Below are 72,089 nucleotides of genomic sequence, written 5' to 3' on the forward strand. Positions count from 1 at the left end.
CACTCACTCTCATCAGGAATCTCATTTTTTCAGATATTAAAAATTCCCCTGACCTAGTCCGTGTTGGTATAATTTACTTTACAGAGTTACATGTCCAGTAATTTCTGTGACATAAAATTGTCTCTTTCAGGGGAGAAATTGGGTGGATGACGCCACAAAAAGAAGAATATTGGTTGAAGCTTGGGGATCTTTGACAGTTTTCAAACCCTGGTGATTTCTGATCTGAGCTGGCTCTCCACCCTGACAACCAGAGAGTACTTCATGTTCTATTCTCATATGTTGCATTTGTAAACCAAAGAGTATCTGAGACAAATCAATTTTGAAAGTTTTCATCAAGGTTAAGGACACATCTGTGACATATCCTCAGGAGGTCCTGATGACATGTGTCCACAGCGGTCTGGGCACAACTTGGTTTTATACAATTTTAGGGAGACGAGACATCAATTCATATATGTAAGACATACATTGGTATACTTCAGAAAGGCAGGACAACTAGAAGTGAGGAGGGGGCTTCCAGGTCATAGGTAGATAAGAAACAAATGGTTGCATTCTTTTGACTTTCTGATTAGCCCTTCCAAGGGAAGCAATGAGGTATGCGTTTACCTCAGTGATCGGAGGTATGACATTGATTTCTGTTTGTCCTTTGTCTACAAATTGTGAAGAAGGTTTGTTAGGTTTTTTTTTGTTTGTTTGTTTATTTGTTTTTTAGATGGAATCTTGCTCTAGTCTCCCAGGCTGGAGTGCAATGGCATGATCTCAGCTCACTGCAACTCCGCCTCCCAGTTCAAGCGATTCTCCTGCCTCAGCCTCCCGAGTAGCTGGGATTACAGGTGCCCGCCACCACACCCGGCTAATTTTTGTATTTTTAGTAGAGATAGGGTTTCACCGATTTGGCCAGGCTTGTCTCGAACTCCTGACCTCAGGTGATCTGCTTGCCTCAGCCTCCCAAAGTGCTGGGATTACAGGCAGGAACCAACACACCCAGCCTTTTTTTGGAATAAAATGGGAGGCAGTTTTGCCTTAAGCAGTTCCCAGATTGACTTTTTCCTTTGTCTTAGTGATTTTGGCATCCTGAGATTTGATTTCCTTTCACATTTGCCTCCTTTTATTTTTAAAATCTTTCAGAGAAGGCATATTAGAAGACAATGAGTGTCTGGTATCAGGTTTTCTCTTATCTCTCATGGCTACGATAGTTTATTCCTAGACGGGTAGGTCCCACATTATTAGGAACATTCATTTTTAGCAGTTTGTGAAGTCTCATGGTCTACAAAGAGAATATAGGGGGTGGAAGGGACAATAATAGCAACAAACAAAAAATAAGAGGAACAATTCTCAAAAATTGATATAGGCCATATTACTGTGAAGTCTATACATCAGGAGGCATGTATGAAAGTGGCTTATATATGTGAACAGCATGCTGTTATATTCTTCTGAAGTTTTAAGTTGTCTACATTTCATTTGTAGGGCTTGAAGAAAGCACAGCTTAATTTTTAGTGATTATTTAATTTATTTTTTATTTTTGTGAGACGAAATCTCTCTCTGTTGCCAGGCTGGAGTGCAGTGACACGATCTCGCCTCATTACAACCTCCTACTCCCTGGTTCAAGCAATTCTGCCTCAGCCTCCCAAGTAGCTGGGAGTACAGGCAAGTGCCATCACGCCCAATTAATTTTTATATTTTTAGTAGAGACAGGATTTCGCCATGTTGGCCAGGCTGGTCTCAAACTCCTGACCTTGTGATCTGCCCACTTCGGCCTCCTAAAGTGCTGGAATTACAGGTGTGAGCCACCGCGCTGGCCAGTTTTTAATGATTTCAAATCAGGAGAAAAGGGAAAGGAAAGGAGAGGAAAAAAGAAGAAAAAAGTTGCCGGGCGCGGTGGCTCAAGCCTGTAATCCCAGCACTTTGGGAGGCCGAGGCGGGTGGATCACGAGGTCGAGAGATCGAGACCATCCTGGTCAACATGGTGAAACCCCGTCTCTACCAAAAATACAAAAAATTAGCTGGGCATGGTGGTGCGTGCCTGTAATCCCAGCTACTCAGGAGGCTGAGGCAGGAGAATTGCCTGAGCCCAGGAGGCGGAGGTTGCGGTGAGCCGAGATCGCACCATTGCACTCCAGCCTGGGTAACAAGAGTGAAACTCCGTCTCAAAAAAAAAAAAAAAAAAAAAAAAAAAAAAAAAAAAGAAAAAAGTTGAAAACGTAATTTTGGAGACTTGTAGCCATGAAAAATTTTAGAATTCAGTCCAAACTGTAAAAAATAATAAAAATGGGAAAAAACATTAAACAAGACTAGAATTTAACAACAGGTGTACTATACATAATTTTGAAACATACTTTATTTTTTCTCTAGTCCTGTTTTCACTAACAACAAATCATAGTACAAAATCATTGGAAAATAAGTTTTGGTCTTATTATACTTGGCTAGAGTATTTTCATAAAGTCAGCAAAAATAATTATTTGCCATGTAGTCTCCTATTGTTTTTGTTTTTTAAATTAGCTTTTCTGGATCTTTATTCCATAAGAAATCTCTGATTCGAATTTAATGCCTTAAGCCCAGCCCGTGCCTGCAAATACCCATATTAATTGGGCAAATTCTTCACCTTGAGGTCCCAAGAAAACTTGGGGCTCTTGGGCCTGTCAGAAATTAACGTTCTTTACTTACCACAGGTCAGGAACCTGTATAGGAACTGCATAGACAAGCTTTGAGGCCAGCTTTTTCCCAAGGGGTTTTTATTGGCTCTGTCAGTCAACTTTGATTCCATAAAGGAGTCTGTATCTGATAGCATGCCATTCTAGTCAAAGCCTTTGTGAAATAACCAGTGTCTCCAATTGTGTCCTGTTACAAATGAAAACAGATTCTTTCCTTTTTTTCTTTCTTTCTTTCTGTCTTTTTCTTTCTTTCTTTCTTTCTTCTTCTTTCTTTTTATTCATTTTTCTTTTTTTTCTGGTAATATCTGGAATGCAGTGGCATGATCTCGATTCATTTCAACCTCCACCTCCTGGGTTCTAGTGATTCTCATACCTCAGCCTCCTGAGTAGCGGACTATAGGTGCATGCCACCATGCCCTGCTAATTTTTTTTTTTTTTTGTATTTGTAGCAGAGAGAGGGTTTCGCCTTGTTGAGCAAGCTGGTGTGGAACTCCTGATGACCTCAGGTGATACACCCACCTCAACCTCCCAAAATGCTGGGATTTCAGGCATGAGCCATCATACCTGGCCAGAATACAGATTCTTATTGCACTGAGGCAAATTACTGTATTACCCTAAGTTAAGAATACCACAGCTAGTTTCTAAATTTTGAAGAAATCCAATAGAGAGAAATATCTTCCAAATTTTGTTTATATGAGTATACTTTACTCAATTGTTAAAAGCAGTAAATAGCTCAAAAGTTTTCTTGGCTCTGAAAAACAAAGAGAGGATCTGTAAGGTTTTAAGCAAGAAGTCATAAAAGGATTATTACACTCTTTTATTAGTTCAGTTCATGCATTTAACTCCTTTTCTGCTTGGTTTCATGAACATTTCAGCTCTCCATGGGAGCCTTGGAAGTTTTTTTCTCTATTCTAGTGACACAGTCTCCAAAACCTGCATTCCAGAGCATCTGTCAGAGTCCTATGTTGATTATAAAATCACCTCTTGAAAAGGATAAAAGTAAAGCAATTTTGGATGACAAAAATCTCAGAACAGTCATGGTTAAAGACACAATTGACCAATCTAATAGCTTATGTTCATTAGAACATTTACTAGCTTGGTTCATTAAACCAATATTAATAGCTTATTTATAAAACATGGTTACTTCTGTGGCATGCATTGATTTTACATAATCATAATTACCACTGCCCACATACACTAAAACATACCAGAATCACAAGAATTTCATACAATTCTGGATCACATATTAATAATACATTTATATAAATATCCAAAAAATGTTAAGCACAATGTCATATCCGATAATACTTCCTTTATGATTATATTATGTCAAATATAAGCTCAATGTGTCTTTTTTGGACTTCAGGGGACTAATTAAAAAAAAACTAATGAGGACTGAAGTTAGAATTTGGAAAGTTTGTCATATGTAAAATGTTTAAAATACTAAATAACACAATATGGGATCACAGGTCATTGTAAAATGAATCATTCATTTAGTCAAAGTGCTAACTCAGATTTCAAAAAAAGAAAAGGCAAAACCCTTTATTCTTTTAGAGAGGAGACTTAATTTCCCAAACAATAAGCCATAATAAAAACAGCATGATATGGCCAGATGCGGTGGCTCACATCTGTAATCCCAGCACTTTGGGAGGCCCAGGCAGGCAGATCACCTGAGGTCAGGAGTCCAAGACCAGCCTGGCCAACATGGGCAAAACTCCATCTATACTAGAGATACAAAAATTATCAAGGTGTGGTGGTGTGTGCCTGTAATTTCAGCTACTTGGGAGGCTGAGGCAAGAGAATCACTTGAACCCAGGAGGCAGAGGTTGCACTGCGCTGAGATTATACCACTACAGTCCAGCCTGCATGATGGGATCGAGACTCCATCTCAAAAAAAATAGGTGAGAGAAAGCCAAAAAAAAGGTGAGATGCAATAAAAATTGAACTTTGCATAAAAAATTTTTTTTTGTAATTAAGAGTATTCAATACCTTAAGAAACTTTTTTAAAACCAATTCTTTAGTGTATAAAGTGGTTTATCCCCAAAACCAAATCTCTAGAAAGAGCATTATAAGTAATTTCCCTTTAATTATAGACATTGATCACATAAAATTTTTTTCATATATCCTTTTATTATGACTTATACGAATCATTCATGAAATGCTTAGACTTTCTGGTTTGTCCTGAACATCTCTTTTAAAGAACCAGTCAGTTTATTCTATGACAAAATTTATAAGATTCTTTCTCATATAAAATAATTTTTTTAAGCTCGCTTACCAAAAATACCTTTTAATTTCTTTAGCTTTCTTTATATCTTCCTTATTTCCTGGTTTCTTTTACCCTATTTTATAGATAACCTTTAAATAAGCTTTGAATTAGACAAATGTTATTCATGTTTTAAAACATTTTTTAGAAACAATATTTTTATATAATACATATATTTTTAATTGGAAAATACCCAATTAGTGAAATATCTATAATTTAATATAACTAGATTCTTAAGTATGACAAGGTGGTCCATAAGTATTTATCCCATTATATTTACCTAATTATTGTATTTTAATAGTTAATGCAAAATATTTATGACAATTGTGATACTAATTTATTTCCTGTCAATCATTTTATGCTTGTGAATTTCAGGTGTTCACCTAAGTAAGAAACTTAAGATTAAATATTTGGTTATTTTACTAAATAATTCAAGATTTGGTTATTTTCATTAAATCAATATTAATAGCTTATTTATAAAAAATTACACAAGAAAAGATAATTCTGTTTTGGGTTGAGTTTATAGTTCTGTAAACTTTATGCCAAATTTTCACACCTTATAATATTTGGCAGGGATAAATATGAAACTGCTCGATCAATAAATGTAAACAAAATTATATGCCAGAAATTCTTAAGACATTTCTATTATTCAACAATAATTTTAAAGCTAGCTCATTAAAGATTTTACTTAAGTTATGTGAAACTGAAAAGCATTGGGGCTTATTATTTAATTTATGAGTATTCTTTAAGCCAATATGGTATGTTTTATCCCAAAATACAACAAAATACATGTATGTACACATAAACACACTTACACACTCATACAACCAAGGATCCTATAACAGTTACTTCAGATCTCTAGCCACGAAATATTAATACAAACTCAGTGTTTTGCAAAACCAGTAACAAAAAGAAATGGTTGGATGCCAACAGTGGATTTTATCTCAGGAGACAAGTAACAGCAAACTTAAAGCAGGCAGAAAAGAAAACAGAGATTGAGGACTTAAGAATGTTATAGTTGCAAGTCTACCTTTGGGATCTGAATTTTCCTTGATGTAATTGTGCACAAAAAGACCACATATGTCCATTTTACACAAACACTTGGAAGAAGAGGCTCCATAAAACCAATGGAGAGCCTGAAAGGGTGTCATTCTCTTTGTTTTTCCTCATCCTTAGATTGTTTCCCAGTTTTTGTTTGTTTGTTTGTTTGTTTTAAGGGAGGAACTGAGCTGTGGCCTAGGGTTTAGTGTGCAGGGGTCAAAGTGTGCTGGTGTAGGCAGGACTCCACAGTGTGTCATCACTAAGTTGTTTCTGCCCTCTTACGTGTCTTAGTTTCTCTCTCTGGAGGTCTGGCACCTCTGAGAGGGCTCAATGTGAAGAGTGATCACTCCTATATGCACTTCTTAAATGAGCCTTTTTAAGCTCATTTTGTTGGGGGTTTCCTGTAGGGCAACTATACATCCCGAAGGATCAACCCCACAGACACTCCCACTGGGCCCCTGGTCACCCAGGGTCGCCTTTCCGCTGAGAGGAGCAAAATGTGCTTTGTTTTCAGAGCTGAGGAAACTCATCAGTCTTTCATCTATCTATGAAAATGACAGTTCAGTTCCTTATGCAAAAGCACACTCTAATTGAGATTTATGTTGGGAGAAAAGGCACTGGAGGAAAGTTTAAAATGTGCCTCCGAACTAGAATTAGGATCCTAAACAATAACTTCCAAGGAGAAAAAACCCAAGTAAGGCAGTTTCCTGTGAACTGACCTCACCCACCCCTAATTTTGTAGCTCTCATCTGCCATTACACATGTCAAGGTCACATCTCATAGTATAAGGTAATTTCTGGTTCTGCCAAAGCCTAAGATGTCAGGTCATGCAATACAGGAGAGCAGAGCTTTAGACCTAAGAAGAATCTGCCCATGACTGTTGAAACTTCACAAAGAAAACAGAATACTCCAAAAAGGGGTGAGTGACATCTTTGTTATGAGTTTTTCAAGGGTTTCAAGTCATTAAAAGCCTTCTCTAGATTTTTCTTGGTACTAAAGGTGGTAAAGAGGGAAGGAGGGAGAGAGTGGAAGAAAAGGAAGCAAAAGAATAATTGTTTTTCTTTGGACAGGAACCAAACACAGAAACCACGCACATGTTTTATTTTGTTTTGTTTCCTCTTTTGCAGGTGCAATGAATTTTAGCCAACTTAGAGAGGCCTTATTACCCATAATTTGGAATTCTCATTTGGATTCTAGGCAAATGAGAATTTGCCTCCTCTCTAGAAAAAAAATGTAAGCAAACAAATTCAGAATACTCTAATACTGTAAATTGTGGCATATAAACCACTCACATGTATAGTATGAAATCTGAAAGACAAATCTATTAACAGTAATATCTACAACATATGTTAAATGATAGTCAATATAAAAGATGTAAATTGAGAAAATAAAAAGTCAAAATGTGAAGTGGTGGAGTCAAAGTGCAGAATTTTTTCTTTCTTTTCTTTGTGATCAAAGTTAAGTTGTTATCTGTTTAAATAACTTGTTGTAACAATCAAGTGTTTTTGATAAGCCTTTTGGTAACCACAAAGCAAAAGAAAAATCTATAATACATACAGTAAACATACAAATTTCAGGAATTAAAACATATTACCAGAGAAAATCACTTAAGCACAATGGAAGGCAGGAAGGGACAAAGGAAATGAGGAGTTACAAAACAACCAGAAAACAGATAACATAACAGCAGTAGTAACTTCTTACCTATCAATACTATTGAAAGTAAATGGCCTGAATTCTCCAACTAAAAGACATGGAGTGGCTAAATGGATTTAAAAAAGCAAGACTGGTGAAACCCCATCTCTACTAAAAATACTAAAAATTAGCTGGGCATGGTGGTGCGTGCCTGTAATCCCAGCTACTCAGGAGGCTGAGGCAGGAGAATTGCCTGAACCCAGGAGGCGGAGGTTGCGGTGAGCCGAGATCGCACCATTGCACTCCAGCCTGGGTAACAAGAGCGAAACTCCGTCTCAAAAAAAAAAAAAAAAAAAAAAAAAAAGCAAGACTGAACTAGATACTGCCAACAAGAAACTCACTTTACCTATAAATAGATTGAAAGTGTAGGGATGAAAGAAGGTATTTCATGTAAATGCAAATGACAAAAGAACAGGAATGGCAATACTTAGATAAAATAGACCTAATTTCAAAAATGGTTGTGAGAGACAAAGGTCATTATATAATGATAAAAAGACCAATTCAGCAAGAAGATATAACAACTGGAAATACATATGTACTCAAGAATGGAACACCCAAATATACAAGCAAACATTTAGAGATATAAAGAGAGAGGTAGACTGGTGTACAATAATAGTGGGAGACTTCAATACCCCACTTGCAGTGATGAACACCTTATAAAGACAAGAAGACAAAGAAACATTGGAGTTAAACTCTATATCAACAGTCCCCAACCTTTTTGTCACCAGGGACCATTTTCGTGGAAGATAATTTTTCCATGGACCAGGGGTTGGGAGATGGTTTTGGGATGATTCAAGCACATTTATTGTGTACTTTATATATATTATTATTACATTGTAATAAATAATGAAATAATTATACAACTCACCATCATGTAGAATCAGTGGGAGCCCTGAGCTTGTTTTACTTTTTTTCGAATTCCATTTCATTGTTACTAACGAGATAATCTAGGACGGATTCCTAACTGAAAAACAGTAAGAAACATACACAACAAAGTCATAGAACATGGTCCTGAGCCACAGCTTAATGACACTGGAAAATATTTATGTTGCCATGTTAAATAATGAAACCATGAGACAAAATCCTGTGATCCATCTGATTAGCATTTATAGTCATTCCTGCATTTGCATACATTCAAGTAGGGTTGTGTGTGTCTATCAAGCTTGAGAGCTATCTGGACCCTTATGTTAGAGCCCCAGTACATAGTGGCCTCTCCCTCAAGATACAAGCCCTAATGACTAGGTCAGAACATGGAGTATAACTCCCAGGGAACCTGGGTAGGTAGTCAGGAGAAGAATCATGTGGCCTGGTGCCTAGATTTGCTCTTCTCCAAGATCTAAAGGGTAAGCTTATTTAAATTTTTCTCCTTTCCTTATGATTGGATTCCTAAGGTCTGTCTCCAGTACTACAAGACTATTTGATACCATGGTAAAACACGCAGATACAATGCTGAATGGACAAGAAGAAATTGGAAGACTTGGTGGTATGGAAACTGAGTTCTTGAAATGAGGATACTCTTGATGAGGGTGAGTGGATTAGATCTCACTTTAATATCCAATGGAAACCAAAAGCAAAATGCTAAGAGTGGAATACGTTTATGCAAGTTAAGCAAAATATTAGATAGTTTTACTTTCTGGTGTGTTTGTTCCTTCATGGAGTTTTTTTCAACCTTGATGGGCGGGAGAGGAGCGCCTAGAGCGAAGCTAGTTAGCTTTTCTCGTGCAATACTGCCATCGTGCGGAAATAGTTTCATAGTATCCAAAACCCGTGACATTTTCTCCATAAGCCCTAGCAGTTTTGAAAGGAAAAAGCCAGTGGAGGCTGAACAGGCTGGAGATTTAAGCTGGTCTTCCTACCGTTTTCTCTGAGGCCTGGCAGAAGCAATGGACAAATGTAAAGTCTTCGTGAAGTAGCTGGTGAGTGAGGGACCAGGACTGAGCCAGCTGCTTCTAGGAAGCAAGGATGTAACGAAAAGCCTAAGCAATTATCTAAGCCCACAAGCCAGCATAAGTCTTATAAAGTCATACAGAAAAGGGACTTTATAAGTTCATGGGAAAGTCTTCTTCTCATAGTAGGATGTTGATGGTAATCTCATTTCTCTTAAATAGGGTAGATAGGTGCCTCTCTTCCGCTGGACATTCCCTGAGAAGGATGGCATTGTTTAGTCCTGGGCAAACCAATATTTACCTCATCCCAGCGAGTGTTCTGTATACCAGCTTCAAAGCTAGTTTTTCATGAAGATATCCATCCTTAGGTGTGGAGACCTCCAGATATTCCATGACTCATAACTGAAGAATCAATATGGGTGACTAAAATTGTATAGGTGATTTTTTTCCCCATGACATTCTTCTTCAGTGTTTATTATCTCAGTATCTGAATCTTTTAAAAAAGGATGTAATGTGAGTCTGCTACTGCAGTGGGACCTTCCAGCGCTTCCAGAGCTTCTTCAGGTGGACTTTTCCTGGCCTCTGAGGATTCAGGCAGGCATTCCACGGTAAGGGGCCTGGCTTTTGTGATATTCTTGACTGTGCCTAGCTCTCCCTCAGGCTGGTTATAGTTGAGGTGAGTGATGGTCTATAGACATAGATGCTATTGGCATTCAGGAGTGTCTTAAAGATTCGGCCAGGCCAGGTGGCTCATGCCTGTAATCCTAGAATTTTGGGTGGCTGAGGCAGGTAGATCGCTTGAGCTCAGGAGGTTGAGACCAGCCTGGGTAACATGGTGAAACCCTGTCTTTACAAAAATCCCCCCTAAATTAGCTGGGCACAGTGGTGCCAGCCTATAGTCCTAGCTACTTAGGAGGCTGATTGCTTGAGTCCCAGAGGTCTAGGTTGCAGTGAGCAACACTGCACTTCAGCCTGGAACACCAAGAGAAGAAAGAAAGAAAGAGAAAGAAAGGGAGGGGGGAAGAGAGAGAGAGAAAAGAAAGAGAAAGAAAGAAAGAGTCTTAAAGACCCTCTGGGAAGCATTTCTTAATCACCATTCCTGGAAATGACAAAATGACATCAAAACTCTCCACACTATTTCACCAAAAGTAGACTTAGACATGTGCTAGATCAGGCATCTCCAGTTCTCAGGCCATGAATCTGTTCTGTTCTGGGTCCTGTTAGGAACTGGGCTGCACAGCAGGAAGTGAGCGTGGAGCAGGCAAAGGTTCACTTGTATTTAAAGCCACTCCCCATCGCTTGCATTACTGAGTTCCACCTCTTGTCAGCACTGTCAGCATTAGATTCTCATAGAAGTGTGGATCCTATTGTGAGCTGTTCATGCAAGGATCTATGTTGGGTGCCCCTTATGAAAATCTAATGCCTGATGATCGTCACTGTCTCTTATGACCCCCAGATGGGATCATCTAGTTGCAGTATAACAAGGCTCAGGGCGCCTACTGATTCTACATTATGGTGAGTTGTATAATTATTTCGTTATATATTACAGTGTCATAACAATAGAAATAAAGTGTACAATTAATGTAGTGGGCTGGAATCTTCCTGAAACCATCTCCCACCTTGGTCCATGCAAAAATGATCTTCCACAAAACCAATTCCTGGTGCTAAAAAGGTTGAGGACAGCTAGACTACCTCCTCTGGAGAAATAGATTGTTCTGACCATTTATGTGGAAGATGCAGCCCTATATGAGATAGTGTCCCATATCTGAAGCAGTTACAGTAGGTCGCTACTCAAGTATAAGCAGGGCAGGAGAGGGCTCTCCCCCACCCACTAGGAATGTTAGCCAACCATCAGGTGATACACTGCCTCTCTAAAATAATAATGTTTCAAGTTAGATAGGAAAATCTCAAGATTTGAACACTTATGGAAGGTTTGCAAAGAATTAATTGTAAATGAAATCTTGTGTGTGAACGTATTAGCTAAAGTTAAAGGGGTATTATTCAATTTTTCCATAAATTGAACATTGCAATAAAAGCACAATAGAGTTTTCTTAGAGCACTAATCAGTTCTTTAACAAAAATTGGTAAAGGTTATAGAAAATTTATAAGAATCTTACCTTATGGTCAGATATTAAAATTGGATAGACTTCTCCATGAGGTTTTATTAAGATTTGGGTTTGACATCAGTAGTGCACTAATACAAATGTGAAATTTGGCTTTCTCTCTTGAACAAGATTTTCATGTAATATTAAGAAATAATGTAATATTTTTGATTGCCTTTTGAATAAACTGTAGGAAAAGGAAGGGAAACAAAAAAAGTTAGATTGTTTGGAGAGCTAAGTCTTCCCTTTAATAAGTAAAGGTTTTTTTCCTTTTTGAAGTATTTTGAGTTACTGTTTTGGATAACTAAATGCCTTATGGTGACCTGGGATTTGATTTTATAATATCAAGTGTTTTAAACCTTTGATAGTTGACAAACCTTCCAAAATTAGGCTATAAATTGTTTTTTCCTGACATAACTAATATTTTAGATATTAAGTCCAAAAATGACATATTTGGCTTATTTGATATAAAACTCATACAGTAAGCACTGTCAACCATGAAATGGTGTTTGGCTTTCTTTGGATTGGATTTGTTGAAGCATGTTAGCGGCTGAAGTTATCCGTGCTACCAGTGTTGAATCCAAACAGGTCTGGAGCAACCTCAATTCTTGCCTCCTCAGAAGAAAGAATCTGACTGAGGGGCATAAGGCAAAAGAAGAGACCAAGGCAAGTGTTAGAGCAGATGTGATGTTTATTTTGGCTTTAGCGCAGAAATGAAAAGAAAGTAAAGTACACTTGGAAGACGGTCAAGCAAACATCTTGATCAAGTACTCCATTTGACCTTGGACCTAGGATTTTATATGGTGGCATACTTCTGGCATTTTTGCCCTTTTCTTTTGATTCTTCCCTTGGTGCAGGCTGCCTGCATGCACAGTGTGTTTACTGGAGTTTTACACATGCTCAAGTGAGACATTCTTCCCTTTACCATGGAATGTCCCTGGAAGGTCATATACCAGTTAAATTCCACCATTTTGCCTCTTAATGTGCCCAGGCCGAAGTGGGTGGATCACCTGAGGTCAGGAGATCGTGGTCAACCTGGCCAACATGGTGAAACCCCAGTATCTACTAAAATACAAAAAATTAGCCCAGCGTGGTGGCAGGCACCTGTAGTCCCAGCGACTCAGTAGGCTGAGGCAGAGGAATTGCTTGAATCCGGGAGGCGGAGATTGCAGTGAGCCGAGATCGTGCCATTGCACTCCAGCCTGGCAAAAGAGCAAGACTCCGTCTCAAACAAACAAACAAACAAAATAAAACAAAGATTAGCTGGATGTGGGTATGCCGCCTGTAATCCCAGTTACTCAGGAGGCTGAGGCAGGAGAATTGCTTGAGCCTGGGAGGCGGAGGTTGCAGTGAGCTGACATAGTGCCACTGCACTCCAGCCTGGGCAACAGAGTGAGACTTGGTCTCAGAAAAAAAAGAAAAGAAAAAGAAAAAAAAAAACAAAAGTAAAAGCAGAAGTGCAGCAGTAAGACCAGGTGGCCACAAACAGGGCAAAATGTAAAGGTAGCCCTGTTTGGCGGCATCTTTGTCTATGAGTGGCGTTTTTTCACACAAGAAGGGCGGGAGCAGAGGGCGCCAAGGGAAGGCTTATTGGCATATCTGGAGCACTACTGCCATCGTGAGGATGTTTTTTGTTTTTGTTTTTGTTTTTTTTTTTTTGAGACGGAGTTTCGCTCTTGTTACCCAGGCTGGAGTGCAATGGCGCGATCTCGGCTCACCGCAACCTCCACCTCCTGGGCTCAGGCAATTCTCCTGCCTCAGCCTCCTGAGTAGCTGGGATTACAGGCACGCGCCACCATGCCCAGCTAATTTTTTGTATTTTTAGTAGAGACGGGGTTTCACTATGTTGACCAGGATGGTCCCGATCTCTTGACCTCGTGATCCACCCGCCTCGGCCTCCCAAAGTGCTGGGATTACAGGCTTGAGCCACCGCGCCCGGCGGAGGATGTTGTTTAATGAAACCCTACGCCATTACAGAGTGCTAGTGAGGACTACCAGTTGGTTAAGAAGTGGAAGAGGCTTGGCTTCCATGCTGGCTGTCCTTGCTTTGTCTCATCTGAGGATTTAAAGGTGACCTGGACATTGGCGGTACCTTGGTGTAGAACCTGGAGAGGGAAGGTTCTAATAGCAAAGCCTGTAAACTTCCCCTGGAAGAATGCTGTTCATCGTGCCCGGATGCTATAAGAGCCTCAAAGAGCCGTAGAAAGATAGTACCATGTGAAAACCCGCTGACTGTTGCTCTGAGGGCAGGATCAGGAGACAGATGCCCACAAGAGACTGCATTTATCTTTGAGTGGGTTCCTGTAGTCCTGCCCACACGAGGAGCCGAGGCCTCGCCGCATAACTTTCTGTGCCAGGACCACCTGCAGGGGCTGGTTCACTCCAGGCTCTCACAAGATGCCACTAGTGTCCAGGTCTATCTTAAGGCCTTAGAGGAGAGGGCAAGAAGACCTAGCCTGGAACCCAAACCTCTTCCACCTTCCCGCACATCAGACCTTCCCCAACAGAAGAACGCTCTTCTCGAGAACACTGTAATGGCATAGGGTTTCATTAAACTCTCTCCTCACGATGGCAGTAGAGCTCCAGATACGCCAAGAAGCCCTGTCTCGATCCTGCTTCTCCCGCCCCTCGTGTCTGAAAAAACTCTAGCAAACATGGCTGCCTTATGTTTTGCCTAGTTTGGGGGCAACCTGGCCTTACTACTCACTTTCACTTTTGTTTTCCATCTCAAATCAAACTGAGGCCTAAAACCACCCACCCTTATCGAGAGTATTGTTCTTTCAAAAATTAAATTTACACTTGACCTTGTCTACGGAGTTCTGTTTTTATTCTATGCAATCGATGCAGTTCTGCTCAATATTCCATATCCAGTACTTTCCCAAACTCTCAGACTTTCTACCTGAAAGGGTAAGTGTGAAGTATCCAAGCTTAAGAGAGAGAATAAAATGCTGGAACTTCAATATTTAGAGAAAGGCTTCTCTAGCCACCCTCGTTTCCTGTGAGACTCTCATGATATTTCTGCTTTGATTTTCAGTCCTACACTGATACTTGTTTGGGAGTTACTCCTGTTCCTGGATCCAAGCCGGGCCTGGCTGCATCTTCTAGAGGCCTAGTATGGAAAAGCAGACAATCTAGAAAAGAATGGAATGTATTACTATAACTGGATACAGGAAGAAAGCTGGAGATAATTCCACCAGACCAACTCAAAGTATGACAATTTTCTTAGTGCTTGTATAGGTTGGGGTGTGCCTACTGCAGTATAGCATTCGCCTAAGTCTGTTGGTAACTAATTTGGTTTCAACTAGAATGTCAGAGGCAAAAAAATGCTTGCCATGTCTGATTAAAAGGGCCCCAGTACCTTCAAGGCCTGTCTACTGTAGTACTGCAGTGATTATTTCTATTTTATCTCCTTTACACTTTGGTGTAGAGCAGGCGTCCCCAAACTACGGCCGCATGCAGCCCCCTGAGGCCATTTATCTGGCCCCCCACCGTACTTCAGGAAGGGGCACCTCTTTCATTGGTGGTCAGTGAGAGGAGCACAGTATGTGGCGGCCCCCCAACGGTCTGAGGGACAGTGAACTGGCCCCCTGTGTAAAAAGTTTGGGGACGCCTGCTGTAGAGCTACCTTGGACTCTCCAATAAATCTATTCAAACAGCTGCCTCTGTTACCTTGGCTCCTCTCAGATTTCATTGACCTGAGATGGGTCCTGGCACTAGGAATGTAGGACTGTCTCCATTATTTTGGCATTCTCCAGGTTGGGGAAAAGCCCATCGAAGGTTCCTACTGACCATAAGTTTCATTTCAAGCTTTGATGTCTGGGCACCGATTTCCCTAGGTTTAACTATTTGCTCAATGTTAAGGCAGCTCTGTAGAAATTTGCTTGTGTAGCTGAGGTGCTATGCGGGCCTGTCTATGTTACTGTCAGGGAGAATTGGTTTGCCACACTCCTATCCTAAGCATAGCAATAGAGGTAGTTAGGGATAATTTGTATATTCCAGAAATTACCTTACAGAGAGTAACACATTTCTATACTCTCCTTCCATATGGACACTTAAAAAAAAAGTAATTTATTCTTACTGTGGATCTCATTTAAGATTTCAAGAGAAGCACTTTTCAATACTATTAAATAGCTTTTTACTCCTTCCATATTTTAAGCTTTTTTGTTTATTTGGTTAATTTTCTATTTTTAATTTTTTTGATATATTTGTATATATTTATGGGGTACATGTGAAATTTTGTTACATGCATGCAATGTGTAATGATCAATTCATGATTTTTTTTTTTTTTTTTTTTTTGAGATGGAGTCTCACTTTGTTGCCCAGGCTGGAGTGCAGTGGCCTGATCGTAGCTCACTGCAACCTTCACCTCCTCTTCTTTCTCTTCTGATTCTCATGCCTCAGCCTCTCAAATAGCTGGGATTACAGGTGCCCACCACCACTTGGGTTAATTTTTGTATTTTTATTACAGATGGGATTTTGCCATGGTGGCAAGGCTGGTCTCAAACTCCTGACCTCAATTGATCCACTCACCTTGGCCTCCCAAAGTACTAGGATTATAGACATGAGCCACAGTACCTGGCGAGAATGAGAATTTAAAAAAAAAATTATTCAAATTGTTCTTCTTCAATCACTTATTGGGTGCTGCTGTTTCATACATAATTCTTTTTTTTTTTTTTTGAGACGGAGTTTCACTCTTGTTACCCAGGCTGGAGTGCAATGGCGCGATCTTGGCTCACCGCAACCTCCGCCTCCTGGGTTCAGGCAATTCTCCTGCCTCAGCCTCCTGAGTAGCTGGGATTACAGGCACACGTCACCATGCCCAGCTAATTTTTTGTATTTTTAGTAGAGACGGGGTTTCACCATGTTGACCAGGATGGTCTTGATCTCTTGACCTCGTGATCCACCCGCCTCGGCCTCCCAAAGTGCTGGGATTACAGGCTTGAGCCACCGTGCCCGGCCCTCATACATAATTCTTAAAAGCTGAATGCAAGACATATCTCTAGAAGGGAAGTTAAAAAAAAAATCAGTTTCCCTATTTCCACTTCATTGACAAGCTTTAGAAAAGGATACATTCTCATTACAATCAATAGCTAAGGAAACTATTTGGATTTCTTATTTAAATATTATAAAGCTTTTCTTTCTTTTTAAATTATATATATTTTATTGTGATTTAGGTTTTGGGGTACATGTGAAGAACATGCAGGATTGTTGCATAGGTACATACATGGCAATGTGGTTTGCTGCCTTCCTCCCCATCACCTACATCTGGTATTCCTCCCCATGTTATCCCTCCCCAGCTCCTGATTCCCCACTGTCCCTCCCCTAGTTCCCCCCGACAGACCCCAGTGTTTGAGGCTCCCCTCCCTGTGTCCATGTGTTCTCATTGTTCAACACCCGCCTATGAGTGAGAACATGTGGTGTTTGATTTTCTGCTCTTGTGTCAGTTTGCTGAGAATGATGGTTTCCAGGTTCATCCATGTCCCTACAAAGGACATGAACTCATCGTTTTTTATGGCTGCATAGTATTCCATGGTGTATATGTGCCACATTTTCCCTGTCCAGTCTATCATCGATAGGCATTTGGGATGGTTCCAAGTCTTTGCTATTGCAAACAGTGCTGCAATGAACATTTGTGTGCATGTGTCCTTATAGTAGAATGATTTATAATCCTTTGGATATATATCCAGTAATGGGATTGCCGAGCCAAATGGAATTTCTATTTCTAGGTCCTTGAGGAATTGCCACACTGTCTTCCACAATGGTTGAACTAATTTACACTCCCACCAACAGTGTAAAAGTGTTCCTATTTCTCCACATCCTCTCCAGCATCTGTTGTCTCCAGATTTTTTAATGATAGCCAGACAGGCTGGGCGTGGTGGCTCACGCCTGTAATCCAAGCACTTTGGAGGCCAGGCGGGTAGATCACCTGAGGTCGGGAGTTCAAGACTAGCCTGACCAACATGGTGAAACCCCGTCTTTAAAAAAAAAAAAAAAGATAGAGAATGAGAATTTTTAATAGGTTTATTAGTCATTTGGCACAAAGTCATTTGATATATTAAAATACTAGAGGTTTAGGAATCCATATCATGTGTGTATTCAATAAATTTAGAAGTAACTAAAGAAATGTTACCAAATCTTATCTAATCTGAAATTAATAAACATGTTTAGTATTTTCTTTTACTCAAATAAGAAATAAAAATGGAACTTACGTAATATCCAGAGAATAATTAAATGCAAAATACATCAAGTCGAATCCTATTATGTCTGCAGATGCTTTTCTCAGAGGAAAGCCTTTATCCATTATGACTTTATTAAAATGTTTATTTATTATCATAAGCTCAACCAAGTGGTATATAAAACAGTTTTGAAGATTAAGGTAATAAGACAGAAAAGAATGAACTAATCTTACTAAATGCTAATAAATAATTAATCCAAACAAGTGAGAAGAATTGAGTCAATCTCTTTTTTTTTTTTTTTTTTTTTTTTTTGAGACAGAGTCTCGCTCTGTCGCCCAGGTTGGATGGAGTGCAGCAGTGTGATCTCGGCTAACTACAACCTCTGACTCCTGGGTTCAAGCAATTCTCCTGCTTCAGCCTCCCAAGTAGCTGGGACTACAGGTGCATGCCACCATGCCCAACTAATTTTTGTATTTTTAGTATAGACGGGGTTTCACCATATTGGCCAGGCCAGTCTTGAACTCCTGACCTTGTGATCCTCACGCCTTGGCCTCCCAAAGTGCTTGGATTACAGGTGTGAGCCACCGCACCCATCCAAGTCTATCATGTTGAAAGTGAAGTCACAGAAATAGAAAGTCAAAAATTAATAATCAATGAATTTTAAGCAGATTCTCTGAAAATATCAGTAAAATATATTAGCCTTATCTGAATCCATTCAGACTACTGTAGCAAAATTCCATAGCTAGGTAATTTATAATCTTTTATAAATAATAAACCGTACTGCTCACAATTCTGGAGTCTGAGAAGTCTGAGATCAAGGCACTAGGTTTGGTGGTCTCTGAAATGCCTTTAGAGTCATTCTTTTATTGTCATGCAGAATACCATCTGGCTTCCTTCTACCCATACTAATCTTCTTATCAAATGGTGGCTTGGTCATACTTTTTGTATTCTCTTCTGAATGTGCTTTTTCATTAATTCTTTACAAAACAGCCACACTGAGAATTTTTCAGAACTTTAAATTCTGCTTCTCTTTTGATTATAAATTCTTTTTAATTTGTTTCTATCTTGTATTTTACTACAAGCATTCAAGAGAGACCATACCACACCCTCAACACTTTGCTTAGATATTTATTTTACCAACTATACTATTATTGCACAGAAGTTCTACCTCCTATAGAGCCCTAGGATACATACATAGTTCAGCCAGGTTCTTTGCCACTTTATAACAGGGATGACCTTTCCTCCAGTTTCTGATAACATTTCTCATTTTCACCGGAGACTTCATCAGAATGGCCTTTGCCATCCAGATTTCTACCTACATTCTGTTCATAGCCTCTTAGGAAATCTCTAAGGAGATTAAAGCTTTCTTTTCAGCTCTCCTATTCATAGCCATAACCAGATCACTCTTAGTACTCTGCTCACAGAAATGTAGGCTTTTTTTTTCTAGCCTGATCCTTTGCATTCTTACAGCCTATACCCTTCACCAAGTTCCAAAGCTGCATCCACATTTTTAGGTATTTGTTACAGCAGCACCCCATCTCTTGCTATCAATTTCTACCTTGATTCTTTCAGGGTGCTATAACAAAGTATCTTGGACTGCTTAATTTTTAACAACATAATCTACTGAGAGTCCTGAAGGCAGGGATTTTGAACATTAAGGTGCCAGAAGATGTGGTGTATCATGAGGTCTCACTATGCAGATGGCATCTTCAAGCCGGGCATGGTGGCTCCTGCTTGTAATCCCAGCTACTTAGGAGGCTGAGGCAGGAGAATTGCCTGAACCCAGGAGGCGGAGGTTGGGGTGAGCCAAGATCGCGCCATTGCACTCCAGCCTGGGTAACAAGAGCGAAATGCTGTCTCAAAAAAAAAAAAAAATTTGCTGGGCATGGTGGTGGGCACCTGTACTCCCGGCTACTCAGGAGGCTGAGGCAGGAGAATTGCTTGAACCCAGGAGGTGGAGGTTGGAGTGAGCCAAGATTGTGCCATTGCATGCCAGCCTGGGCAACAGAACTAGATTCCGTCTCAAAAAAAAAAAAAAAAAAAAAAAAAAAAAGATGGCATCTTCTAGCTGTGTCGTCATATGGTAGAAGTAAAAGAGATCCCTCAGGCCACTTTTTGAAGGACACTAATCCCATTTATGACGGCAGAGCCTCCTGGCCAAATCACTTCCCATAGCCCTTATCTCTTAATACCATTACCATTCGGATTAGGTTTCAACATATAAATTTGGGGGATAACACAAACATTCAAACCACCATAGTATTCCATCCAGAGCAACTGTGAGCAATACAATTCTGTTGTTTATAAATTACTCAGTGTAAGGTAGTAGAACAGCCTGAAAAGACCAACACAAACGTATCGTAAGTCTGATTAAGAAATAAAATGGTTTTGAAGAAGTCAAATCCCTGAATAGACAAATAATAAGTTCCGAAATTGAGGCAGTAATTAATAGCCTACCAGCCAAAAAAAGCTCAGGACCAGACAGATTCACAGCTGAATTCTACTAGAGGTACAAAGAGAAGCAGGTACCATTCCTTCTGAAGCTATTCCGAACAATAGAAAAAGAGGGACTCCTCCCTAACTCATTTTATGAGTCCAGCATCATCTTGATACATAAACCTGGCAGAGACACAACACAAACAGAAAATTTCAGGCCACTATCCCTGATTAACTTCGACGCAGAAGTCCTCAGTGGAGTGCTGGCAAACCGAATCCAGCAGCACATCAAAAAGCTTATCCACCACGATCAAGTTGGCTTCATCTCTGGGATGCAAGGCTGGTTCAACATATGCAAATCAATAAATGTAATGTATTATAACTGACCAGCATGAACATTAAAACAGATCTTGGTCAGTTAAGGTGGCTCACACCTATAATGTCAACACTTTGAAAGGCCAAGGTGGGTGTATCCCTTGAGGTCAGGAGTTCAAGACCAGCCTGGGCAATATGGTGAAACGCTATCTCTACAAAAAAATACAAAAATTAGCCAGACATGGTGGCCCATGCCTTAGTGCTAGCTACTTGGGAGGCTGAGGCAGGAGAATTGCTTGAGCCTGGGAGGCAGAGGTTGCAGTGAGCTGAGATTGCGCCACTGCATTTCAGCCTGGGTGACAAAGTGAGATCACCTCTTAAACAAACAAAAAACAAATCTTAACACTGACAAAACAGACACTTTGTACCAATAGGATACCAAATTTCAACCTGACTCCAGTATAATTTCACAGGATAAACAAGGAAATAAAAATATTTTACCCGGAAGTATGTTTCTTTACCCTATTTTGAAATGGCCCTGCAAGGTCATTGGGAAATATTTGCATCCATAAAGCATCTCATTAACATAACTAGAACTTTCCCCTTCTGGGCCCTCCCAAACATGAAGGGATTAACTGAGAGTCTAGCACTTTTTAAAAGTCTAAATAGAGCTGGGCGTGGTGGCTCAAGCCTGTAATCCCAGCACTTTGGGAGGCCAAGGCAGGTGGATCATGAGGTCAAGAGATCGAGACCATCCCGTTCAACATGGTGAAACCCCGTCTCTACTAAAAATACAAAAAATTAGCTGGGCGTGGTGGTGCGTGCCTGTAATCCCAGCTACTCAGGAGGCTGAGGCAGGAGAATTGCCTGAACTCAGGAAGCGGAGGTTGCGGTGAGCCGAGATCACGCCATTGCACTCCAGCCTGGGTAACAAGAGTGAAACTCCGGCTCAAAAAAAAAAAAAAAAAAAAAAAAAAAAGTCTAAATAGAAAGCATTTGCCATTTATTATCTCTAAGGGCAGCCACTTATGAGACTTCATCTACATGATAAAATCTCTGGTCTGCACAACCCCTTATGTTAACCCAGACATTCTTTTCTATTGATTTCAGGTCTTTAGAAAATAACTTACTTCTTCCAAGCAACTGCCAATCAGAAAATCTTGGACTCCTCCTATGACCTGTAAGCACCTACTTTCCCCTGCTTTAAGTTTTCCTACCCTTCTGGATCAAACCAATGAATAGCTCACATGTGTGGAGTGATGTGTTATGTCTCTCTAAAACATATAAAAGCAAGGTGTAACTCAACCACCTTGGGCACCTGTTCTCAGGACCTCTTGAGACTATGTCTTGGGCCATGGTCGCACATATTTGGCTTAGAATAAACCTCTTTACATATGCTACAGTTTGGCTTTTTTCATCAACATTAATTGGCACCCTACATATGGGGCCTCAGACCTCTGAAGAAGTCACTGACACCCAGAGCTAAGGTACCAGCAGGGGCCCATTGAAAGCCCCCCAACTCCAAGCTTCTCTTTTTTTTTTTTTTTTTTTTTTTTTTTTTGAGACAGAGTTTCGCTCTTGTTACCCAGGCTGGAGTACAATGGCGCGATCTTGGCTCACCGCAACCTCCGCCTCCTGGGTTCAGGCAATTCTCCTGTCCAAGCTTCTCTTTGAGTGAAACTGGTAAGTCTTCCTGAGCCCTCGACCACCTGTTTGGTTGACAGTCCTCTGGTTTATTCTGAGCTGGTACTTTTCCTAGGAAGTTGTTGTTCTAGATCCTAATATTGATTCAGAGGTGTATTCTGAAGGATCTTTTCCATTGCCTCTTTCTCCCCAAATTAATCTCAATTGACTTGTTCCTGCATTTGCTTGAGAAACTGAACTGTCTCTTGTGTAAATCAATGAGCGACTGAATGTCTTAGCTTCACTCCACTAAAATGTAGATTACAGTTTGGTTCCTCCCTTAAAGAAAATTAAAAAACAAAACAAAACAAAACAAAACAAAACAGGAAACAAATCATCAAAGAATGAGGAAATACAAAGAGAATGACCCCCTTTTGGGCACCCTGTTTTTATGATGCCTCTACTTGCAAGCATTTTTGTAAACAGGTTTTCTAGTACTGCAGCTGGTTATATATTATGGTCTATTCTTGTGCACATTTTAAACTTGTGGGTAAATTACATAAAAAAAAATTCAGAGGTCAAAAGTCGACCTGCAACTATAGAGTGTTTTAAAGTTTTATGTGTATTTCTCTATTTTCTTTTCTGCCTGCTTTAAATCTGCTGTTACTTTTCTACTGGGGTTGAGATAAAAACCACTGTCTGCATCCAATCATTTCTTTTTCTTTTTGTCTTTTCTTTTTTTTTTAAACTAGTAAGTTTGTATTTCTCTCATGGGTAAATTCTGAGGTAAAAGTTATAAGATCTTTGTTTGTATAGCGTGTATGTGTGTTTAGATGTGTTTGTATTATGTACGTTTTTAAATGTATTGTGGCCACAAAGTACCAAATTGGCTTTAAAATAAAGGAGTACTCATAAATTGAGTCAATAAGCCCAATACTTTTCCAGTTCATATGACTTAAGTAAATCTTTAAAAAATAAGCTGGTTTAAAATTATTGGTAACATAAAGTTAGAAATTTCTTCAGAATTGTCAGCACACATTTTGTCTAGATTTACTGTTCAAGTGGTTTTATATTTATCTCATAGATCTTATAAGGTGTTAAAGTTTGGCACAAAGGGTATAGAAATATAAACCCGGCCCCAAACCTATGATCTTTGGTAATTTTTGATAAATAAGGCATTTAATATTGTTGGTCTAATGAAAACAGCTAAATCCTGAGTTATCAGCAAAAAACCCCACATTTATTTAATTTTAAATTTCATACTTAGGCAAACACCTGATATTCATAGGTCTAAAATTGGTTAACAGAGAAATAACTTTAAATTATGAGTAGCTTTGTCTAACATCACAGTTTTCATAAGTACTCTAAGTAAACTATTTATTTTAAAAAATTTATTACTTATTATTATTTTTTGAGACAGAGTTTAGCTCTTGTTGCCCAGGCTGGAGTACAATGGTGTGATCTTGGCTCACTGCATCCTCTGCCTCCCCCTTCAAGTGATTCTCCTGCCTCAGCCTCCCGAGTAGCTGGGATTACAGAAATGTGCTACCATGCCTGGCTAATTTTGTATTTTTAGTAGAGATGGGGTTTCTCCAAGTTGGTCAGGATGGTCTCGAACTCCCAACCTCAGGTGGTCCACCTGCCTCGGCCTCCTTAAGAGTTGGGATTACAGGTGTGAGCCGCCGTGCCCAGCTAGGTAAACTATTAAAAATAAATAAATAGTCAAATAAATGGAATGAAATAAATGTTTATAAATAAAACTGTCCTTTAATTTTAAATTCTTAAACTTATGTTAAATTGAATGAGATAATTATTAAAGATCTGGATCATATCCAATTATATTTAAAATTATATATACAAAAATATTTTCAAAAAAATTAAATACTAAATGGTTCTCATCTATAAAATGGTGGTGTAATAGACATTTTAAGATTTCCTATTTTCTAGGTCTTTACAAAAAATTAAGGTTACTAAAAATAAAATTTGAATTTAATGTATAATTCTACAGATAAAATATGCCAAAGTAAGATGTATCCTGATGAAAATGAGAAAAATTATAAGACATACAAATGTGTTCTTAATAAAAAGAAAATAATTTTTATCTAATTCAATGAAAGGTTATTTATGAAACAAAGTAAAATGAGCTAGTAGATAGTAAGTAAAAGAAATGTAAAGAGGCCGGGCGTGGTGGCTTAAGCCTGTAATCCCAGCACTTTGGGAGGCCAAGGCGGGTGAATCACGAGGTCAAGAGATCGAGACCATCCTGGTCAACATAGTGAAACCCCGTCTCTACTAAAAATACAAAAAATTAGCTGGGCATGGTGGTGCGTGCCTGTAATCCCAGCTACTCAGGAGGCTGAGGCAGAAGAATTGCCTGAACCCAGGAGGCGGAGGTTGCGGTGAGCCGAGATCGTGCCATTGCACTCCAGCCTGGGTCACAAGAACGAAACTCCGTCTCAAAAAAAAAAAAAAAAAAAAAAAAGAAAGAAATGTAAAGAAAGCTATAGGTATATTTGTAAGAGGTTTTTTTTTTTTTGTTTTTTTTTGTTTTTTTTTTTGGTAATAATTTCGTGTGAAAAAGAATCTCGTATGAAAAAGTGTTGTCCTAAAATAAAATGACTGGTTATTTAAGAAAGAGACATGTTTAGGACAAAACAAAGTTCAAACATGGTCTGTGTAAGCCATAATCGGGCTCATAAAAAACAGAATCTATGAAAGAAATTTTGTATGTGGTTAAGTTAGCTATACTGGAAACGAAATTATTTATAATCTTTCTAAAAATTGCTTTGATAATAAAAATTAATATAAAACTAAAGACTTGGTTATAATAGACTTTCTTAAAATATTGATTTACTCAATGAATTTGCAAGAAGTTTTAAATTTTTAATTTTGTAATCCTTTTTTAAACTTGAAATTTCTGAGGTTGTTATCTTAGAAGTTCAAATTCTTCTCTACCCTGCTGTTTTTAGCCTTTCTCCCTTTGAGAAGGCCTGGAATACAGGTTTGACTTTCAGATTATTCAAATAAGCTTCACATAAGGAAAAATAATTACTACCATAGGCCTTTTTTGTTGTTGCTGCTTTACTTTTTTGGTGGTTAGTCTAAGAAACAGTGATTTTACATTTTATCAAAATAATTCCTGTGTTTTATTTAGGTTTTAAAAAATACTTAAAAACTAAACTTTGAAATGGTTAAGGTTTTTACATTTGTGTAACTTCCTGTATGATTTTTGAAGTCTTTTGATTATGACTCTTATTAATGATTATTATTTTATAATATATATGGTTCTGTTTTAATGAAATATTTTGTGTCTTTTAACATTTTTGACAAATAACCTCAAAATGAAATTCCAAATTAAATCTCTGACTTGAACTTATTGCTGGAGGCTTATTAAAACTATAGAAATTAATCACCCTAAGGACATAGAATCTTTCTAGAGCTGCCAAGCAAGTCATAAACTCAAGTATCACCACCGGCCAGCCTGATGATTAGACATCAGTTGAGAGATTCCCTTTAGCCCCACTTAAAAATGGTCTTTATGGCCGGGTGCCATGGCTCACACCTGTAATCCCAGCACTTTGGGAGGCCAAGGCGGGTGAATCACAAGGTCAAGAGATTGAGACCATCTTGGCCAACATGGTGAAACCCTGTCTCTACTAAAAATACAAAAAATTTCTAGGTGTGGTGGTACGTGCCTGTGATCCCAGCTCCTTGGGAAGTTGAGGCAGGAGAATTGCTTGAACCTGGGAGGTAGAGGTTGCAGTGAGCCAAGATCGTGCCACTGCACTCCAGCCTGGAGACACAGCAAGATGCCGTCTCGAAAAAAAGGAAAAAAAAGGTCTTTATGAAATGTTGTTAACTAACCCTTGTGCTGTTAAGTTGCAGGGGTTTGACTCCTGGGTACATGTATCTCATCTGAAAGGGAGCACTGATGCCTACTGAATCTTAACAGTCAACTTTGGTGTCTGGCATCAAACTCAAGTTGACCGAAGTTCCATCTTTAGACCTGAGAGAAGATGATAGTCAAAATGAACTGCTTTCATGTGACACTGGCCTGGCCTACATACAAAGTCATAAATAATCATTGAATATTTTTTTCCTCCATCTATATTAATATAATTTGTTCTATGCCTTACTAGATAAATGTTTAGTTACCTATGAGTTTTCTTTTCCCGCCATTGTCAGAGCTAAGCAGGGCTTAAGTCCCTTTTGTTTAAACATTGCTAACTCGGCCAGGCGCGGTGGCTCATGCCTGTAATCCCAGCACTTTGGGAGGCCGAGGTGGGTGGATCACGAGGTCAATAGATCGAGACCATCGTGGTCAATGTGGTGAAACCCCATCTCTACTAAAAATACAAAAAATTAGCTGGGCATGGTGGCGCGTGCCTGTAGTCCCAGCTACTCAGGAGGCTGAGGCAGGAGAATTGCCTGAACCCAGGAGGTGGAGGTTACGGTGAGCTGACATGGTGCCATTGCACTACCTGGGTAACAAGAGCAAAACTCCGTCTCAATAAATAAATAAATAAATAAACATTGCTAACTCTATAGATAGCTTGTAAACTTGGGTAAAACAATCAAGATTACTTTCTCTCTCTCTGCTTAGTATCTCTGAAATTCAAAACTGTTTAGAATCCCCCTGGTCCTGATCTATTGTCATTGCTAATGCTCCACTGCGAAAACTGTATAAGCACCTTCCCTCTAGGCTCAGGCACTATTTTGGAAGAGTTAAGTGTGTAAGATTGTAAAGGTTGGTTTTTGAGCTTCGAAATTAATTTAGATCTTCCAGATCTAAAATGGACACACACATGCCTAAACAGTTGACAAAATAAGAGACTTTGCCTCCTGGACCAGTATGTGGCCCCTTTCCTCCATCCAAACCATAATTTCCTCCTTCCGGTAGAGTTTAAAGAAAATTGCAAAGAAGATATCAAGATACCTGGTAATAAAACCTCCTGGGTGTAGTGCTCCCAGTTACGAGGTTTATGCAGATTGTTATATAAAGTTTTTAAAATCAAGCACCTTAGGACAAACCACTAAAAAGACTGCCAAAAGCATTGTGGCACAAAAAGTCTCTAAACTGTGTAGGTTAAAAGGTTTTAAGAAAATACTTACGTTTTTCAAGCTAATTGCTACAAGTCTATAACTAAAACATGTATTGACTGATGTCTTAGGTCTCCCTAAAATAAGTAAAACCAAGTTGTAAAGCAATCACCTTGGGCACATGTTCTCAGGACCTCTTGAGACTGTGCCTTGGGCCGTGGTTACTCATATTTGGCTCAGAATAAACTTTTTTTTTTTTTGAGACGGAGTTTCACCCTTGTTACCCAGGCTGGAGTGCAATGGCGTGATCTCGGCTCACCGCAACCTCCGCCTCCAGGGTTCAAGCAATTCCCCTGCCTCAGCCTCCTGAGTAGCTGGGATTACAGGCACACGACACCATGCCCAGCTAATTTTTTGTATTTTTAGTAGAGACGGGGTTTCACCATGTTGACCAGGATGGTCTCGATCTCTTGACCTCGTGATCCACCCGCCTCGGCCTCCCAAAGTGCTGGGATTACAGGCTTGAGCCACCGCGCCCAGCAGAATAAACTTTAAAAAATATTTTACAGTGTTGGTTTTTTCTTGTTTGCTTTTTCATGAAATGTAAAATGTTTGAGAAAGATACTTCTCAAGTGGCCAAGTGAGGATATTCTAGCTTAATGCATAGGATTTTTAGGTAAGTCAGTTTTGTTACTTGCCTTTTGACTTTTGGTTCTTGACTCTTATATTACAAAATTTTAAGGTTTGATTAGTGCCTGCTCCAATTCTATTCCCATCTGGCATAGAATATTTAAATTGGCCATAAGTCTTCTGGCTCTAAATCCATGGGCTTTGAGGTCCCACCAAGGGATAGTTAGACCCAGGACAGATAGCCAGTCCACCCCAGCAATGGTATGGGACAAAATGATAGTTTGGCCATTGATGTTGCCTCCAGCAAATTTTTTTTTTTTTTTAGACAAAGTCTTGCTCCGTGGCCAGGCTGGAAAGCAGTGGTGTATTCTGAGCTCACTGCAACCTCTGCCTCCTGGGTTCAATTGATTCTTCTGCCTCAGCCTTCCAAATAGCTGAGATTACAGTGTGCACCACCACTCCTGGCTAATTTTTGTATTTTTAGTAGAGATGGGGTTTCACCCTGTTGGCCAGGCTAGTCTCTAACTCCTGACTTCAAGTGATCCACCCGCCTCAGCTTCCCAAAGTGCTGGGATTACAGGTGAGAGCCACTGTGCTTGGCCTCCTCTTTACTACATCTTGACCAGAAAAATAAAGTTCTAACTCCCCCAATCAATTACGTTCCCCTCCGTTTATCTGCCAAGAGGATGCCAAAGAATCATGAAAAACTAGTTCAGGTGGTGACAATTAGCATTAAAACAGATCTTAAAACTGACAAATCAGATTCTTTGTAGAAATAAAATACCAAATTCCAACCTGACTCTAGTATAACTTCACATGATAAAAAAGGAAATAAAAATATTTCATCCTCAAAATAGGTTTCTTTGACATATTTTGAAATAGCCCTGCAAGGCAATTGGGGAAAATTTGCATCTGTAAAGTATCTCATTAACATAACTAGATCTTTCCCCTTCCAAGCCCTCCCAAATCTGAAGCGATTAACTGAAAGTCTAGTACCTTTTAAAAGTGTAAGTAGGAAACATTTGCCATCTATTATCTTTAAGGGCAGCCACTTGTGAGACTTCATCTATTTAATAAAAATTTGGTCTCCACAACCCCTTATGTTAACCCAGATACTCGTTTCTACTGATTCCAGGTCTTTAGAAAATCACGTAACTCTTCCCAGCAATTGCCAATCAGAAAATCACGGAATACTCCTATGACCTGTAAGCACCCACTTTGCCCTGCTTTAAGTTTTCCTGCCCTCTGCACCAAACCAATGTATACCTCACAAATATTGATTGATGTCTTCTGTCTCTCTAAAACATATAAAAACAAGCGGTAACCCAGTTACCTTGGTCAGGACCTCCTGAGACTGTGCCTTGGGCCATGGTCAGTCATATTTCGTGCAGAATACACAGTTTTCAGTATTTTACCGAGTTTGGCTATTTTGTTGACTTTTTTCGTGAAACATGAAGGATTATGCTTGAGAAAGGCATTTCTCAAGTGGCCATATGAGGATGTTAGGAAATAACTCTCTCCAAAGAACAACTACTGTTGTACTGGAGGGAGCATAGAAAGTTAACACCAGTACAAAAGTATGCCAAATTGCAGGGTCTTTATTGTCGGTGGCCACTGAGGACTCGCGTCTCTCCAACGCGTGGCGCCAAAAGGAGGGTGTCAAGACCTTTTATGCCTGTAAACCACCTCGGGGGTGAGGGTGAGGGTGAGGGGTGGGGGTGGGGGTGAGGGGCTTCAGACATTCCGAGGGCCAGCGGACTTTGGATATTCTGATTGTTACTTAAGTGGTTTACAGAAGTCAAGATAAGCGTTAGTTTATACATTGTCTAGGTAGGGTGGAAATTATACACCTTAATTACTTATCACAAGTCACAGGGGCCAAAATGGTGTGGGTTCAGACTGCTTGCCTGTCACATCAGGGTTACAGAGGCAGTTTCAACAGAAAGCCGAGGTATGGTTGAGGTATGCAGTTTTCTGGGGCTTTTACCATGTTACATTTCCCCTTTGTTTTATTTACAGGAATTATTAATTCCTTCAGTAGGTTAGTGTTGTTTGTTTGTTTTAAGGGGGGTTTGCTATAGGGATTTATAGCACGGATTAGGGTGGTGAGGGTGGTGACGGCAAAGAGCACACAGGTTTTAGCTTTAGTGAATCAGGGGATGAATGCTTGACGCTGTTTTTCAGGTGGGGCAGTTTTGACGTGGGTGTGATGAATTTAGGTCGTTAGTCCACCTTGAGTGGGGTGGGTGTGGTCAGGATAACCGTATAGGGTTCCTTTTAACGCGGGGGAGAGGCTGGAGGTGGCAATTTTTTAAAACTAGGACCGAGTCTCCAGGCTGGAAGAGGTATGTTGGCTGGTTTGCGAGTTTTAATGGGGTGGGACGGGTATTTTGAATGAGCTGGTGTACCTGGGATTGAGCAGACTACAGTGCCTATAAGGACTTAAGGAGTGTATAGTTATGGACTTTAGCATGCACGGCATCCGCGGGTCTGGGGAGTAAGGGAGAGGGCCTGCCGAACATGATTTGAAAAGGGGGCAAGCCTTTCTGCTAGGGTGTGCGTCGGCCATGGCGGAGGACAAAACGAAGCAGGCTGACCCAGTTTTCACGATAAACTTTGTCAGGTTTTTTTTTAGTGTCGGGTTTATTCGTCTGACGTGTTCTGAACTCTGGGGAAGATAGGCACAGTGTAATTTCCAGGATATACCCAGGGCCTTGGCTAGGCCCCGAGATATTTGTGCAGTAAAGGTGGGCCCATTGTCTGACCCCAGTGTTAGAGGGAGGCCGCCATTTACTGGGGGTTTTATTTTAGTGAAATTTACTTCCCAGTGCTTCCCAGGGCTAGTCCCTTTGAGTTTTACTTCTACCTGGCTAGACCTGTTTTTTTTCTGGATTTACTCGGGCACATACATCACACTGAGTAGTAATTTTCTTGAGAAATTTATGTAAGTGGGGAATGTAGTACTTGGCTTTTAACAGTTTGTTTAGTTTGGTTTGTTCTATGTGAGTGGCCTGGTGTCGGTTTTTAACTGGGGTCCATCCTAGAGACCTGGGGACTATAATTTCTGTGTTTGGTAGAATTTACTATTCTGTGGAATTTTGTGTGCCCCCTTGTTCTTAAAGTTTTTTTCACTGGGTGAGTACGTAGGAGTTGGGGGCAGGTTTGGGGCCAGCAGAGTTACAGGAAGACTCAGAGGTTTTACTGGTTCGAAGGCTGCCCGTCTGGCTTGTAAGTCAGCCGCCCTGTTTTCCCTTGCCTTTGCTGAATTTCTCTTCTGGTGTTTTTTTGTAGTGTATTAATGCCACTGCCTTGGGTTTCCATATAGCCTCTAGTAGGGCTAGGATTTTTTCTTTATTTTTGATGGTTTTTCCCTTTGAGGTAAGTAGTTTTTTTTTTTGTTTGTTTGTTTTTTTTTTTTTTAAATAAATGGCTTTATGTACCTGAGCCGTAGTAAAGGCATACTGGCTATCCGTGTAGATGTTAACAGTTTTTCCCTCCGCCCAGTTTAAGGCCTTTGTCAGAGCTCTGAGTTCTGTCTTTTGGGCCGAGATTCCACGTGGAAGAGCCTGGGCCCAGACAACCCGCTCTAGGGTGACTACGGCTGCCCCGGCATACCTGACTCCGTGGACCATGAAACTGCTGCCATTATACAGTACCTCCTCTGGGTTCTGCAGAGGGACGTCTGTGAGGTCCGCTCGAGCAGCGTGGAGGACGTCCATTGTTTGTTGGCAGTTGTGTATGGGCTTCTCCAGCTCGCTGTCAGGTAGCAGCATGGCGGGGTTTAAAACTGTAGCCTTTAAAAACTTGACGCGGGACTGGTTTAAAAGTAAGGCCTGACATTGAACTATGTGGGCGTTTGACATTTATTTTCCCGGAGCTTTATGGAGTAGTGACTCCACCACGTGGGTTGTTACTAAATTTAACTCCTGCCCTAAGGTTAGTTTGTCCACCTCTTTGACTAACAGGGCTGTAGCTGCCACCGACCTCAGACAAACTGACCACCCAGAGACTACGGGATCAAGTCTTTTCGAAAGGTAGGCAACTGGCCAGGACCATGGTCCCAACGTCTGGGTGAGCACTCCTTTAGCGACTCCGTGTTTCTCATGCACAAACAACCGGAAGGGTTTCGAGATGTTGGCAGAGTTGGGCCTTTTTAGCTGAGACCTGGTGACGTAAAGTCCCTTAAGTACTGTACACGCCGATAGTCTTTGTGCTTGGTTTTAAGACGGGGAGCAAGGCGGTATTTCATGGTGACTTACAGGTAGTAAGGATCCCTCCTTTTAGGAGTCTGGTTATATGTGGAGCAATTCACTGTCTGGCTTTCTGGCTCATGGGATATTGTCGTACCTGGACTGGAGTTGCCATTGCCAATAGCTGGACCATGACTGGGGTACGGTGACTTGCCAAGCCTGGGGAATTTGTCTCAGTCCACACTCCGGGGACATTCTCTTGGAACTGGTGGAGGAGGTCTGATGTTGGTGATTGATTTGTCTCTGAGGATAAAGCTTCTTGCAAGAGATACTTGTCGACAGAGCACAGGTGATGAGGATTTGCTCAGGTGGCCCTGATGCCAAGGGAGGAGGAATTGAGAGGCAAGCCTGACCCTCGCAGAAAGAAATATTTGCTTGAAGTTTGTGGAGTAAGTTCCGTCCTAGGAGTGGGTACAGACACTCTGGAATGACTAAAAAGGAGTGGGTGATGGTGCCGTTCCCCAGATTAACGAATCGGTTGGTGGTCCAAGGGCTTCTTGTTTTTTTCCTGTGGCCCCCTGGATAATTGTTTGGTACTGGATAGTGGTTCCAGAGGCTAAGGACCGAGTGGCTGCCCCAGTGTTGACTAAGAAGCTGACAGGTTTGTTTCCAACTTTTAAATTGACCCTGGGCTCCTGAGGGCTTAGTAAATAAGAGCCCCAGCCCCATCAATCCTGGCTTTTTAAATTGAGAATGGCCCTCGGTGGCTTTTCCTGAACTGTTTCTTGCCTTTTCCTTTCTGGGCACTTATTTTGTCAGTGGCCTTCCTGTCTACGCTCACTGGTTGCGTCCTAGCCTGGGCTGGGGACCCTGGGGGCTCCCCTGTGGGGTTCCCTGTCCCCGTGGGATAACTCGGGTTTCCTGAAGAGCTGCTATTATTGCTTTAGTAACTTTTTTATTTTGTTTGGTTTTTGAAGTGACCCTATTGTTAAAAACCATTTGGGCAATTTTTAGCAATTGGGTTAAATTTATTCCCTGGAATCCCTCTAACTTTTGTAACTTTCTTTTAATATCTGTGGCTGACTGGGAAACGAAAGCTTGATTGATGGCCTGCTGATTTTCTGGAGCATCAGGGTTAATAGGAGTGTCCTGCGGTAAGCATCTTGTAGAGGCTCAAGGAAGGCAGCCGGCGACTCCTGCGGGCCCTGAGTTACAGTTCCTACCTTGGAGAGGTTAGTGGGCTTGCGGGCCGCTCCTCTAACCCCTTCTAGTAGGTACCGGTGAAAATTGTTTAGAGCCTGTAGACCTGCCGAGGTGTTTAGATCCCACTGGGGTCGGGTGGAAGGGAAAGTTTTATTAATTTGCTCCTGGTGGTCCTCTGCTGAGCCTCCCCCTGTTCTAATGATGGCCTTATGGGCCTCCTGTTTAATTTTGCCCCTTTCTTTTGCTGTAAGTAGTACTAGGAGTAATTGTTGACAATTATCCCAGGTGGGATGGTGGGTTTGTAAGACAACTCTAGGAGCCCTGTGAGTGCCTGGGGCCTTTTAGAAAATGGAGGGTGTTGAGCCTTTTAATTGCATAAGTCACTAGAGGATAAGGGGATGTGGACGAAGAAGGGCCAGCCCCAGTACCTCCTTTCATTGGGGGTGCCTCCCAGAGGGGTAATACCCTGGGTGGGTATGGAGCCCTGTTATGGGTGTGGAGTGGGGACAAGGGCTGTCTGGAGAGGGGTGCTGAGACCCCTGTTTGAAGTAAGGCAGAGGTAATTTTAGATTTTTTTCTGGGCTGGGGAGAATGGCCAGTGCTGCAGGGGACTTTTTTGGGCTGGCTAATATGACTTGAAGTTTAGCCTGGGGCCCTGAAACGTCTCAGGGGGCGCCTCCCCTAGAGGTCCCCGAGGTGGGAGCGGCCGCCTGGGTATGACTCTGAGACAGCTTTTGTCTGGTGATGGATGAAGATAAATCTCTCTGGGCCATCCAAAATGTTGTACTGGAGCGAGCATAGTAAGTCAACACCAAGACAAAAGTATGCCAAATTGCAGGGTCTCTATTGCCGGCGGCCATGGAGGACTCACGTCTCTCCAACCCGTGGCCCCGAAAGGAGGGTGTCAAAACCTTTTATGCCCGTAAACCACCTCGGGGGTGAGGGTGAGGGGTGGTGGTGGGGGTGAGGGGCTTCAGACATTCCGAGGGCCAGTGGACTTTGGATATTCTGATCGTTACTTAAGTGGTTTACAGAAGTCGAAATAAACGTTAGTTTATACCTAGGTAGGGTGGAAATTACAGACCTTAGTTACTTATCACAAGTCGCAGGGGCCAAAATAGCATAGGTTTAGACTGCTTGCCTGTCACATCAGGGTTACAGAGAGCAGTTTCAACAGAAAGCCGAGGTATGGTTAAGGTATGCAGTTTTACAGTGCGTTTACCATGTCACACTACAAAGCTGGATGAAATGGACAAAATGAACCATTTCTGTGCTCTGGAAATTAAATGTGCACAACAATGTTAAACTTTGAGTAAGGAATTTGAACTCTGATATGGTTTAGATTTGTGTCCCTGCTGAAATCTCTTGTGCAGTTGTGATCCTCAATGTTGGAGGAGGGGCCTGATGGGAAGTGGTTGGATCATGGGGGTGGATTTCTCCCTTGCTGTTTTCACGATAGTGAGTGAGTTCTCATGAGAAATTGTTGTTTAAAAATGTGTAGCACCTCCCCTGCTCTCTTCCCTTTTCTCCCGCCATGGAAGACATCCTTGCTTCCCCTTTGCCTTCTAAATGACTGTAGGCTTCCTGACACCTCCACAGCCATGCTTCCTGTACAGGCTGTGGAAGTGGGAGTCCATTAAACCTCTTTAGTCTTTAAACCTAAAAATATCTATATGCATAGATAAAAATACATGAAAAACCAAATATTTAATAGATACTTTAAAGAAGATACATACATGAAAATATGCCCAAACATAATTTGCCATTAAAAAAGCAAATTGAAACCCCAATGTGATAAAACCACTCACATTAGAATGGCTATAATAAGACCAGACAATTTCACATTTTTGAGGGTGTGAAGACACTGGAAACTTCAGACATACCAGTGGAAATGTAAAATGTTTTCACCATTTTGATAAAAAGGTTTGTTTGTTTGTTTCTTTCTTTCTTTCTTTCTTTTTGATACAGAGTCTTGCTCTGTTGCACAGGCTGGATTGCAATGGCATAATCTCGGCTCACTGCAACTCCACCTCCTGGGTTCGAGCTATTCTCCTGTCTCAGCCTCCTGGGTAGCTGGCATTACAGAGACATGCCACTATGCCTGGCTGATTTTTGTATTTTTAGTAGAGACTGGATTTTGCCATGTTGGCCGGACTGGTTTCAAACTTCTGACCTCAAGTGATCTGCCTGCCTTAGAGTTCCAAAGTGCTGAGATTACAGGCATTAGCAATTTCTTTTCTTTTTTTTTTTTTTTTGAGACGGAGTTTCGCTCTTGTCACCCAGGCTGGAGTGCAATGGCGCGATCTCGGCTCACCGCAACCTCCGCCTCCTGGGTTCAGGCAATTCTTCTGCCTCAGCCTCCTGAGTAGCTGGGATTACAGACACGCGCCACCACGCCCAGCTAATTTTTTGTATTTTTAGTAGAGACGGGGTTTCACCATGTTGACCAGGATGGTCTCGATCTCTTGACCTCGTGATCCACCTGCCTCGGCCTCCCAAAGTGCTGGGATTACAGGCTTGAGCCACCGCGCCCGGCAGTTTCTTTAAAAAGAAAACATAAACTTAGGATAAGACCCAGCTATTCTCCTTTAAGATATCTACCTGTCCTAGGCCATACCTGCTTCTATAACAAAATACCACAGACTGGGTAATTTACAAGCAATAGAAATTTATTTCTCACAGTTTTGGAGGCTGGGAAGTCCAACATCAAGGTACTGGCAGGTTTGGTATCTGGCAAGGGCCCAATGTCTCGGCTTCCAAGCTGGTGCCTTGTTGCTGCATCTTCTGGAAGGGACAAATGTGGTGTCCTCACATGGTCACAGGGACAGGAAAGGATAAATCCACTTCCTCAAATCCTTTCATAAGGGCCCTAATTTGGTCCCTGGGAGCTCTTCCTTTGTGACTTATTTCCTAAAGGCCCCACGTCTCAATACTATCATACTGTTGATTAAGTTTCAACATATGAATTTTGGGGGTCACATCCTAAGCACAACACTATCCAAGATAAATGAAAATATATGTCCACATAAAGACATTCACAAATATTTGTAGTAGCATTATTTGCTGCACCTTCAATCTGGAAAAAAATCCAAATTTCCATTGCCAGGTGTGTGGATAAACAAAATGTGACATATCCATTGTATTAGTCAGGGTTCTTTAGAGGGACAGAACTAATAGCATAGATGAATATATGAAGGAGAGTTTATTAGGAGAATTGAGTCACATGGTCACAAGGTGAAGTCCCACAATAGGCCATCTGCAAGCTGAGGAGCCAGGAAGCCAGTGGAGTCCCAAAACCTCAAAAAGTAGGGAAGCTGATAGTGCAACCTTCAGTCTGTGGCCCAAGGCCCGCTGCTGGCAAATCACTGATGTGAGTCCAAGAGTCCAAAAGCTGAAGAACTTGGAGTCCGATGTTCAAGGGCAGGAGTCATCCAGCACAGGAGAAAAATGGAGGGTGGAAGACTCAGCAAGCCAGCTGATTCCACTTTCTTCTGCCTTCTTTATCCTAGGTGCCCTAGCAGCTGATTAGATGGTGCCCACCCAGATTGAGGGTGGGTCTGCCTCTCCCAGTCCTCTGACTCAAATGTTAATCTCCTTGGGCAGCACCCTCACAGACACACCCAGGAACAATACTTTCCATCACATCCATGTATGGAATACTCTTCAGCAGTTAAAAAGAATAACATACTGATACATGCTGCAACATAGATAAACCTCAAAACCACTACACTATGTTTAAAAAAAAAAAAAACAGATTGAAAAGAATATACATTGTATGATTCAATTTTTCAAAGTATCCAAAAAACAAAGTTGTACAAACAGAAACCAGGTTAGTGTTTGCCTAAGGATGAAGTTGGGAGTGGGAATTAATTGCAGGGAAGCATGAGGAAACTCCTTGGGGTGATCAAGTGATATAAAATTGGATTGTGGTGATAGGTTCATAACTTTAAAATGTACTAAAAATCATTTGAATTTTACACATAGTGGGCACATTTCATGGTATGTAAATTATTCAATTAGTCAGCTGTTAAAAATATGAGAAGTAGAATATATACAGGAAAGTTTAAAAAGTGATAAGTGATTTCCCTTGGATATTGTCATTGTATTTGAAAAACTGGAGGAAATGGATTTTTTTTTAACATTTAAGTTTAGGGGTACATGTGCAGGTTTGATACATATGTAAATGAGTGTCATGGGGCTTTGTTGTACAGATTATTTCATCACCCAGGTATTAAGTCTAATACACATTAGTTATTTTTTCCTGATCCTCTCCCTCCTCCCATGAAATGGATGATTTTTTTGCAGAATTTTTTCATTTAATAAATTTTCATTGATCATTTATTTCATTCCGTTTTCTGCTGTTCATAATATACACAGCTTCTCCCCTTCATGAGTTTCTATTCTATTGGAAGGAAACATAAACAAATCACATTGTTTATTATATGTGATCTGGTGATATGTGTAATAAAAATGCAACATGGGCCGGGCGCGGTGGCTCAAGCCTGTAATCCCAGCACTTTGGGAGGCCGAGGCGGGTGGATCACGAGGTCGAGAGATCGAGACCATCCTGGTCAACATGGTGAAACCCCGTCTCCACTAAAAGTGCAAAAAATTAGCTGGGCATGGTGGCACGTGCCTGTAATCCCAGCTACTCAGGAGGCTGAGGCTGGAGAATTGCTTGAACTCAGGAGGCGGAGGTTGCGGTGAGCCGAGATCGCGCCATTGCACTCCAGCCTGGGTAACAAGAGCGAAACTCCGCCTCAAAAAAAAAAAAAAAAAAAAAAAAAAAAAAAAAAAATGCAACATGGTGTATAAATAGAAAGTTATGGGGGGGGATCTAAGATGGCCGAATAGGAACAGCCCTAGAGTGCACTTCCCAGCAAGAACAATGCAGAGGGTGAGTGCCCACCGCATTTCCAAACAAATTTTCACTGCCCACAGACCAGGAGATTCCCGGGCCGAAAAGCACCATGAGTTTTTAGCACGGCAGTTTCAGCTGGTGCTGGGTTGGCACACAGAAACTCACACAAATCTGGGCAGCCATTTCACCTGGTGCCTGGAACACCTGGGACACAGATCCACCCAATCAAGTGAAAGGGAGGGGGCAGAGACAGGGAGCCAGGTGATCGGGCACGGTGGCTACCACCCCCACAAAACAAGCAATCTGAAATGCTCTGGATTGAGAGTTTCACAGCAAGCACAGCTGGACCCAGGATGGTCCAGCTCAGTGGCAGGAAGGGTGACCACCACTACCGAGGTAGTTCACACAGCAGCTGGGCAGAGCCTGTGGCAGCTCAGCAACACCTCTGCTGGCAGACTGTGACTAGACCACTCGGTGCTAGGTAGGGCATCTATGAAAAAAGGCAGCAGCACGACCTTCCTAGGACAGAGTACCTGGGAAAAGAGGCGCTTATGAGTTCTGCTGCAGCAGACTTAAATGTACGTGCCCAGCAGCTCTGCACAGAACAACGGAGCAGGTCTCTCTCGCTACCCTTTCCCGACTCTCCAGCTGTGGCCCTTACGTTGTGTGTGTGCTAAAACCCACTGCGGATGTCATGGCAGCTGCAGGAAAACGCACCAGAATTGTTGATACAAAGGATTCTAGGGATTTAGCTTTCTTAGGACCTCCCTGCCCCTCCCCTCGCCAAGCCCGGGTTAGGAGCCCCTGCTCCCCACATCTCTCCTCTCCCACCTGGGAGTTTCCCCCTGGCAGGTCCTGCGTTGGGTGTCATACCTCCTAGTGGCCACTAGATGGCAAAAGAGATCTTGGCAGGACGCCTCACCTCTTCCAGGGCTGTTTTTCCTGTTCCAATGGGTGAAATTAGGGTTCAGGACCAACCAGAGCCCCACTGTCTCTCACAGGAATGTGAGAAGGAACGAAGGCTGGAAACCATGTTCTGCTGCCACCTGGGCTACTCCTCCCTTTGCAGTCCTCTCCCTCTGCCCCCCTAGATCCCACAGTGTGACTGAGCATCTCCACAAATAACATGGATGGAATAAGTATTGCGGATGCCACTGTCTTTGGCTGTCTCCATGTTCCTCGTATCTACTGCCTCCCTCCACACGTGGTAGGGGACTGGGGATTCAGCTGCTCTTTTTGACCTCAGCATAATTGACACCAACAACTAACAGTACTGCAGGCTTAGCTGAAGGCTGAGGTTATGTCTTAGTAGCTGTGTGACTTTGAGCTAGTTCGTTTACCTCTTTGCGCTCAGGTTTTCTTGTGCATGCAGTGAGGATCTTCATAGTGAACCTATGAGGTTATTGTGAGGCTGAAATTTATGAACATTTTAAAACACGACAATGCCTGGCACATAACTAAATACCCAACGTATGTTAGCTATTCTAATTTGCCATCTTCGCATCTCAGATTAAGGTCTCAGTCATTATGTGTTTTTCTTGTCATTTCCCATCTTGAGCTCCTAGGTTTCGACTATGGACTGTGTCCCTGGCTTCATCAACTATGTTTGGCGGTTGGTAACTGCTTTTTGGTCTGAGTTTTCTACAAAGTCTTAGTGTTGATTTTATTAGTATGCACTGGTTGAGATAGGCAATAGTATATTTCTGGAGTTGTAGTGTTTTCTGAAAACGTGGACAGGAGAAGCTCATCCCTCCATTCATAGGTCGAAAACTTTCCCCTCTGGCATAAATCCTTGATCCTGGGAGCACAGAATCGGATACCACGGCAAAAATAAATGCTGGCCAGGGGACACTAGGTCAGCTTTCTCCGGGAGATCTTGTGCCCACTCAAGTATATGATGCTACTTGAGATTGACTAGTGACAGGCCCCATGCTTTCCCAGTGGCTCACCTGCCCCAGAGAATTATGCACCATATCCACGTTGGCCTGGAATTTCCTTCCTGTGTCTGTCTTACATTTTCTTCTTTATATTTTCTAAAAATTGACATCTAAATCACATATAATAATGTTCACCCTTTTAAATGGCATAATTTAGTGTTTTTTTAGTATATTCACAAAGCTTTGCAACAATCACCATTATCTCATTCCAGAACATTTTCATCACCTCAAAAGAAAACTTCATACCCATCAAACAGTCATTGCTCATTCCTGACTCCTACTCCCAGCCCCTGACAACCACTATTTTCTGTGTTTATGAATTTACCTATTCTGTATGTTTCACATAAATGGAAGCATACAATATTTGGCATTTTGTTTCTAAGTTCTTCCACTTAGCGAGATGTTTTCAAGGTCCACTTATGCAGTCGCATGTATCAATATTTTTTTCATTCCTTTTTATGGCTGAGGACTGGATAAACAAAACGAAGTATGTCATCCCTGTCTTTTTGAGGTGTATGAATAGGTGGGCAAGTGTAACATTCCAGGATCGAGAGAACAAGTCCTTGTACGATGTGTCCCTTTTGTTTCAGGACCAGGACCGCATGTTCTCCCGATCTTGCCATTTTTAGATAAGGAGCCTCCTTTTGTTTTTACACAGTTGTGATGTGGCAGCTCAGTTTCTAGCCTTCACCCAATTGCTTAGCTTTGCCATTAGGAGGATATGGCAGGAACTTTCCTGGACCCTGTTCTCCTAGTTCTGGGAGGACCTAGACACCTCAGAGTAAGTGACTTTCTTAGCTTACCTCCATCCCAGAGATGTGCCTTTGTAAACAGAGAATGGACTCCTAAGGCCCTTGCTTGTGGGTCAGTGTACCCACCGAGTCCTACGGCAGATTCACCAAAGTGGGAGCCAGTCCTGACTTAGTGTTGGTTTTATTAGTATGCGCTGGTCGAGATCGGCAATAACAGTGTATTTGTGGAGTTGTAGTGTTTAGAGAACATTTTTGCCCTTTTCTGCCCCCACACTATTACCAAGCCTCTTTCGCCCTCTCACCCCTCTGTAAATGTCCATTGCTCCTCCTCATTTCTGGGGTTAGGTGTTGTGTGCAAGCATAAGATGCTGGTAGAGACCACAAGAAGGTGATAGAGAGCTTGCCTGGAAGTCCGATGCCTGAGTTTGAGGGCAGCTGTTTCATCTAACTCAAGTTTCCTCATTTCACTATACACATGAAGCGCCTACTATGTCATGGCCTGTGGTAGTATCTCCCTCTGAGTGACAGAGTTCACAGGATGACTCAAGCTACAATATGTAAGATCTGAACGCTTCACACATGAGCAGCTTCCGCATGCCACGACCTCATTTTGTTTCCTCCAAAGGGACAAACTAAAGAAATAAAATCTCTTGCAGTATGCATTGTAAGACCTCTGAGCATGCCTGCATCACTTTTCTTTTCCACAACCTTGTCGCTTAGCACGTTACGTCATGACTGTGAGCTTTCCATACCCCATCATACCTAATTAGCTTTCCTGAGTCGAACTTGTGGGTCCACACATGCTCATGAACAACTGTGGAGCATGAGTCTGCCCATGGCCTCAAGAAAAGTTCTCGTGTGGCTCAAATATTATATATTGCAATATTTCCAAGGGCAGAGACAATGAGTTGATCTAATTTTACTTATACATTCTGTCAGTGTTTCTGAGTTCCTCTGACTTGCCAAGCATAGTGCTAATTTATGTTTAAACAATGGTGAGTTAAACAGCGTCCTCACCCACATTGAGTTGATTTTCTTTCCATCTGGATAGGCACAATGCGTGGTATATATTAGAAGTTTAGTCAGTGTTTGCACGACTGTTTGTTTATATGAAAGATGGTAATTTTCAAGATGTGACATTCACATTTTCAAGTTGTGACAACGATTTTAATTCTGGCCCATTCCATTAAGTTGTCTGAGTGAAAAATACATTAATGACACTTTCAGTGAGGTTAAAAGATTCAACTAAAGGACATATGTAATAGATTTAAATGTTAGCAAATCCTGCTAAGAGGATTACAAAGGGTAATTTCAAAAGCTTATGATCTAGGGCTACTGGGGGAGGCGAAGGATCTTTAATGTTAACAGTAAGGACTTTTGCAATGCTTAATACTACTCTCGTTAACTACTGGAGACCCGGTACATTTGTGGACATTAGCCAGTACAATTCATAATTTTTCTTTACGTTAGATGGTTGGTTTAATCTTATTTTCTGTTGGAATGTATTTACTCTAATAAAACATAATTTGGGGCCTCTAAAATTCTGCCTAAGCCTGATTATCTGCCTAAAGAATTCCACCTAGCTTGTGGGAAAGAAGACTGAGAAAATTTGAATTGTTTCCAGTGTGCCTTTTAATGTCACAGACCACCAGATGAACCAGTATACACACTTAGGTAAAGCATAGAGATTGGTGTACAAATATTTGCGTTCAAGCCTTGCTGAGCATAAATATGTTACCAAAATATAAAAAGGACAAAGGAAGAGCACTCATGGGAGAGTGTTTGGTAAAATGACAAACTTGGGTCTAAGTTCTGTCATTCTCAAGAATTGTACCAGATTAATTAATTAATGTATCTACTAGTTATCAGATACCTTCTCTGCACTAGGTCCTGTGCTCTGTGCTAGGCACACAGTTCTGATACCAACATATTCGACTCCAGCAACAAAGAAGAGACACAGGCATGGTCGGTGCTCTGATGGAGGGCCATAGAAAGGACAGCATGCCTGGCCAGGCCAACTAGTGCAATGGCGAGGCACGAGAGGGTGATTAGGAAGAGCATAGATGCTCACTTAAATATCGATAGTCCTCCACTTTCAATGATTTAAGATTTTTTGACTTTTTGGAGATGCAAAAGTGACATGTACTTAGTGGATTTAGAAGAAACCATGCTTTGATTTTTTTACCCTTGCCTGAGCTAGTGATATGTACTACCAGATTCTTGCCCTGCTGGGGAGAGCAGCAAGCCGCGACTCTCAGGCAGCCATGTGATCATGAGGGTACACAACTCATACCCCTACATGAGAGATTTAAGTTTTGTTTTGTTTTGTTTTTTGAGTCTCGCTCTGTCTCCAGGCTGGAGTACAGTGGTGCTATCTCGGTTCACTGCAATCTCTGCCTCCAGGGTTTAAGCGATCCCACTACCTCAGCCTCCCGAGTAGCTGGGACTACAGGCACGTGCCACTGTGCCTGGCTAATTTTTTGTGTTTAAGTAGAGATGGGGTTTCACCATGTTGGCCAGGATGGTCTCAATCTCCTGACCTTGTGATCCGCCCACCTTTGCCTCCCAAAGTGCTGGAATTACAGGTGTGAGCCACTGCACCCGGCTGATACTTAACGTTTTATTATAAAGCAGGCTTCATGTTAGATGATTTTGCCCAATGCTAGGTTAATGTCAATGTTCTGAGCATGCTATGGAGTTTGGTAGGTTACATGTATTCAAAGCATTTTGATTTTTGATATTTTCAACTTACAATGGTAAGCCCAGGAGCATCTGCACCACAATACCTATGTGATTGAAGACCTCTGCACCTCAGTTTCCATACCTGTGAAATGCAGATAGCAATGGTACCAAGTTTATGGGGTTGTGGTGACAATTAAGCAAACACATTACATGCCAAACCCTCAGGACAGTAGCTGGCACAGAATAAGGACTACTGTGTAAGTGTTAGCTGTATTTTTTTTCATATTTCATATATTTAGCAGCAGTGTTGAGTATACCTTCACAGAGGATACTACCCATGAGCTCCATTTTGAGTCATGTGTAGTTTTTTTTTTTTTTTTTTTTTTTTTTTTTTTAATGGATGTTCTCTCTTGTTGCCCAGGCTGGAGTGCAATGGTGCAATCTTAGCTCACTGCAACCTCTGCCTCCTGAGTTCAGGTGATTCTCCTGCCTCAGCCTCCTGAGTAGCTGGGATTACAGGTGTGTGCTATAACACCTGGCTAATTTTGTATTTTTAATAGAGATGGGGTTTTACCATGTTGGTCAGGCTGGCCTTGAACTCCTGACCTCAGGTAATCTGCTTGCTTCGGCCTCCCAAAGTGCTGAGATTACAGGTGTGAGCCACCAAGCCTGGTCATATTTTTTTTTTTAACCAAGTTAACACAGGGAACATGGGGGATGCTGTCAGCAGAGATGGATGAATTTGGTATCATGAGAAGATGTATAGAAAGAGGCATACACATCCTGCAAGTAGATCACTGTGGCTGGAGAGAACCATATAAGGAGGAGGAATGGTCGTAGGTGATGGAAGGAGCTGCATCGTAGAGGCCATTGTTCATCATATTTCAGTGCTTAAACTTTGCTGGGTAGGTAATGGAGGTAGATATGAAAGTAGAAGGGAGAGGGAGATGTCTAGGAACGATCTTCAGGCTTGTGACTTATGGAGCTGTAGTATGGTGTTGATCAAGAGACATAGTGTGTCTTTGCCCGACTTCTTTGGAAAACAGGTTGAAGCAAAACTTTGTGCTAAGAGTTGGTTGAGGGCTGCAATTACAGAGGAGTTAGAGTGGTCAGAAAAAGGCTATGTGGCAAGAGATAAGAGAGAGCAAATATAAAGTAGCACATTACGGAGATTTCTACAGCTTCATGAGAAAACATAGTTGCTGCTCGTTCACCTTGGATATGTCTAGATAAGCACTGTGAAACCACCATAGCTTGGTTCAGTTGATGAACTCCCTTGAACTTCCAGACTCTTTCACCTCACCCTTTCCAGTAATCCACAGAAAGTCACAACCTATAGCCTATGGAATGGCACTTCACTTGAGGCTGGAAGAAGTGGAAAAGCCAGACCTTGGGCTGAAGCTGTATAAAGAAAAATCTACTGGATTTTGGATCACAGCCCAGGAGATGCCATCAGAGTTATTGATATTTGGAGACAAAGCGATAGTGGTGACAACCAGACATCTCTTTTGAGCAAGCAGCCAAAGATCTGGCAGGCCCAGGACTCCTCTTGTGTAAACGGGATAGGGGTATAAATTCAGACTGATGCAGTCTACCCCTTGATACCATAATTTGGAGCCATCATTTTATGGGAACAACATGTTCTCATTTTTTTTTTTCTTGGATGAAGAAGGAATCCTTCAAATTGGTGGCCAGTTACACTCTCCTACAAAGGCTTATTGAATGAAGGTTGTTATGCCAAGATAAAGTTCCTGTTGCTATAGCGTGTCCCAGAACCATAGTTTTTTGTTTATATTTATAGATATTTTTATTTTTTAAAATTTCCTTTAGGTTCTGGGATACATGTGCAGAACATGCAGGTTTGTTACATAGGTATACATGTGCCATAGTGGTTTGCTGCACCCATCAACCCATCATCTAGGTTTTAAGCCCCGCATACATTAGGTATTTGTCCTAATGCCCTCTCTCCCCTTTCCCCCCAATCCTCGACAGGCCTCGGTGTGTGGTGGTCCCCTCCCTGTGTCCCTGTGTTCTCATTGCAGAACCATAGTTTATATTACTCATCTCCCTCTACAACCACCGTTTTTATGCTTTCCTCACAATTAGCTAATACCTTGGCAAATTTGTGTTACTTGTCTAGTGGGGTCATCCCAGAAGAGTTTAAGCATTCAGTTACCTTTGTCTTTTTGGGCCATGGTTGGTGCAACTGGATGTTCACAGTTTTCATTGGAAATAGATGTACTAAGAAATGCTTCGGCTGGGCGCGGTGGCTCATGCCTGTAATTCCAGCACTTTGGGAGGCCGAGGCGGGTGGATCACGAGGTCAAGAGATCGAGACCATCCTGGTTAACATGGTGAAACCCGCGTCTCTACTAAAAATACAAAAAATTAGCTGGGCATGGTGGCGCGTGCCTGTAATCCCAGCTACTCAGGAGGCTGAGGCAGGAGAATTGCCTGAACCCAGGAGGCGGAGGTTGCGGTGAGCCGAGATTGCGCCATTGCACTCCAGCCTGGGTAACAAGTGTGAAACTCCATCTCAAAAAAAAAAAAAAAAAAAGAAAAAAAGAAAAAAAAAAAAGGAAATGCTTCAGTGGATCCCCCTGAGTTTCAAACATAATCCTCCCTATCTCTATGTGTAGCAGCAACTTTAACTGCTGACAGAAATCAGGGGGAGTACCTCTGTAAGTACAGGAATTTTTCTTTGCTTGTTATTCCACTGGCATCAGGAGCTCATAGTTGCAAGGTAGTGGTAGAGGCTTCTGGTTCATTGAAGCATTTACTGTGTCATCAGGAGGAAGTGGACCTCCCACTCTGTTTCTTTGTTTATTTGTTTGACATAAAGCCTTGCTCTGTTGCCCATGCTGGAGTGCAGTGACGTGATCTCAGTTCATGGCAACCTCCGCCTCCTGAGTTCAAATGATTCTTCTGGTGCAGCCTCCAAGTAGCTAGGATTACAGGTGCATGCCACCACACCCAGCTAGTTTTTGTACTTTTAGTAGAGATGGGGGTTTTGCCATGTTGGCTGGGTGGGTCTTGAATTCCTGACCTCAGGTGTTCCACCCTCCTCAGCTGCCCAAAGTGCTAGGATTACAGGTGTGAGCCACTGCTCCCTGTCCAGACCTCCCACTCTTAGAACCACTATCTGAAATCCAGCATAGCTTATGTTTGCAGGAATAAGGAAGCTCAAATTCCACAAGTGGGTCACTGCAGTGAGAGTCATTGGGGTTCTATGCAGGAAAAACAGCATATATTGGCTACAGTTTTGGTGATTATACTACATCACAGGATATTGTGACTGAGCTGATACCTTACCTAAGCCTTCAACACATCATTCCACCATTCTTTTAAACTTGCTGATTCTGAGTGATATGAAAAGTTCAGGAATTCTCATGTTCACGAGCCCATTGCTGCGCCTTCTTTGTGATATTATAAGCCTTTTGGTACAATGAATTATTGTGTACAATTTAATGTCAATAAGATCAGGCATTTTCTAAGCCCTTGTATTGTCAGGATGATGTGGGTTTTGCAGACAAAGAAGGCAAACACATGTCTTAGGATGTATCAATTCAGCTAAAGATGAGTTGCTGCTCTTCCAAAATTGAAAGGACTCTGATGTAATTGAAATTCTACCAGGTGTCTGGTGAGTAATGGTTCCATATTGGAGATTTATTGTCTGTCTCCGCTACTGGAGGACTGAGACATTCAGTAGTTGCAGAATAATTAACCTTATTGAAAAAGAATTCATGTTGTTGGAGTCAGACACAGTTGAGATCCTTTTTTCCATGAGCAAAGACACCGGCTGAGATCCACTGAATGAGTCTCTTTTCCACCTCATTGTTAAGGTGCATGTCTCTGCAACGAATGTTATCTGGTGGATACTCACTTGAGACATGAATATCTGTGAATTTTGTGTCCATTCCCATAGTCCATCCATGTATCTTTTTCGTATACCTAGTCTTTCAGTTTTGGCCAGTTGAATAGGGTTGTAATGTGCCAGTGCACTGATCTGTCTGTAAGTCAAGCCCATGTGACTTCTTCCTCTGTCAGTTGGTTATAGAAATCTCTCCCAATTCATCTCATGAGGCTATTAGTGTGAGTTGAAGAATAGGAGTTAATGCAACAAAGGTGATGTGGACATCTGGACCACCTGTTTATGTAGTCGATTCATATCTTCTGGGCCTTCCTGAACCCAGTCCCAAATGTATTACTTGATTGTACAGTGGGTTAAATTATAGATGCTATGACTGCCAAACTTATGACATGATAGATTTGATAAACCCCAGGCCATGATGGCATGATGGGCATCTTAGTTTGTAAAGTCCCTTGGTATCTTCTGGTCAAGTGTCTAATCTTGACTAGTATATATGTGTATGTGTCTGTGTGTGTGTATATATATATATATATATAGAGAGAGAGAGAGAGACTCTGTCTCAAAATAGATATATATGTATATATACGTATATATGTATATATACATATATATGTACATATACGTATATATGTATATATGTACGTATATATATGTATATATATGTATGTGTGTGTGTATATATATATATATATATTTTTGAGACAGAGTCTTGCTGTGTCGTCTAGGCTGGAGTGCAGTGGTATGACCTCAGATCACTGCAACCTCCATCTCCAAGGTTCAAGTGATTCTCCTGCCAGCCTCCCAAGTAGCTAAAACTAGGATATATTAATAAGCAGGAAATGTCTGCAAACAGAATAATTCCTTTCCAAGGAGGGCATATTCTTTCTCCAGACTCCTAGAGGTCTGTCTTGTGACTTTCCTTTTGAGGTCTAATAAATATTCTTCTCTGTTGGTAGTGAGAGTGACAAGAAGAAACAACTTGTTCCTTACTTTAGAAAAATGTCACAGTATCATCCAAAACCATCCTTGCAAAACTTCACCGATATGACAGGCCCATGGATCTTTATAAGGTTTATTTACCTCCTTTTTGACATACAAGTGAATCCCTAAAAATTTCAATAATACAGCAGATCCACAAATATAGAATTTATCTCCCATCTTTCGGTATACATATATCTCACTTAGGAATCTAGGATATTTGTCACTTCTGGCTCAACAGGTTCAATTAACATGAAGTGAGTCAGAATGATATTATAAGGAATTTCAACATACTCAATGTCCTGATGGATGATATTATGTCAAATAACAAAGAGTTAACAGAGCATTCAGGCAAGAGAATATATATACTCCACTATCTCTGACATGTAAAAATGAATGGCTTTCAGTGTTCCTGCTGATGTGCATCAAGAAGAAAGTATTCTGCCGAATCAATAGCATTCTATTAAGTGCCTACGGTTTTGTTGAACTGCTTTCGTCTTTCATAAAAATACCACATCCAGAATAGCAACTGCAATCGGGACTTCAGTTTGTTAAGGTTACATTAGTCCACTGTCATGAGGCATGAACTACTTGGTTCTGTAGTGGCCAAACTGGGTCACTCTGAAAGACGTAATCAGGCCCACTAGTTCTACACCTTTAAAATTTTTGATTGTGACACGAAGTTCTGCAGTGCCTCTAGCAATGTGATATTTCTCTTGATTTAGATTTCTGGATGTTTGGGGGTCTTTCACATAGTTCTTCCTATTATAATAATCCTTAATTCATAGTCAGGAAAGTAATGGGAGAAGACTTCCAGCATTTGAGAATATGCATTTCAGTTATACACTCAGAGACCAGAGAAAGAGCCCCAGTGTGGATGTGTGGATCCATTTGACCCCTTATGAGATGAGCTTGAGAAACTCCATTTCTTACCTGGATTCCATGATCCTCCAGACTAATCAAAGGAAAATGTATCTCAGATTCCCTGTGATCAGTGTCAGTTCAAATCTTGTATATAATATTTCTAGGCTGAGTGCATTGGCTCACTCCTATAATTCCAGCAATTTGAGAGGCTGAGATGGGTGGATTGTTTGAGCTCAGGGGTTTGAGAGCAGCCTGGGCAACATGGTGAAACCTTGTCTCTACAAAAAATACAAAAATTAGCTCAGCATAGTGGCGTGCACCTGTAGTCCCAGCTACTTGAGGCTGAGGCAGGAGGATCATTTGATCTTGGGAGGCAGAGGTTGCAGTGAGCAGAGATAGTGCCCCTGCATTCCAGCCTGGGCAATGGGGCTAGACCCTGTCTCAAAAAAAAAAATGTAGACATATTTCTAGAGAAGTCTGAATATTCCCTTTTTCACACCACATAGTTACCTTGGAAAATGGCTGAATCCCCATTGGGGGAAACATAAAAAAAAAAATTCACTGTTTATACCTGAAGTGACCTAGCATCAACTTGAATCAATAGATTTTGGATCTGTGGACTGACTCAGATCTAGAAACTGCATGAGAAAGAGCAATTTTGCGCATGGCATCTGACATCAACTTGCTGATCACCAACAGCTAGTTTTTATCATAATAAAATCGAACAATAGCTAGTTGACTACCCATCTGTTTTATCCCTAGGAACACCATGGCCTATTTTCAGTTGCCATAGATTCCTGGATAGTAAGACATTGCGATTTTCATTCCAGCCTTGCTGCACGTCATATTAATTACGGTTAATGGCTCAGCGTTGCCATGTGACCTCTGGCATTCCAGAATCTCATCATTCACATTACTATTATACAGCCCAGTTCCATGGCAAAGTATTGACTCCAATCTACAGTCAGCAGCCATTGTTGAGCTTCTCAAAGATACTAGTGTTTCCATGACTAGCACATTACCTAATAGTGTCTTCCATTGCTCCTCATATACATGGATGTAGTTGATGAGTTTTCAAATCCCGCACTGTAATTCAACGCTGATCCCTCGAACTTACTTTTTTAATACTATGTCAGGACAATTCAGGTATCTTCACCTGGGTTACTGTAGGCTATCAACATGATCAGCCTTCAAGGAGCCATACCAAGCAAATATTAGCACTGGCTCTAGGTAGCGTTGCCAGAACATTAAATTTCAGTTAAGTATGCTAAATGAATGTGATAGCTTCATGCAACCTATGATTCGTGATTTTCTTTTCCTGTAAAGGAGCAATCGATTATTAGGATAACTGGTGAACTTTGGTTAACGTGAATAGATTCACTAAAAATATTGTATTAATATTAATATTCTCATTTTGTTAATTGTGCTGTAATTGTGTAAGAGAATAATTTTGATTTTAGGAAATACACACTGAAGAATTTAGGGTTAAAGGGTATTATGTCTCCAACTTAATCTCAGGCAATTAAGAAAAATTAATATGCATGTGTGTGCGTAATGAAAGAAAGAGGGAGGGAAGGAGGAAGAGAGAATGAGAGAGGAAGAGAGAAGGTAAATGATAAAGCAATGTGATAAAAACATTAACATTATAACATATTGGGAATCTGGAGATTCTCTGTACCATTTTCCAATTCATGTTAAGGGTGAAATTATGTCAGAGTACAAGTTAAAAAATATTCCTGTTCCTAGGTAAATTCCCCAATAGCAATGAACTCTTCTATCTGGACTTACATTCTGTCATCTGATTTTAACACACTTCACTCTCACTCATACTGTCCTGGTTTCTGCTTGTACATAACCAGTAGATATTATAATTCTTAGATATTTCGTGTATTGCTTTCTGAATCGGGTTTACATTAGGTTGAATCACATGGAAATTATTCTGGCTTGAGGTATTCACTTTTAAGTCCTACAGATTAAAACCTAAATATCCATGACCTCAAACCCTCAAACCAATTTCCAGAGGAAGTGTGTGAATTAAATATAGTACTCAAAGAGCTTATAAATTTTCATTCACATGTCTATATAGGGTCTCCTTTTTCAGAGTCATTATGAGTTTCAACCCAGCATTTTCTATACCAGCCAGTGCAATTTTGACATCAGGCATTAGTCTATATGAGGATGAACATATATAATTTTCAGGAGGACCTTGAGTTGAATTTTCTGGTCCCTGGTTCTTTCTGGTTAGTACTACTAACCAGTGTAAATCATGGAGTACAAGATGCAAGCTGGTTTTTCTGACACATCCATTAAACATAGCCCCTCTGCAAACTCTAAACTCTACATCCATTCTAAGTGAGACAAGTTACAAAACCTATTACATCCGATGTCCAGCTCTTCCTTCCTTCCTTCCTTCCTTCCTTCCTTCCTTCCTTCCTTCCTTCCTTCCTTCCTTCTTCCTCCCTCCCCTCCCCTCCCCTCCCCTCCCCTCCCCTCCCCTCCCCTCCCCTCCCCTCCCCTCCCTTCCTTCCTTTCTTCCTTCCTTCTTTCTTAGACAGAGTCTCACTCTGTTTGCCCATGCTGGAGTGCAATGGTGCGATCTTGGCTCACTGCAGCCTCTGCTTCCTGGGTTCAAGCAGTTCTCCTGTCTCAGCCTCCTAAGTAGCTGGGATTACAGGCCTGAGCCACCATGCCTGCCTAATTTTTATATTTTTAGTAGAGATGGGGTTTTACCATGCTGGTCAGGCTGGTCTTGAACTCCTGACCTCATGATCTGCCCACCTTGGCCTTCCAAAGTGCTGGGATTACAGGTGTGAGCCACCATGCCCAGCCCTTCATTTCTTTCTTTTTTTTTTTTAAATTTATTTATTTTACTTTAGGTGCATACTATATCTATATACTGCCAACTTCTTATAATCATTTTTCTCCAAGCCCATCAATTTTCCGCACATTTACATTCCCTCTGAATAATCAGAGACACTGAACTGGAGTATTTATTTCATAGTACGTGTTTCTTGCCTCCTTCAAGACCCACTGGAGAAAGAACTAAGGCTTTCGTCTGGGTTATGAATTGGGCCATACTGCAATTTTACATCTCAATAGGAATTTCAACCTACACCTTGCTAAAATATATCTATTTATTGGCTGGGCATGGTGGCTCATGCCTGGAATCCCAGCACTTTGAGAGGCCAAGGCCAGTGGATCACCTGAGGTCAGGAGTTTGAGACCAGCCTGGCCAACATGGCAAAACCCCGTCTCTACTAAAAACACAAAAATTAGCCAGGCCAAGGTGGCGGGCACCTGCAATCCTGCCTCAGGAGGCTGAGCTAGGAGAATCGGTTGAACCTGGGAGGCAGAGGTTGCAATGAGCTGAGATTGTGCCACTGCACTCTAGCCTGGGTGCAGAGCAAGACTCCATCTCAAAAAAGAATATATGTGTGTGTGTGTGTGTGTGTGTGTGTGTGTGTGTGTGTGTGTATCTATATTTAATTTCAACTTGTTTATATTTCAATTCTTCATTTTGATGGAGGGCAGAAAGATAATTTCAGTTACTTTTGGGTTTCTTCTCCTTTCTGCCGAGATTCCATTTACACTTGGGGGCCATCACATGATTGCAATGAACTGGGTAGTATTTTATTCCATTTGTGGTGTTATAAATGAATACTGGAGGCTGGGTGATTTTTTTAAAAATCATTTCAACCTTTAGTTTAGATTGAGTACACATACAAGTTTGTCACATGAGTATATTGCATGATGCTGAAGTTTGGGGGAATGTATCCCATCACTTAGATAGTGAACATCTTACCATCTTACCCAATAGGTAGTTTCATGCTCCCCCCTTCCCTTCCCTCTCTAGTAGTCTCCAGTGTTGATTGTTCTCATCTTTATGTCATGTCCTTTGCAGCAGTATGGATGCATCTGGAGGCCATTATCCTAAGTGAACTAAGGAACAGGAAACCAAATACGGCATGTTCTTACTTATAAGTGGGAGTTAAACATTGACTACACATGGACATAAAGCTGAGTAATTTATAAAGAAAATAGGTTTATTTGGCTTATGGTTCTTTAGGCTGTACATGAGGCACCAACATCTATAACAGGCAAGGAAACTCAGAATGCTTCCCCTCATGGTGGAAGGTGAAGGGGATCTGGTGTGTGTGTAGAGATCACATGATGAGAAAGTAAGCAAGGTCCAGGGAGGCAGTAGGTTTTTGTTGTTGTTTTTTGGAGGCAGGGTTTCGCTTTGTTACCCAGGCCAGAGTGCAGTGGTGTAATCTTGGCTCACTGCAACCTCCGCCTCCCGGGTTCAAGTGATTCTTCTGCCTCAGCCTCCCAAGTAGCTGGGACTACAGGTGTGCACCACCATGCCTGGCTAATAATTTCGTATTTTTAGTAGTGATGGGATTTCACCATGTTGCCCAGGCTGGTCTTGAACTCCTGAGCTCAGGCAATGCACCCCTCCAGGCCTCTCAAAGTGCTGGGGTTGTAGGCATGAGTCACCGCACCCAGCCCAGGCTCTTTTTAACAACCAGATCTCATGGGAATTTTATAAGAGTGAGAACTCAGTTACTCCCCTGCCCAGGGAGGGGATTAATCTATTTATGAGGGATCTGCCTTTAGGACCCAAACGTCTCCAATTAGACCCCATCTCCAACATTAAGGATCGAATTTCAACATGAGGTTTAGAAAAACAAACATCCAAAGTTTAGTAGATAGGAAACTAGTCCTCAGTGATTTTCTGGTCCTTGCAAGTTTGTCACTTAAGATTTTGATGAGTAAACTTCATTACAGTTTTTAAGATCCCATCATATCTGGCAACTCTTCATGCTACTTTTCTGTATTTGGATTTAATTGTGATAGTCTGAATACAATAGTTACTAATACTGAGGTTAATGGTTCATGAGTAATAATGAAGTATTATTATTTATAAATATATTTTTCTGCATTTCCTGAAGATAATAAATTGAAATTTGGTTTTATCAAACTAGAAGAATATGATCCTCAACAATAGATTGATGCATATCAAATCCTCAGTATAATTAAAACAATTTTAAATTGTTATAAAAGCACTTAACATAATACCATCTTAACCACATTTAAATGTGTAGTTCAGTAGGGTTAATTATATTCACATTGTTATAAAACAGATCTCCAGAACTTTTTTATCCTGAAACTCTATACCTTTAAAATACTTCCTAATTTCCCTTTCTTTCATCCCCTGGTAATCACCATTTTATTTTTTGTTTCTATGAATTTGAGTACTCTGTTGTGTATTACAGTTTTTGACTTAGTCTGTTTTATCTGATGTAAGTGTAGCTACTTCTGCTACCTTTTGGGTTCTATTTGCAACAAATATCATTTTCCAAACTTTTGTTTTTAATTAAAGGTGGAGTGAGTCTCTTGTAGGTAGAATATAGTTGGATCTTTTTTTTAATCTGTTCATCTATTCTATGTTTTTGATTGGAGAATTTAATTCATTCATATTCAAGGTAATTATTGGTAGGTTAGTACTCACTATGGCCATTTTGTCAATTTTTTTTCTTTTTTATTATACTTTAAGTTCTGGGATACATGTGCAGAACATGTATGTACCTAGAAGAGGATGGGGGGAAGGGAGGAATAGCATTAGGAGAAATACCTAATGTAGATGATGGGTTGATAAGTGCAATAAACCACCATGGCATATGTATACCTATGTAACAAACCTGCACATTCTGCACATGTACCCCAGAACTTAAAGTATAATAATTTTAAAAAAAGGGAAAAGCAAAACAAACAAACATACAAACAAAAACAGAGTTACTTCGTATAGTTCTGGAGGCAGAGAAATTCACGGTTGGGGGGCTCCGATCTGGTGAGGGCGTTATTGCATCCTCACATTGTGGAAGGTAGAAGAACAAGGGAGTTAAGAAGTCACTCTCAGAAGCTCTCCTTTTAAAGGCGTTAAACCCACTCTTGAGGGTGGTTTTCATGGCCTAATCACATCTTAAAAGCCCCTACTCTCAATACTGTTACAATGGCAACTAAATTTCAGCATGAGTTTTGGAGGGGTCTTTGAAACCGTAACAGTCTATTAGGTCTATTTTATCTAAAATACAGTTTAAGCCCAATGTTTCCTCATTGGCTTTCTGTCCCTGGTTGGGTTTGGCCAATGGAAGGCATGGGGAGAGTATTGGGAGGTGGGGAAAAATTAAAGTCAGAGTATTTATTCTCCTGTCTTCTTCCCTGAAGAGTCATCATTGTTGACTTTATTTTGCCTGGTGACTGTCATGGGTCCTGTTATGTTACCTACATTTTTGCTATCGTTTCCGGATTCCAGTGACCACCCCCCACCCTTCCAATCTAGGCATTGTAATGGCTTTTTCCTGTTGTCAGTAATAGAATACTTAATTAGAAATTCTTCCCATACTCTTATTAATTACCTTAAAAGTCTTTTTATTAAGCTGTTATAAAATTATCCAGTCTATATGTGATATCTGTGTTCCTCAAGGATCCTGGCTAATAAACCAAGGCAAAGCATAGTCTTTCCCAGTGTATCTGCCATGAAAAAGTGAAATATAGCCCTGGACTGAATTAAAACAGAAAGTCCAGTGAAACTATCATGCAGGAACCCTTGGGGATCATAATGGGGTATAGTACATCTTTGGTTCTCAACAGACATTGTTTTTTACCCTCCTGGTGTGTGGATAATAAATTTCTACATACTTGAACGTATTATACTAGGTGTAGATCACTCAGAATTTCTGTGCATAATAAAAGCCATAGACAACAGAGTCACAGCTTGTAACATACAGACTGGGGAAAAACTTGAAAGCCTTTCCTTAAAGATCTGGAACATGACAAGGATACCCACTTTCACCACTGTTATTCAGCATAGTACCGGAAGTCCTAGCTAGAGCAACAGACAAGAGAAATAAATAAAGGGCATCCAAATTGGAATGAAAGAGGTTCACTTATCCCTGTTTGCAGATGATATGATCTTATATTTGGAAAAACCTAAAGACTCCACACATACAAAAAAACCCAATTAGAACTGATAAACAAATTCAGTAAAGTTGTAGGATACAAAATCAACATACAAAAATCAGTAGGGTTTGTATATGCCAACAGTGGACAACCTGAGTAATAAAGTAATCTGATTTAGTATAGCCACACATAAAATCAAATATCCAGGAACTGAACAAATAAGTAGAAGATCTCTATAGTTAAAATTGTAAAACAATGATGAAAGAAATTGAAGAGGACACCAAAAAATGAAAAGATAGTCTATGATCATGGATAGGAAGAATCAATATTGTTAAAACGTCCATACTACCAAAAGCAATCTATAGATTCAGTGCAATCCCTATCAAAATACCAATCGCATTCTTCACAAAAATATAATAAACTATCCTAAAATTTATATGGAACCACAACCCAGAATCACCAAAACTATCCTAAGCAAATAAAACAAAAACTGGAGGAATCACATTACCTGACTTCAAATTATACTACAAGAAATATACACGCACCCAATACAGGAATACGCAGACATACAAGACTTATAAAGAGACTTAGACTCCCACACAATAATAGTGGGAAACTTCAACATTAACATTAGACAGATCAATGAGACAAAAAATTAACAACAATATCCAGGACTTGAACTCAGATCTGGAACAAGTAAACTTAATTAACATTTATAGAACTCTCCACTTTAAATACACAAAATATACACTCTTACCAGTACCACATCATATCAACTTAGAAGTTTAAATGAAATGTTGGTTGGCTCCTTGTTTGTTATTCTCTTCCCTCATTTTCTTTCATGTCTCCATTATTATTATTTTTTTTATTATTTATATATATATATATTTTTATTGCATTTTAGGTTTTGGGGTACATGTGAAGAACATGGAGGATTGTTGCATAGGTACACACATGGCAGTGTGGTTTTCTGCCTTCCGTCCCCTCACCTGTATCTGTCATTTCTCCCCATGCTATCTCTTCCCACCTCCCCACCCCCCCGTCCCTCCCCATTTCCCCCCAACGGACCCCAGTGTGTAGTGTTCCCCTCCCTGTGTCCATGTGTTCTCATTGTTCAACACCCGCCTATGAGTAAGAATATGCGGTGTTTGATTTTCTGCTCTTGTGTCAGTTTGCTGAGAATGATGGTTTCCAGGTTCATCCATGTCCCTACAAAGGATGTGAACTCATCATTTTTTTTTTTTTTTTTTTTTTTTTTTGAGACTGAGTTTCGCCCTTGTTACCCAGGCTGGAGTGCAATGACGCGATCTCGGCTCACCGCAACCTCCGCCTCCTGGGCTCAGGCAATTCTCCTGCCTCAGCCTCCTGAGTAGCTGGGATTACAGGCACGTGCCACCATGCCCAGCTAATTTTTTGCACTTTTAGTAGAGACGGGCTTTCACCATGTTGACCAGGATGGTCTCGATCTCTCGACCTCGTGATCCACCCGCCTCGGCTTCCCAAAGTGCTGGGATTACAGGCTTGAGCCACCGCGCCTGGCTAACTCATCATTTTTGATGGCTGCATAATATTCCATGGTGTATGTGTACCACATTTTCCCTGTCCAGTCTATCATCGTTGGGCATTTGGGTTGGTTCCAGGTCTTTGCTATTGTAAACAGTGCTGCAATGAACATTCGTGTGCACGTGTCCTTATAGTAGAATGATTTATAATCCTTTGGATATATACCCAGTAATGGGATTGCTGGGTCAAATGGGATTTCTATTTTTAGGTCCTTGAGGAATCGCCACACTGTCTTCCACAATGGTTGAATTAATTTACATTCCCACCAACAGTGTAAAAGTGTTCCTATTTCTCCACACCCTCTCCAGCATCTGTTGTTTCCAGATTTTTTAATGATCGCCATTCTAACTGGTGTGAGATGGTATCTCAATGTGGTTTTGATTTGCATTTCTCTAATGACCAGTGATGATGAGCATTTTTCTATCTGACAAGGGGCTGATATCCAGAATTTACAAAGAACTAAAACAGATCTACAAGAAAAAAACAAACAAGCCCATTCAAAAATGGGCGAAGGATATGAACAGATACTTTACAAAAGAAGACATACAGGAGGTCATGTCTCCATTATTAAGCACAATTATAGGCATACCCATATTTGGACTGCATTCTAGCCAGGGCAATAAAGCAATACCCCAATTCTCTCTCCCTCTTCCTCTTTCTTCCTCTTCTTTATTCTTTTTCTTATTATTCTTTTATTCTTTCTCTCTTTAAAAAAAAATAAGAACTTTTACAAGATGAATAAACTGGACTGGAGGTGCCCACTTGCCTGCCTCTCTCCCTCCTTCCTTCCGTCTTTTCTTCTTCTTCTTCTTCTTCTTCTTCTTCTTCTTTTTTTTTTTTTTTTTTTGGTCCAGGGTGGGGTAGACAGAAAACAAAAACAAAAACAAATTATACTACAGAGCTCTAGTAACCAAAACAGCATAGTACTGATATAAAAACAGACACATGGACCAATGGAACAAAGAGAACCTGTAAACAGATCCACACAACCACAGTGAACTCATTTTTAACAAAGCTTCCAAAAATATGCACTAGGGAAGAAACAATCTCTTCAATACAATAGTACTAAGAAAACTGGGTATCTTCATGCAAAAGAGGAAAACTAGACACCTATCTCTCACCATATACAAAAATCAAATCAAAATGGATTAAAGACTTAAAGACCTCAAACTATGAAGCTACTACAAGAAAACACTGGTGAAACTTCCCAGGACATTGGTCTAGGCAACAATTTCTTGAGCAACACCTCACAAACACAGGCAACCAAAACAAAAATGGACAAATGAGATCACATCAAGTTAAAAACCTTCTGCATGGCAATGGGAACAATCAACAATGTGAAGAGACAGCCCACAACATGGGAGAAAATATTTGCAAACTACCCATCTGACAAGGGATCATCAACTAAAATATATAAGGAGCCCAAATAGCTCTATAGGAAAAAATCTAATTCCTTCATAAAAATGGGCAAAAGATTCGAATAGACATTTCTCAAGAGAAAGCATAGAATAAGCAAACAGGTATATGAAAAGGTGCTCAACATAATTGATTCTAAGAGAAATGCAAATCAAAACTACAATGAGATATCATTTCACTCCAGTTAAAATGACTTAAATCCAAAAGACAGGCAATAACAAATGCTGGTGAGAATTAGAGAAAAGGGAACCCTCACTGTTGATGGGAATGTAAATTAGTACAACTACTATGGACATCCATTTGGAGGTTTCTCAAATCACTAAAAGTAGAGCTACTATATGATTCAGCAGTCTCACTACTGAATACGTACCCAAAGGGATGGAAATCAGTATATCAAAGAGATACCTGCACTTCTGTATTTGTTGCAGCTCTGTTCGCAATACCTAAGATTTGGAAACAACTAAGTTTCCATCAGCAGATGACTGGATAAGGAAAATGTGGTACCTATACACAGTAGAGTACTATTTAGCAATTAAAAAAGAATGAGATCCTGTCATTTGCAACAATATGGATAGCACTGGAGATAATTTTGTTAAGTGAAATATGCCAGGCATAGAAAGGCAAACATCGCATCTTCTCACTTGCTTGTGGAATCTAAAAATTAAAAATTTGTCTCATGTTCATAGAGAGTAGGAGGATGGGTATCAGAGGCTGGGAAGGGCAATAGGGGGTTTGGATGGGGGTCATATTTGGGAATGGTTAATGGATACAAAAAATAGTTAGAAACAATAAGATCTATTTAATAGAACAACAGGGTGACTAGTCAACTTAATTGTATATTTGAATACAACTAAAAGAGCGTAATTAGATTGTAATAAAAAGGATAAATGCTTGAAGGAATGGATACCCCATTTGCCATGATGTGATTATTATTATTACTATTTAATTATACTTTAAGTTCTGGGGTACATGTGTGGAACGTGCACGTTTGTTACATAGGTATCCATGTGCTATGGTGATTTGCTGCATCCATCACCCTGTCATCTACCTTAGGTATTTCTCCTAATATTAGCCCTCTCCAATCCCCCCACTCCCTGCTATCCCACCCCTAGTCTCCCCAAACCCCGACAGGCCCCGGTGTGTGATGTTCCCCTCCCTGTGTCCATGTGTTCTCATTGTTCAACACCTGCTTATGAGTGAGAACATGCAGTGTTTGGTTTTGTCTTCTTGCATCAGTTTGCTGAGAATTTTGCAATCAACCCATCTGACAAAGGGCTAATAACCGGAATCTACATGATATGATTATTATGCAAGCTTGTATCAAAACGTCTCACACACCCCATAAACATATACAGCTACTATGTACCCACAGAACTTTAAAATATAAAAAAATCTCTGATTACATTTTCAAACGTAGTATCTACAGATAGTCTTTCTTTTTTCTATAGCACTTCGTAGCTCAGTCCCAGGGATGTTTACATATGATAGGGGCAAGCACAACATAACAAGTGGACAATTCTGTGAATTCTTTTGGCATGATAATGTTTCAGTTGTGAAAGTATGAATGGACCCTTGGGTCAGAGAATTTTATGTTGGATGATGGAGAAAAAAAGTCCATTAATTCTCCAGACCTGTTATTTCAATTTAAAAAGTTAAATAGTTGGGCAGTGAGGCTAAGAAAGTTTGTGATAACACTGTCAGTTGGTAGAAGTGTGGCAAGTTGAAAATGCTCAGGGTGACCTTTGATGGTAGGCTGGGGAGAAGCAAGCTCATCTAAGATTTGGCTTGTCTGACTTTTGCTTGGGTCACTTTCACCTGTGTCATTCATTTTGGAAAAAATATATGCCAGAGAGACTTGACCTCCGGCTTCTCAAAATGCACATTTTTTTCTGGTTTCCATGGAGATGGTTGCTGTGAGGCCAGCTCAAGTCTTGTACATGGCTGTGCCCAGAGAATGTATTAGAATTGTGTTTGTGACCAATTCTACTTTCCTTTTAGGAGAGAGCATACAGTATTGTTCTTTGGTGCTAGAATACCTAGAGGAATTGAAAAGGCCAAAGAGCTTGCCTTTGTCTTTGAAATGGCCAAGCCTCTTCTGAATTGAGAAGACTAATCGGAATACAAAAACAAAGCAGGAATATTGAAAGCTAAAAAGCAGGGACAACTTTATTATAAAATGGAAAAACTGAGCAGCAGACAAGCCACATGCTGTGAGTGGCAGTGTGAGCAATAAAATACTTACAGGTGTAGTCAGCAATGGGTTACTTGTCTGATATTTCTGAGGTCAAGGATACTTGCTGCCCACTGGAGAAAGGGAAATTTAGGATTTCTTGTTTCTGGAATATGCATTGGTTCCATATTCAAGATTAGAAGAGGAGGTTTCAAGTATCATAGGATGTACCCTCAAGTGACAATCAGGCAATCAAGATGGAAGCACCTCTGAAACTACACCTACTGGGAGAAAAGGCCCAACCCACAAGGGAGTTTGGAATGATAGAAAAGTGATGATAAGAAATCTGTGGCCTGTAATTCACTGATACTCCCTGAGTTATTTTTTGCTTCATGTCTTTTATTTTTCTGCACTGATCTTCAATAAAACATTTACAGTAGTAAGATCTTGTATTAAAGAAAGGGGGAAATTGACATACCTATAGCCACACTTGGAGGGAAGGCCATAGAATTCTAAGCATGAAATTAGTAGAAGCTGTGTGTGTGTGTGTGTGTGTGTGTGTGTGTGTGTGTGTGTGTGTGTGAGAGAGAGAGAGAGAGAGAGAGAGAGAGAGAGAGAGAGATGGGAAGAGATGGGAATGCAAATGCAGGGCAAGATTCCTAGAATCTTTCACCAAATAAGGAAATGCAGCCTGACCCTGGGAGGAGGCAATTGAGCAGAAAAAACTTCATGAGAGCACTACAACAATTAGTTAATAGACATGAGATCAAGCTACTGCAAGAGAGAAACAAGCCAAGCAAAAAGAACAAAGCTAGAGGTATCGCCTAACCTGACTACAAACTATGCTTCAGGGTTACAGTAACCAAAACAACATGGTACTGGTACAAAAACAGGCACATAGACCAATGGAACAGAATGGAGAGCTCAGAAATAAAACCACACACCTACAACCATCTGATCTTTGACGAAGCCGACGAAAACAAGCAATGGGGAAAGGACTCCCTATTCAATAAATGGTGCTGGGATAACTGGCTAGCCATATGCAGAAGATTGAAATTGGACCCTTGCTTTGCACCACATACAAAAAACAATTCAAGATGGGTTAGGCATGGTGGCTCACACCTGTAATCCCACCACTCTAGGAGGCTGAGGTGGGCAGATCACCTGAGGTCAGGAGTTCAAGACGAGCTCGGCCAACATGATGATACCTCGTCACTATTAAAAATACACAAACACGCATACAAATTACCTAGGCATGGTGGCAGGTGCCTGTAAACCCAGCTACTTGGGAGGCTGAGGTGGGAGAATTGCTTGAACCCAGGAGGCAGAGATTGCCACTGAGCTGAGATTGCACCACTGCACCCCAGTCTGGGTGACAGAGTGAGACTCTGTCTCAAAACAAACAAAAACAAAAACAAAAACAAAACAAAAAACCTCAGGGTAAAATAAAGACTTAACTTTAAAACCCCAAACTATAAAAGCCTGGAAGACAACCCAGGCAATACCATCTGGAATAGGACCAGGCAAACATTTCATGAGACACCAAAAGCAATTGTGACAAAAGCAAAAATTGGCAAATTGAATCTAATTAGAGTTTGTGCATAGCAAAATAAATTATCAAATGAGCAAACAGACAACCAAAAGAATGGGAGAAAATATTTGTAAACTATGCATCTGACAAAGGTTTAATGTCCAAAATCTATAAGGAACTTAAACAAATTTACAAAAAACCCCATTCCCATTAAAAAGTAGTCAAAGGACATGAACAGAAAGTTTTCAAAAGGAGACATACATGTGGCCAGCAGGCACATGAAAAAATGCTCAATAGCACTAATCATTAGGGAAACGCAAATCAAAATCACAGTGAGGTATTATCTCACACCAGTCAGAATTACTATTAATAAAAAGTAGAAAAAGATGCTGGCATGGTTGCTGGCATGCTTATATACGATTGGTGGGAAGGTAAATTAGTTCAAGCAGTGTGGAAAGCAGTGTGATGATTCCTCAAAGAACTAAAAACAGAACTACCATTAGACCCAGCCATCCCATTACTGGGTATATACTCAAAGGAATGTAAAGTTCTATATTCTACCATGAAGACACATGCATGCAAATGCTCACTGCAGCACTATTCACAATAGCAAAGACACGGAATTAAGTGCCCATCAATGGCAGACTGGATAAAGAAAATGTGGTACATATACACCATGGAGTACTATGCAGCCATGAAAGAGAATGAGATCATGTCCCTTGTAGAAACATGGACGGAGCTGGAGGCTATTATTCTTAGCAAATGAACTCTGGAAGAGAAAACCAAATACTGCATGTTTTCACTTATTAAGTGGGAGCTAAATAATGAGAACCAGTGGACACAAAGAAGGGAACAACAGACACTGGGGCCCACTTGAGGGAGTAGGGTGGCAGGAGGGAGAGAATCGGGAAAAATTACTATGGGGTACTAAGTACGTGCATGACAAAATGGTCTGTACACCAAACCTCTGGGACACAAGTTTGCCTGTATCAACAAACCTGCACATGTACCCCTGAAATGTAAATAAAAATTAATAAAAGACAGCAGTCATTCAGGAACGAATTTTTATGAATGCAAACTGAAAAGGTGTGCCTTTTCATGGATGGTCCAGGGTGATTTGATGTGCTGAGGGGAAGCATTTTTTTTTTTTTTTTAAATGAATGAGGTTTATTTTCCTAGAACTGAAATCATTTACGGTTGATTCTCAGAGCTAAACTTCCAAACCTACAGTTGGCAATTTTTCATCAGAGCCCAAGGAAGAGGTGCCAGGGTAAAAGAGACAAGAGACCGAACACGGGCATAGGGAGACCACTAGGAAGAGGACGGGAGGGTACTTATTTCCCTCTGTCCTCAGTGGATTACAAATCGGATCTGGTGACAACATTGAGGGGACCAGGTCAGGGTATGTGGATGAGAAATGACACTGGAAGGAACACTAAAAGCCCAGCTACAAAAATAAGTAATCAAGTCCCAAATAGAAGGGTAGCCTCCCAGTGTACCCTGAAATGGGGGCAATGGCAGGGAAGGAAAAAGCGGAATGGGGAGCAAGCACACAAAGGGTTAGGGGTCTTTAAATTTTTTTGTAGTTTTATTAAAAGCATTTCGTAAAAAAAAGTGTCTTTTCCTTTATGTCCGGGTGATATCTATGACTATAAACTGGCCTTGAGCACTGTGTGGAGGGAAAAGGGCAGCCAGGGGTCTTCCCAAGCATCCCATTTCTGGCTTCAGAGATCTAAAGGGGACAGATGCTCAACACTCCCACCCAAATGGGTAAAGTAAACCTTTCAGGTCTCAGGTCCTTGGCCCAAACAACTTGGAAACCCCAAAATCTTTTTTTTAATTGCATTTTAGGTTTTGGGGTACATGAGATGAACATGCAAGATTGTTGCATAGGTACACACTTGGCAGTGTGGTTTGCTGCCTTCCGTCCCCTCACCTGTATCTGTCATTTCTCCCCATGCTATCTCTTCCCACCTCCCCAACCCCCCGCCCCTCCCCCATTTCCCCCCAACGGACCCCAGTGTGTAGTGCTCCCCTCCCTGTGTCCATGTGTTCTCATTGTTCAACACCCACCTATGAGTGAGAATATACGGTGTTTGATTTTCTGCTCTTGTGTCAGTTTGCTGAGAATGATGGGGAAACCCCAAAATCTTTTGATGATTAACTACAACTCCCAGAACTCTTGGGGTTGGCAAAAGGAAAAATGGGTGTTGTCAGTCTTCAAGGATTTATGGAAAGGATCCCGTCCACTACAGGCTGTCCCACTTTCCCTGAATCTAGGCAGCTGGGATAATAGGTGTAGCAGGGGACAGGAACTCAGGAAGATGCCACCCTCCTGTGCTGCCCCCACCCCCCATTTGAGGATTGCCCTTCCCAGACCCCATAAGCCCACCCTGCTGTTTATGTTGCATCTTTTACATTCCTAACCCTGATTCCAACCCAGAGGTCCAGAATGCCTAGGAGAGTGGGAGAAGGGTGTCAGGAGGTGGCAACAGTTGGTCCAGGCTCCGGCAGAAGCCTGGAAATTGGCTCCAAGAGGAAGGAAGATAATAGCCTCATCTCATCCCAAGGAGCAGAAGACATTGCTCTGACTCGGATCATAGGGGCATGGGGACCTAGAGGGGAGGGCCAGGTGACCTGCCTCATTCAGGTCAATCTCCATGGGTGGGCTTGGAGTGGGAAAAGTGAGTAGAAGAGGAGAGCAGATCGGGGTGCAGAGGGGTTCCCAGTTTGCAGGGCATGACCAATTTCCCCAGTAGCACCCAGGCAGCAGCAGGAACAGGGTGGGGACTCCTCTTGAAACATTGGTAGTTACAGGCTCTTATGATCTGACGCCTGGGACCCCAGCACCTTTCTTGGCAGCTTCTTCCTCTTCCTTCTCTTCTTCTTCCTCTTGAAGAGCCCCTGGCCAGGGCTTGGCTCACGAGGTGTGCTATTCTTTTCCACCTCCACAGGAAGGGGGCTCTCACCCTCCAAGGTGGCTGCCTTCTCCCCTTCAGGGTTTTCTGCCTCCTTGGGACGTTTAGGGGAATCCTCTAGCAGGTCCCCTGCTCGAGGAGAAGCATCTTACAGATCTCTGTGAAAGCAGACATTACTATGAAGCCAAACATCTTCATATTTGCTAATTCATTGAATCTCAAAAAGTTTTTTCAGGAAACGAGTACCTATATTCATATTCCTACTTTAGTTGTGAAGAAAATATGAGAGCCTTAGGTAGGTGAAGTGATTTGCTATATGTGATATAATTAGTAAGTGACAGAGCTTAGTTTCCCTGGACATTTTCCTCTGCTTCCTGCTTGAGGAGTTTTCTTTGCTGGATTTTGGACTTACCTGGAGCCCATCACTCCTTCCTTCTTTCTTAATTCCTTCGCCCCCCACCGAATTTCTATTTTAGCAATGTCTATCATATGCCTGCCCCACCATTGTATTTGTGATTCACATAACTTGTTTGGTGTCACAGGTTTACACCTGGAGAATAATTCTGCCTCAGGATAAGTCTTACCTCATGTTTCACCCATACCTGATTTAGATGATATTTAGGCACAATTCTGGACCTTAGATTTTAGAGTTGACACTGGAATGACTTATGACTTTTAGGGTCGTTGGGATGAAATGAATGCATTTTTCATGTCAGAAAGGCATGAATTTTTGAAACCCCCAATAGAATATAGACTAAATGTTTGTGTCCTGCCCAAATTAATATTTTGAAACCTAACTTCCAATGTGTTGGTATTAGGAGGTAGGGCTTTTGGGGAATAATTAAAATATAAGGGTGGAGCCCTTTTGAATAAGATTAGTGTTCCTCTAAGAAAAGACATGAGGGTATATGCAGAAAGTGGCCATTTGTAAACCAGGAAACTGGCCCTCAGCAGACGCTAGATCTGCCGGCACCTTGTTGTTGGACTTTACAGCCTTCAGAATTCTGAGAAATAAATGTTTGTTGCTTAAGCCATCAAGTCTATGGTAATTTGCTATAGTAGCTCAACCAAAAATATTTCTTATTATCTTTTTGATGTCTGTGGGATCTGTGGTAGATATTCTCTCTTTGGTTCCTGACATTGGTGATTTGTCAATTACTGTTTTGGATCAGTCTAGCTAAAGGTATATACAGTTTATGGATATTTAATAGATATTCTTATTTTTAATTAAGTCACTTATATTGAAATAATTTTGGATTCACATGCAGTCGCAAAATAAAATACAGATCTCATTCATCTTTTACCTAATTTTCTCCAATGGTCACAACTTGTAAAACTGTAGTATAATATCAGAAACAGGGTATTGGCATTGCTACAGTAAAGGTATGAAACATTCCCATCACCATGAGGATCCTTCATGTTGTCTGTTTGTAGTCATACTAGTTTCTGTGCTACTCTTATCAGCTCCTTAACTTCTGGAAACCACTAATCTGTTTTCTGTTTTTATAATTTGTCACTTCAAGATTGTTGTATAAATGGAGGGATACATTATGTGACTTTTAGGGAATGGTTATTTCACTCAGCATAATTATCAATAGGCTAATCCAGGTTGTGCATATCAGTTTGTTCCTTTTCATTGCTGAGAAATATCCCATGTTATGGATATACCACAGTTGTATAACCCATTGCATTGACTCATTGGATTCACCCACTGAAGAACATTTGGGTTGTTTTCAGGTTTTTTTTTTTTTTTGTATTTTTAAAAATTAATTTATTTACTTTAGGTGCGTACTATATCTGGCATTTCTCCCCATGTTATCCCCCCCATCCTCCCCTCCCTCCCTACCCCCCGCCATCTCTCCCAACCTCCCGCAACTGCCCCCAGTGTGTGATGCTCCTCTCCCTGAGTCCACATGTTCTCGTTGCTCAACACCCACCTATGAGTGAGAACATACGGTGTTTGGCTTTCTGTTCTTATGTTAGTTCGCTGAGAATGATGGTTTCCAGATTCATCCAAGTCCCTACAAAGGACACAAACTCTTTTTTTATGGCTGCGTAGTATTCCATGGTGTATATGTACCACATTTTCTTTGTCCAATCTATCATTGATGGGCATTTGGGTTGATTCTATGGAAGTCTAGTGTTTCTTTTTTTTTTGAGACAGTTTCCAGTCAACACTCAGAAACAGGTTATTCAGTTTCCAAGTGGTTGTGCAGGTTTGTGTGTGTTTCTTGATCCTGAGTCCTAGTCTGACTGTGCTGTGGTCTGATAGACTCTTGGTTATGATTTCCATTCTTTTGCATTTGCTGAGGGGTGATTTGCTTCCAATGATATGGTCAATTTTAGAGTATGTGCAATTTGGTGCTGAGAAAAATGTATATTCTGTGGATTTGGGGTGGAGTGTTCTACATATGTGTATTAGGTCCACTTGGTCCAGCTCTGCATTCAAGTCCTGGATATCCTTGTCAATTTTCTGTTCATTGATCTAATATTGACAGTGGAGTGTTGAAGTCTCCCACTATTACTGTGTGGGAGTCTAAATCTCATTTTAGGTCATTAAGAACTTGCTTCATGTATCTGGATGCTCCTGTGTTGGGGACGTATGTATTTAGGATACTTGGCTCTTCCTATTGGCTTAATCCTTTTACCATTATGTAGTGTCCTTCTTTGTCTCTTTTGATCTTTGTTGAAGTCCATTTTATCAGAGACTAGGATTACAACCCCTGCTTTTTTTGTTCTCCATTTGCTTGGTAAATCTTCTTCCATCCCTTTGTTTTGAGTCTATGTGTGTCTTTGTATGTGAGATGGGTTTCCTGAATACAGCACACCGATGAGTTCTGACTTTTTATCCAGTTTGCCAGTCTGTGTCTTTTGATTGGAGCATTTAGGCCATTTATATTCAATGTTAATATTGCTATGTGTGGATTTGATTCTGCCATTTTGTTATTGACTGGTATTCTTTCCCATTAGTTGCCTCATTTTCTTCATTGCATTTTTGGTCTTTGCCAACTGATTTGCTTTTGCAGTGACTGGTACTTGTTCCTTTCCATGCTTAGTGTTTCTTTCAGGAGCTCTCGTAGGGCAGGTCTGGTGGTGACAAAATCTCTCAATAATTCCTTGTCCGTAAAGGATTTTATTTCTCCTTCACTTACGAAGCTTAGTTTGGCTGGATATGAGATTCTGGGTTGAAAGTTCTTTTCTTTAAGGATGTTCTCACTTGTAGGGTTTCTGCAGAGAGATCTGCTGTGAGTCTGATTGGCATCCCTCTGTGGGTGACCTGGCCTTTCTCTCTGGCTGCCCTTAGCATTTTTTCCTTCATTTCAACCCTGGTGAATCTGATGATTATGTGCCTTGGGGTTGCTCTTCTTGAGGAATATCTTTGGGGAGTTCTCTGTGTTTCTTGAATTTGAAATTTGGACTGCCTTGCTAGGCTTGGGAAGTTCTCCTGGATAATATCCTGGAACATGTTTTCCAGCTTGTATTCATTCTCCCCATCATATTCAGGTACACCAATCAAGCGTAGATTAGGTCTTTTCACATAATCCCATATTTCTTGGAGGCTTTGTTCATTTCTTTTCACTCTTTTTTCTCATGTCTTGCCTTCTCTTTTTATTTCATTGATTTGATCTTCAATCTCTGATATACTTTCTTCTCCTTGATCGATCTGGCTATTAGAACTTGTGTTTACTTCACGTAGTTCTTGTGCTGTGTTTTTCAACTCCATCAAATCGTTTATGTTCTTCTCTATGCTGGTTATTCCAATTAGCCTTTTGTCTAACATTTTTTCAAGGTTTTTGGTTGCTTTGCTTTGAGTTAGAACATGTTCCTTTAGCTCAGAAATGTTTCTCATTAGCCACCTTCTGAAACCTTTTTCTGTCAATTCATCGCTCTCCTCGGTCAAGTTGTGATCCTGTGTTGTTGAGGAGTTGTGATGCCTTGAAGGAGAAGAGGTGTTCTGGTCTTTGATGGTTTCATCTTTTTTGTGCTGGTTTTTTCCCATCTTTGTGGATTTACCTGGCTGTGGTGTCAGGGAGCTGCTTGATGAGGTTGCTTGTCTGCCCAGGAAGGCCAGGTTTCTGTAGTTCTCTAACATCACATTCCTATATAAATTCCACTGTGCAGTGTCCAGGCATTGCCACTCCTCCAGAGAGAATTCTATGGCCATATCCCTAAATGTCAATGGTTCCATTTCTAGGCTTCCGGGGGATCCTGGCATCGTAGCTGTGGATCTCTAATACCTACAGGTCACAGAGCCACACAAGCTAGGTGTCTAGGAGAACAGGACACAGAGCAGTGGAGATGAGACCAGTTTTTTTTTTTTTTTTTTTAAATGAACAAATTTACTGCAAATATCTGTGTACAAGTAGCTGTGCATGTGTGCACGTGTGTGTGTGTACATAATAGAACTCATTTTCTAGGATAAATACCCAGAAGGGCAATTGCTGGGTTGTGTTTCATTTTTAAGAAACTTTGAAATTCAATTTCAGAGCGGCTCTGTTTTATATTCCCATCAAGTATGTGTAAGAGGTCCAATTCCACTATATCCTTGCCAGCTTTTGAAGTTGTAACTATTTTTATTTTATCCATTCTGATCAGTGTATAATGATATCTCATTGTAGTTTTAATTTGCATTTCCTTAATGACTAATGATGTTTTACATCTGTTTATGTGCTTATTTACCATTGTATATCCTTGTCTGTGAAATGTCTGTGTCTTTTCTCTATTTTCTAATTGGATTGCTTATTTTTTCTTTCTATACTGTAGATATCAGATATTTTGTCAGATTTGTGATTTGCAAATATTTTCTCTCTATAAGCAGTATTTTACCCTTTTAACAGGCTTCTTCATGTAGCCAAAGTTTTTAATATTGATGATGTCCAAATTATCATTTAATTTCTTTTATGGATTTAAAGTCTATGAACTCTTTGCCCAACTCTATATGCCAAGGCTTTTCTTGTGTTTTCCCCCTAAAAGCTCTATAATTTTACATTTTACATATAAGTCCATAATATATTTTTAGTTATTTTTTATACAGGTCGTGAGTCTTCGGTTGAGGTTCACTTTTTACCTCTATGGATTTTCAATTGCTCTGATATCATTTGTTGAAAATACTATCTTTCCTGCACTGAATTGCTTTGGCACCTTTGCCAAAAATCAATGGTCATATTTGTATGTGTCTATTTCTGGGTTTTTGTGTGCTGCTCCATTGATCTATGTGTCTATCACTCTGTCAATACCACAGTCTTGATTACTGTAGTTATATAATAAAAGTTGAAATTGGGTACACTGAATCTTCCCACTTTGTACTTTTAAACTGTTTTTAGCTATTTGAGTTTTTTGACTTTTCATATAAAATTTACAACTATGACTACCAAAATTTAGGCATTTTTTGTAGGCATATTGTTTATCTCTATCATATATTTACATATCTATTGTAGATACATATTGATTGCCCATATATCTAAAAATTTTTGCATGGATTTTGACAGGAATTACATTAAATATGTGTATCAGTTTGGGTAGAGTTGACATCTCTTTTGAGTGTTCAAGTCCACAAACATACCATGTCTTTCCATTTATCCATTTAGATTTTTTAAGTTGCCTTCATCAGCATTATGTAGTTTTTAGCTTATAATTTCAAGTTTTGTTAGATTTACCCCTAAGTCTTTAACTTTCTGGGCAATTGTAAACGGCATTATATTATTTATTTTTGGTATCCACCTGTTCTTATCTAGTATATAGAAATACAATTGATTTTTGTATGTTGATCTTGTATCCTACAACTTACTAAATGCACTTATTAGTTCTAGGAGATTTATGTGCATTTCTTGGTATTTTCTGTGTAAACAATCATATTATCTGCAAACAAGGCCTGTTTTGTTTCTTTCTTCCTGCTATGCATACATTTTATTTTCTAGCCTTGCTTTATTTCACTAGCTAAAACTTCCAATACTATGTTGAATAAGTATGGCAAGAATAGTTTTCCTTTCCTTGATTTCACTTTTAGGAGCAAGCATTCAGTTTTTCCATTTTAAGAATAATATGAGCTGTATTTTCAAAGATATTGTTTAGCAAGTTAAGGAATTTCCTGTCCATTTCTATTTTCCTGAGATTCTTTTTCTTTTCTAGTATAATAATGGTTTCTTTGAAGGAGCGGTTTCATGTGAATGTTTTATGTTGCAAGCACACTCTATGAAGCAGGTTGAACTATTTAGTTGTCTGTAATTAGAACAAAAGAAGTATTCCTCAAAAAACTGGTGGTGCTTCATTTAGCTATGTACAGTAGATGCAATTACAAAAGGCCTTCATTTTTATTCCTCAATCTGGGTATCATAGTT

The 72,089-nt window shown here is 40.7% G+C and overlaps 1 long non-coding RNA gene across 3 annotated transcripts; it reads left to right on the plus strand.

Annotated features, from left to right (window-relative positions):
• Nucleotides 1–5,384: 5,384 nt before the first annotated feature.
• On the plus strand, nucleotides 5,385–33,649 carry LOC141582806 (uncharacterized). Of its 3 annotated transcripts, XR_012515711.1 has the most exons (9): nucleotides 5,385–6,871; nucleotides 7,080–7,185; nucleotides 9,036–9,170; nucleotides 10,036–10,138; nucleotides 10,987–11,045; nucleotides 14,667–14,840; nucleotides 21,670–21,739; nucleotides 22,128–22,242; nucleotides 31,818–33,649. It is a non-coding gene; the product is annotated as an uncharacterized LOC141582806 (long non-coding RNA). The 3 variants fall into 3 exon arrangements; XR_012515709.1 differs by having other exon boundaries at nucleotides 5,385–7,185; XR_012515710.1 differs by having other exon boundaries at nucleotides 5,385–7,185; nucleotides 22,149–22,242.
• Nucleotides 33,650–72,089: the final 38,440 nt, after the last annotated feature.

This window comes from Saimiri boliviensis, chromosome X (genome assembly GCF_048565385.1).
Source record: "Saimiri boliviensis isolate mSaiBol1 chromosome X, mSaiBol1.pri, whole genome shotgun sequence".
NCBI classification, from domain to species: Eukaryota; Metazoa; Chordata; class Mammalia; order Primates; family Cebidae; genus Saimiri; species Saimiri boliviensis.